General features: G+C 29.5%; 4 protein-coding genes, 1 non-coding gene and 1 pseudogene across 5 annotated transcripts in view; 3 read left to right on the plus strand and 3 right to left on the minus strand.

Annotated features, from left to right (window-relative positions):
- Positions 1 to 13899: 13899 nt before the first annotated feature.
- On the plus strand, positions 13900 to 15454 carry LOC129317279 (MDIS1-interacting receptor like kinase 2-like). The gene is made up of 2 exons (XM_054961638.1): positions 13900 to 15370; positions 15441 to 15454. Exons 1-2 carry the CDS (start codon positions 13900 to 13902, stop codon positions 15452 to 15454), a joined length of 1485 nt encoding a protein of 494 aa, XP_054817613.1.
- An 87-nt stretch (positions 15455 to 15541) lies between these two features.
- On the plus strand, positions 15542 to 51421 carry LOC129317280 (MDIS1-interacting receptor like kinase 2-like). The gene is made up of 6 exons (XM_054961639.1): positions 15542 to 16561; positions 16659 to 16938; positions 49103 to 50229; positions 50413 to 50532; positions 50581 to 50952; positions 51066 to 51421. The coding sequence occupies exons 1-6, from the start codon at positions 15610 to 15612 to the stop codon at positions 51419 to 51421; spliced, it is 3207 nt and encodes a 1068-aa protein (XP_054817614.1). The 5' UTR covers positions 15542 to 15609.
- LOC129319099 (U6 spliceosomal RNA) lies at positions 19163 to 19262 on the minus strand. Its single transcript, XR_008595411.1, has one exon. It is a non-coding gene; the product is annotated as a U6 spliceosomal RNA (small nuclear RNA).
- On the minus strand, positions 24303 to 34577 carry LOC129318913 (subtilisin-like protease Glyma18g48580). Its single transcript, XM_054963917.1, has 11 exons — positions 34436 to 34577; positions 34241 to 34350; positions 34050 to 34147; positions 32922 to 33086; positions 30605 to 30731; positions 29119 to 29671; positions 27677 to 27771; positions 27280 to 27540; positions 27069 to 27183; positions 25707 to 25890; positions 24303 to 25011 (listed from the first exon to the last, which is right to left on the minus strand). The coding sequence occupies exons 1-11, from the start codon at positions 34517 to 34519 to the stop codon at positions 24449 to 24451; spliced, it is 2355 nt and encodes a 784-aa protein (XP_054819892.1). The 5' UTR covers positions 34520 to 34577; the 3' UTR covers positions 24303 to 24448.
- A 3459-nt stretch (positions 51422 to 54880) lies between the features above and the next one.
- Positions 54881 to 58282, minus strand: LOC129318748 (MDIS1-interacting receptor like kinase 2-like; annotated as a pseudogene).
- Positions 58283 to 65870: 7588 nt separating this feature from the next.
- The window catches only part of LOC129317281 (subtilisin-like protease Glyma18g48580), a 17197-nt gene continuing 10978 nt past the window's right edge, over positions 65871 to 72089 (plus strand). Inside the window, exon 1 of the mRNA XM_054961640.1 lies at positions 65871 to 65894. Coding sequence (XP_054817615.1) covers positions 65871 to 65894 — 24 coding nt within the window. The remainder of the gene's footprint in view (positions 65895 to 72089) is intronic.

Consider the following 72089-nt stretch of genomic DNA (forward strand, 5'->3'; position numbering starts at 1 on the left):
TCTAAGTTGTTAGTTGTGTAAGCTCTTTTTCAACACTTGGTGAGCTTTCCTTCTTCTCCACTAGTTCTTGTGACTTTTAATATTTCTAGATTTGAAGATTATCAAACATCTTAATTACTCCATCAACATCAAAGACTTCTTTTTGCATAGGATTTTCATTAAAAAAGGCATGGACTAATTCTTCTATAGTCTTAGTTCTAAGGTTGAAGACTTTGTAGGCTTTACTTTTGTTGGAGTACTAAAGGATGATCCCCACATTTGATTTTGCATCTAATTTTCCTAGATTCTCTTTGTTATTGTTGTGGATGTAAAACTTACTTCTAAACACATGAAGATGGGCAAGATTTGGTTTTCTTCATCTATAGAGCTCGTAAGTAGTCTTGTTTAGGTTCAACCTTACATAGTCTCTATTAATGATGGAGCAAGCTGTGTTCCTAGCGTCAACCCAGAAGACTTGATATACTCCATTATCATTTAGCATTGCTCTCACTATCTCTGTGAGTACCCAATTCTTTCATTCAATCATACCATTTTGTTGAGGAGTTCTTGATGCTGAGAAATTATGGTTGATTCCTTTTCTTTACAAAAGTTCATGAATTCTCCATTCTTGAATTCTCTACTATGATCAGAACTGATAAGCATAATGGAAAAAGCTTTCTCAATTTAGACTTTCTTGATAAAAGTACTAAACACATAAAAGGTTTCATCCTTAAAACTAAGGAAGAAAGTCCAAGTAAATCCAGAATAACCATATACTATAATAAGAGTATAAAGGTTTTTACTAAAACTTTTTATTCTTGATGGACCCACCAAATCCATATACAAAAGTTAAAGAGGTTTTTCATAGGAGATATAATCTTTAGGTTTGAAAATAGATGTAGTTTGTTTTCTAAGTCAACACTCTTGGCAAACATTTTCTTAATCAAAACTTAAGGGTGGTAAACCAATTACTCAATCATTTATTGAAAGCTTTTCAATTTTCCTTTTATTAACATGTGTCAAGCATCTATGCCATAAAAAGTTTTTTTCAAATTTTCTAAGAAAATTTTAATAAAAAGGTTTGGAATCTAAATAAATAATATAACAGTTACCGTCCCTGTCTGCATGAAGAATGACATTTCCATCTAATTTTTTTATACAAGGTATAATTTAGAGTCAAAAATGACTCTGTTTCCTTTGTCACAGCTCTGGTTAACACTGATAAGGTCATGAAATGACATATAGCACATCTTATGTGCTAACCTCTTTTTCTCTTCCAATTTTGTCAATACCAGCTATGTGTTACTTTTAATAACCATCAAAGGTAACATGACCTCCTTCTCCATCAAACAATTTAATGAACTAAATTTTATCACTAGTCATGTGCCCTAAGCATCCATACCAATATACTACTTCTTCTTTTTGGAGATAATGAGACATACCTACAAGATAGCATCATTTGCTTTAATTACCCATTTCTTGATGGGTCCTTTCTTATTAATTGGTCTCCTAGGTATATTGGTATGTTGAAAAACCAGTTTCATCATACTACTTGTGCTATTCTTCCTATAAAGGCAAGATATGACATGATTGCCCTTCTTGTTACAATAAGCACAAGTAATAAAAGACTAGAAAAATGCACAAAAGGTATGAAATAACTATGATAAAACTTTATAGCCTTCTTGGGCTTTTTTTTAGAAGTGTCAATTATGAGATTATAGCCAATGCCTAACCTACTAGAGATGCAATCTTGAGAGCTTATTAAAATATTTAGCATCTCAGTATCTTGAGTGAACTTAGCTAAAAATTTTTTCAAGATATCATTTTGATTTTTCAAAGTAGTGCAGTGATAGCACAAATCAAATTTCTTATCTTTTTTAAAGTTCTCCTTTTCAAGATGCATTTTCAATTTATCTTTGAGAAAGGAAATCCTCTTGTTTACAAGCATTAACTATTTGCATGTTTTTTGAAATAGACAAAATAACTTATTAAATTCTTCTTTAAGAGTTTTAATGATTATCTCTTCTAGTTGAGTTTAGGTTTCAACCAATTCATCTTCTTCTTGTGCTGTGAGACATAAGTTAACCACCTCTTCCTCTCCTTCCTCATCAGAAGAGCTATCTCCCTAAGCAGAAAATGCCTTCTTCTTTTAGAGCTTCTCTTTCTTCTTCTATTTTTCTTACTTCTTTTGCCATGAGGACAATCCCACTTGAAGCGTCCTAGCTTCTTGCACTCGTAGCAACTAAGAGGTTCCTTCTAATATCTATTGTTATTACTGAAGGATCCTTTCTTGAAATTCTTTTTTCCTTTATAGAACCTCTTAAACCATCTAACCATCATGGTAAACTCTTCATCTTCATCGGATTCTAGCTCAGACTCTTCCTTTATAGACTTCAAAGTAATTCCCTTCTTTTTCTTGTTCATATCTTCCTTATACTGGAGAAAGGTAGGTTTATGCTCTTTTAAGCTTTCAAAGAAAGCTGTAATTAAATGCATGAAAGCATCTTGTGTCTCTATGATGGCTATAATTTTTAGTTGCCATCCTATTAGAAGACTTTTCAACAACTTCCTTATTTGTTCAACTTGAGTATAAGTTTTACCCTAGCTTTATCAGGTGATTGATGATATAAGTAAATTTGATATGCATATCCTTAATGGTTTCTCTTTCTTTCATCTTGAATGTCTCATATTCATGAATGAAAATTCTCTTTCTATTTTTTTTGACTCTATTTGTTCTTTTGTAGGCTTGTCTGAGCATCTCATTTTTCTTTCATAGTAGTATAGTGAGTCACACGATAGCACTCTTCTTGGTTGAGAGCACAAGCTATGGTACGCTTGCTTTATCATTGAGGTTGACTATACACTTGTCTTCATCATACCATTTCTCCTTTCACTTCTCTCACATTATCCTATCATCTCCAACCATCATTAGAATGTAGGGCCCTTTGTTAACTATATCTAGCATCTCTATATCTAGATCTTCTAAATATATCATCATCCAGCTCTTCTAAAAGGAACAGTCTTCCCTTTTGAATGTCGAGGATCTGGTGGTTAAGAGTCATTCTCTTAGGTTATCATCTACAAAATTTACCATTAGGAGGATATATTACTCAAATGTTTAAGTCTAATAAAGAGTAACCTGACTTTAATACCAATTCTTAAAGTGACCAAGAGGGGGTTGAATTGGGCTTACTAAAAAATTAAGAAATAATACGTGATAAAAGGAGATAAGATATTACTAAACTTAATAAGAGTGAGAGAGAGAAGCTTGCATGAGTATTTATCGTAATTCAGCTCTAACCACTTAAAGTTATGTCCAATCCCCAAGTCATACGTAAGATTTTTTACCACTTACTTTACCAAGATTAAACCAAGCTCTTAGTTGCCTTGGTATGATCCTAGACTTCAAGTCTTAATCCCTCCCTTTACAAAGGTAATGATATATCTCTCTTAAGCTCCCCAAGCTTAAGTCCTCTCTTTCAAGTATAGAAAATAGGGATAAATAAAGTATATTTAAGAATGAATAACTACTGTTAAGAACTCTCTCTAAGAGTGAATTTACAATTAATGAAGCTCAAATATGATGAATTTGATCACAGAAAGTTGGTAAAGAATTAATGAATAAGTTCATGCAATAACTCTATGTGTCAATCTTCATAAATGTGCATATTTATAGTTGGAGATGTTAAATGATCCGTTGGACACATTCAATTAGCTATTAGACTCGTCTTCTCCTTCCTTATAAGCTTATCTAAAAGTATGATAATGACACAGTGCTTTTCAACAAAGTTTCATGCTCATGATAACTAAGGAAATAAATAACTATTTGCATTTAATGCTCTGACAAAGGTAGGTAAAGTAATACCAGTAAAGAAAAATGCAATGTGGGTAGAGAGAATGATATAATTATAATAAGAGTATAAAACTACTTAAAGTTGTGTTGAGAAATCTTATACATGAATGACAAGGCTAACACAACTTCCTGGAATGAAATGGAATAAGGGTAGGTAAAGTAATATCAATAGAGCCATATGAAATAATGGTAGAGAGAATGACATAATTCTAATAAGAGTATAAAACTACCTAAAGTTGTCTTGAGAAAGCTTATAGGTGAACGAAAAGGTTAACACAACTTCCTAGAATGAAATGGAACAAAGATTTCCAAGTTTAAAACCAATTAAATAAGACAATAGAAGCATAAAAGTTAAAACAACACTTAAAACAATAATAAAACAATCTAGAAATTTTTCAAAAAAATGGCATGGTGTACTGTGGCGCAGTGGTCCATCTGCCACGATGGGCTACACAAAGGAAAATGTCCCTCTTTGTGCCTCACGTTGCACCGCGCTCCTGCTATCATGACAACACTTTGGGCTAACTTTTGGAGCGCGTCGTTTCACCGTTTAACATCCAATTCAAGCAGTTCAAGCATTCATGCGTAGCTCTTTGAGCCATCTAACTATTGCCACTAGTCCTATACCTAAAAACTTAATCAAATGAAATTTGAACACTTAAACTCAAAATGGTACATTTTCTTTCCAAAACCACCATTAAGGTATCTAAACTCCCAACCTAAGTACCAATAATCGTGGAAATATTTGACCCAACTCAAATGGACCACAAATAATCTGTGCATGCATTCAAACCACAACAACCACATTCTAGACAAGTTTTGGCCATCAAAACCCCATATTTAACATAAATTCTATAAGGGCGACAAACATACAATAATCTTTCGAATGGCCAAACAAATATGAATTAACACAAAATGATACTTGCACTAGTGTCTTGACCTCTCACAGCCATTACAACACCAATACAACATCTCAGGCTGAGATACTCTATAATACAACATAATTCATGCAAGTACTTACAAGATGACATATGTTTTCTTAAGTTGACATATGCATACATAATTCATTATAAAACCAAGTTAAGGAATATACAAATGCTAGATAATCCCCTCAATGCTCGATTGCACCTTCCTTCCTTTTGCCCTTATCAAAGCCTTCACCTATAAAATGTAACCATAAGGTGAGTTGAGGACTTAGTAACTAAATGATTTAATCAAACTACTCATGTGTGAGAATAGATAGTGTGTATATGAAGTAGCATTAAAAACATATGTCAAGTCATATATCCACACAAATGGTTATAGTATAATATGCATTATCCACACACTACTTTATACCTTCCTTATGTCTTCCGACTGAATTTGTGAGCTGACAAGTCGATAAGACCAAATCCATATGACTAGACTGCCCAAACTCATCACTAATAGGAGGCAGCCCTGACCAAGAGTTCCTTCACCCACTATAAACCACAGATTCCCTCTGTCCATAAATGTTAGGGGTGTCGATGCCCAATCTACCTCACATAGTACTGGGACTTTCAAATAATATAATACTAAGCACCAAGGCCTCCACAGCGCCAGTGTATCATATGAATTTTCAAACAATATTCCTTACAACATACTAGGATGAACTCCCTCCCTCTCATAATGATCATGCTACACACATACTCAATGATTCAACACATAGCGATACATATAATTTTCACTAAAATGTTTATTTCTACTCAAACATAGTTTCACAAATAATTACACTTAAAAATAGTATTTTGCCTTCGAAAACCATAACACTAAAAACAAAACTTTTCATTCCACTTCACATAAGGTTTCTAAGCCATAATTATTTCATAATAACACTATACTAGTACAAAACAAGAGCATTAGCTTTACAAGTAAACACACAACTATCTAAACACGCAAATAGAAAGTTTAGATAATCCAATTACCTCAACCCTTTTATCACTAAAAGGGTTACCTTGATCAAACAATGGCTCCACACATGTCTACTAGAACCACAACGCTTGAATAATAGCTAATCTATAAGATTAAATTCTAAATTATCAACCAATACACTAATTACCCCATTTGTAACTCAACTTTAGGCACCCATTATACTAAAAACTTTAATTTAACCCAATCAATCCTCCCAATACACTCCATTAATTCTATTTAATATTAAAATACACTAAAAATTTAAAATCTCTACCCACCTTATTCTCAATCTCTCCATTTTTTACTTAAGGTTCGTCCAACCCATAATCAAAAATTTCAAATCACTATATAATCCATAAATATAGGTTTAGAGGCTTGATTTAACTTCCTAAAACATTAACTAAAGCAATGAGTTCAACCATTACCCAAGAACAACTGAAATCAAGCCCCATAATACCCCAAGCTTTAGAAAATTTGCGTATGGGAGGAAGGAAGAAGAGAGAAAACTTACCCAACAACAATCAAGCTCCCAAATGCTTTCAAATTGGTCGAAAAGTCATGCCCTGGCAACCACAAGTTCGACCTTTGTCATCTCTCATTTTTACTTTATTCCAATTCTCATTTTCAATCTGATTTCACAAATTGATAAGTGCAGATTTTTGCACATATACTGCTATGCATGGCATAGAGATGCCCAAACACATTTTTGGCCTCTCTCTATGCCACAGCCCAGTCAAACTCCAATCTAGCTCTCTTTTAAGGCTATCCAATGTTCCATTAGTTATATTAATCTCCCAAAAACATCATTAATCAAAAATTCATTCAATTTTACCATTATTACCTTCTAAACACCTAAAATTCCCAAATTTGAAATCCAAGATATTACATAAGGAACAAGGATGAAGGAAGACGGCAACAATGTGACAATGGAGGAAGATGACAATGGACAAAACCTATGTAATAGAGGAGGAGGACAATAATGGAGGAAGGCCCACACAACAGGGGAAGCGAAAATGGCACAGTGAACGGTAAGGAAACAGTGGTTGACAGTGCTAATGAAGGTAAAACTTGGAACCTTTGAGTGGAGAAAGGAAGAAGAAAGGAAATAGGTTCAACAAATGAGAAAGAAAACTGAAGATTCGCATGCAACTCTTTAGTTAATAAGAAGGATACCACATCGACTTTGCAAATAATCAATGTGGCATATATTATTAACATCGATTATTATATAACCAATATGGAATAATAACCAACATGGAAAAGTATAAATCCACATTGGTTATTAAATAACCAACATAAAACATTATGATTTTTTAAAAAAAATTTAAAAGTAGCAATCTTCCACATTAGTTTCCTAATTAACCATGGAAAACCCTTTCGACATAAGTTTTACTTTAAATGATGTTATAAGTTTAATGTATTATTACAAGTTCGCCACCACTTTTTTTTTTTTTTTTTGCAATGGATTTTCTTATAACCAACATTAAAAGGGGATGTTAATTCATATTTTTGTAGTAGTGTTAACACCTAACACAACCCTCCTTCTTCATATGAGCTTGGGACTAGTAATACCATAGGTGGAGTTTAACTAGAATTTCTTAATTATAGTAAAATGGTACAAAAATATGATTTATACTCAAAATGCAGCCATAGATGATATTTGTACCTGATGATATCATTATCATTTCTTTCAAGGAAAACATAACAATTGATTTTGTACATTGATTGTATTTTGTTTTTAGTTAATATAATTTTATTTTGTTGTTTCCAATTCTTTTAATTAGTTTGTATAATCTGTAATGTTTGTTCCTATATATTTTAAAATGCACATAAAGATCATGAGTTGAAATTGACAGGGATAATTTTACTACAACTCTTGCTAGCCCTTTTGCTAACTTGGTAAAAACATGCCAATGATATGAAAATAAATTGACCAGGTATGATTAAAAATAAAAGATAAATTAGAAAAAAAAACTTTTCTATATTTGGATTAAACATAACGTGGGAGACAAATGTAGGATTAAGTATATACTATCAAATGGGTTAAAATAGTTAAATACATGGCATAAAAATTAATTTCATCAACACAGGCTTATAGTCCTGAATACATTTTTAAAATTATAGGGACTAAAGTAAAAGACATATCAAACTTAAAGGGACTGAGATAAGCAAAATAAAATTATGAAGAATAAAAACAAAATGCAATGAAAATATATTAACCTATAGTAACTTATTGTTGCATTTTACTCCCTTCATCCCAATTTAAAAGACATTTTTTTAAGAGATTCAACGTTCTAAAATGCAAAATACATTGACAAAAATAAGATTTTATTAATAATACTTTTTCAATATTACATTTCTCATTATATTCTCTCTCTCTCTCTCTATTATAATTTTTCATAAATAGAATATTAAATGAAAGATATTTTTAAAAGTTTATGCTTTTGCTTTTTAAAAAATAAAATTGTAAAGTATATTTGGTGAGCTTTATTGATATGTGAAATTTTTTTTTCATAAAGTGTCTTATAAATTATTGCAGAGAGAATATATTGACCTATAGTAACTTATTTTTGCATTTTACTCCCTTGGTTTTAAATTAAGATATTTTTAAAAAAGATTCAACGTTCTAAAATATAAAATACTTTAACAACAATAAAGTTTTCTTAATAATACATTTCCAATATTACACTTCTTATTATATTTTCTCTCTCTAATAATTTTTCACAAATAGAATATTAAATGAAGGATATTTTTAAAAGTTTATATTTGTGTTTTAAAAAAATAAAATTGTAAAGTGTATTTGATGAGTGTATATTAATCTATGGTAACTTATTGTTGTACTTTACTTCCTAAAAGACACTTTTAAAAGAAATTCAACTTCTCAAAATATAAGACACTTTGATAAAAATAAAGTTTTATCAATGATGTATTTTTAATATTACAATTCCCATTATATCTTCTCCCTAAAATTTTTTTACAAATAGAATATTAAATAAATGATATTTTTAAAAGTTTATATTTTTATTTTAAAAAATAAAATTATAAAATATATTTAATAAATTTTGTTAGTATGTGTAATGTTTTATAAATTAGTAAGAGGAGAATATGTTACTTTTATGACGTTATTCATCAGTCGTCATCACAATCATTGTTGTTAAATATTCCTTAATGTTTTTAAATAAAACTGCTGTATTCTTTATGTGTATACATATTTACATATAAAAGATAAAGCTACTAATAAATCAAAAGTTGGCCAAAACCAAAAACATTAATTAATTGAAAGATAATATTCTTTAAACACACGTTACTTAATTATATGTAAATTAAATGTTTGTTATTCCTCGCTAAGGGCAGCAACACGTATAATAGTTGGCTACACGTTACTTTATTCATCTTTTCTTTATAAATACTCCGGTCTCATTTATTAGTTATATTTTATAATATTTATTTAATTTTTTTTATAAGTTACGGTGTAATTTTTTAACTAATATTTAAAAAATATTTTTAAAATTATTTGTTATGAAAGAAAAAAAATAACATGAGATTACTTTTAAAATTTGTTATATAAGAGTATATTTAAAATTTTATATATTTTTATTTTTTATATTTTTTTATATTTATATAAATGAAATTAATAAAAATGATTTATAAAGAGAATAAGGGGAGCACATTTTTTTTCGTCCATTTCATAAATTTTTTTTATAAAAAAACAAATTTTATTAAATAAAATAAAAAATTACAAACAAAAAGTAAAGAAAAGTAGTTGAGCTACTCTCTCAGCAGCTCGGAAAACGAAAGAACAACTACCCGTATGCTTTTTGTTTTAATTTATTTCACTTACTTTTTCCTATTCATCAAATGGAAAAAAAAATGATAGAAAAATTTTCTTGAAATATAAATGAGAATGAAGCTCGTAAAATGTTATAACTTTTCTTAAATTTTTAAAAATTTTTATGACATTAATAATTTGGTAAAATGATTGAAATACTTTATTAAATAAGAATAAATATAAAAATTTATATTAATTTAAAAATAATTAATTATTTTATTGAGAGGTGAGACTCGGTTAAAATTACCTTAAATTTTTTAAAAGAGGGAGTATGTATTTAATTTTTTTAAAAAAACTAAATAAATTAGCTTGTATAACTAATAAATTTAAAATATGAATAAAAATTTAAAACAATACGTCAAAAATGATATTTTAGTCCAACAACTCTCAACTAATGATTAAATAAATGAAAATGATAACTTGTAAAATGTATTTTTATATTTTGGCTCTTAAAATAGAGGAGAAAGTAATCTTTTTTATCTTAAGAACACTAAAAAAATTTTTAATATTTATTTTTATTTTTACTTTTAAAAACTAAAATATTCTTGTGCATTATACGGGGCAGAAATCTAGTTTATATTTGGTAACCCGTGACTCAGACACATGCTAATATTTCTGTATTTCTTTGATTGTGCCCTAAGGTTTGTGTAGTTGATTATTCAAAAATTTTAAAATATGAAACCATGTCAACAACAATTATAAGGAATGTAAATTATTTGATTATATAGAAAATCTATGAGGCGGTAGCTTAGTTTCATATGTTAATATTTTTTATTTTTAATTAGGTTTTTCTCACTGGTTTAGGGCCCTAAGGTCTGCCAGTACCTATTGCCAACAAATGAGTTCTTTCTCTATTTCTCAAAATTAGTTTGAGTTAAAAGAAATTGTGAGATATTTTTAACATGTCACGCCATTTACTAGCATATTTGAAAGAAATTTGCCCAAATACTGAATATTAAATAATTATATTAAAAATCAAATTAATAGTAATAAATAACTCAAATACGCTGTGCCAAATAAAATTCATAGAGAATTACATATAAGTCTCCCATATCATAGTTAAATTTTACAAGGTTCACGTTAAGGAATATACAATTGCGTTAAATAAATATGTTAAAGACATTCTTAAAGTATTCATAAGGCTATTATTGATAATAACGATCCACACAATAAAAGTTCAAATTAGTTTAGGTAAAAGGTGACAGTACCTCTAAATTTTTCAAGATATCAAGTGATAAAAAAAAAAAGATTCATTGAAAACTTAGCATACTGAAATGACAACAATTTTAGTTGATATTTTGTTATATTTAATGAATCTTATAATATTTAATTATATTGTGGGTAATTCAATGTAATTTTCTTAAAATTTTTAATTAGTAAACTAAAAGTAACTGATAAGAAATGATGAATTGCATTATCAAGTCTTCGAGAAAATCTTAAATTACTAAGCAATGATTGTGTCTGAAGCAATGGTTGCTTTTTTCTAAAAACGAGGTGAGAAAAGCGAGCGTGATGCCGCTACTAATTAAATAGGCAACTTCTGCCTTCGTTGCAGAATAATTGCTACTGACTACCACTACGGAGATGTGCATTTAAATTAAAAAAAAAAGAAAAATTAATCTTTTCATTCTCTAACTTTTAAATCATTTATAACTCAGTCCATTAACTATAACTCGTTTATTACTCAGTCTCTCAACTTTTAAATCACTTATAAATTAGTCCCTTAACCTTTGTTAATTTTTTTTTATGTTAGCTTATATCTCACATTAATGAATAAGAAAAGGGTATTTTAAAATAATATATGAGTATTTTTTTATCCCTCTTATTTGATAAAAAATTTTTAAAAAAATTAAAAAATAAGGACCGAGTTACAGGTAAATCAAAAGTTGAGGGACTGAGTTGCAGTGAGTTATAGTTGAGGGATTGAGTCGCAGCGAGTCATAGTTGAGGAACTGAGTTACAAGTGAGTTAAAAGTTGAAAGACTAAAAGATTAATTTTTCCTTAAAAAACTATGATGACGTGATTTTTTTTTAATTTGATAAATGAAAGTTTAGGTGGTGCATGTCTCCAAGTACAAAAAAACATTTACAAAGATACTTATATATCATCCATAGTAAGATCTTTCATATTAGTATAAGGATTTGATCCCATAACATTGTAGGTTATAAGCACTACTACATAATATATTTTTAGGAGCGGGTATTTAGGAGCGCTTTTTAAATAAGCGCTCTAAAATGTGAATGCTGAATTTACCGGAACACTTTTCTAAATAAGCACTCCTGTATGTCAGGCTTTTCAATAAAATAACGCTCCTAATTAATATAAATAAAATATTATAAAAAATTTAAAAAGACCTTCGGGAGCGCTCGTACTTCAGCGCTCCGGAAGATACTATTTAGGAGCGCTCTTCTAGAGCGCTCATGAAGGAGCGCTCCGGAAGATCAGATCTTCTAGAGCGCTCCTATACGGCACATACCGAAGCCCTCTTTTACGGGAGCGCTCCGGTATGGCAGCGTACAGGAGCGCTCTTGTAGAGAGAGCTTCCATGTATGATGTGTGCCCTTATATATCGGAGCTCCCTTACGGGAGCGCTTTTCGAAAAGCGCTCCTGTATAGCGTACATATAGGAGCACTTTTTTTAAGTGCTCCTGTACATTTCGAAGCGCTCGATATGAAAGTGCTTTTGAAGCGCTCCTTAAGGTAAAAAAAAAAAGCACTCCTGTAAACTTATTTTGTAGTAGTAAAGTCAAATTCCTATCAATTAGACTAACCTTTATTAATAAGCCTTATTTGCTTCATCTTGTGCTTGTGTGCAATCTGGCTCGAGTCAGGTTTAGGTGTGGCACTAGATTGGAGTCTAGCCATCTTAACTTGACTTGGCCACATATAAGATTTTAAGTTTTTAATTTTTTTTGTTAATATTAATTGTTTATTATATAAGTTTAGAGAATAACATTAAAGGATTGAAATATTACATTAAACTTTAATAAGGATCAAAAGATTTGGAAATCCAAATCGTTAAGTTAAGAAAAAAGGAAAAATCTATTGTTGATAATTTCTCTTAAACAAATAAATAGTTTTTTCTGATATTCTTGAAAATTTTGAGATATATACTTTTTTTGGTGTGATGAGATATATATTTTATTTATATAGTTTTGACATTTTTCACTTATAAATAAGTGATTATACATATTTTTGAGCAGTATTCTTAAATAGAAAATGGAAAGACGTTTGAAAAGGAAATTTTCAAGAGATGAGTAACAATCTTTCATTAAAATCTTGTTAGTCATCACTTTATAAATAACAATAAACTGGAATCAATCTAGAAAATATACCATTAGATCCGGGGAAAAAGATTAAAAATTCATCATCATCCTAATGATTGAGATGAGATATATGCAAATACCATATTTACATAAAAGACTATATTAACCTATTCAACACAATTTTCCCAAAAGAAAAAAAAAAGAGCATCACTTACACTTATATGTTTACCTTTTTGGGTTGGATGCAATCATTTTTTAATTGTTAAATTATTAATGTTTTGTTTTTGAATTATTTATTTTAAATTAAGTTGCCTTGTATCTCCTAATTCAGGTCCTTCTCCAACGCAATTATTTAGTACTCATTCCATCTCAATTTATAAAATATTTTTAAACAAAATTATGCGTACTAATAAATCTCATTAAATACATTTTATAACTTTATTTTTTAAAAAATAAAAATATAAACTTTTAAAAATGTCCTTCATTTAATATTTCATTTGTAAAATAATATTAAAAAGAGAAAATGTAATGGGAATGATAATATTAAAAAAATACTATTAATGAAATCTTATTTTTTTAAAAGTATACTATATTTTGGGACAATGAATTTCCTCCAAAAATATATTGTAAAGTTGATGGATATAAGCGTGGAGACAAAGCCAAACAGATCCTTTTAATCAAGCCGTTTCTGAAGTTCAAAACGCGTTGGGGAAACAATAATGTTTTCCTCTTGCTTATTATGAGAAAGCGATAAAGAACAAAGCGAGACTTCCTCAACTTCAAAAAGGAAAACTTTAACAGATCAGATCATTATCTACTTTATGTCCCTCCACACTTGGATATTACGATAAGGGGGGGGAAAAAAAAAGCTCCGTTGAACCTGCAGGGCCAGTCCATAGTATAAGGTCTGTATCATCAACATGAGCTTTACCCCAGCAAGCTTCACAAACCCACCATTTACAGCCACCAACTCATCACCTGTCGATTGAACTAATATTCAGTCTTTGAATATATTCCTGATTCGAAAACTTTACTGAGAACCATGTTAGAAGTACGGTGTATTATTCTCTGCATATTCTTCTTTGTTGCTTCCTTTGCATCTGTTGCTACTGAAGATAGCGAAGCAAAAGCTCTGTTGAACTGGAAAGCCAGCCTGAACGACCATAGCCAAGCAACCTTGTCTACGTGGAACAATGACACTGATCCTTGTGGACACTGGAAGGGGATTTCATGTGATGTATCTTTGTCTGTGATCAGTGTAAATCTGTCATATCTCAGCCTCCAAGGCACACTTGACCGTCTCAACTTCGCTTCCTTTCCTAATGTGAAATATTTTGATGTAAGTAACAACATAATTTATGGAAGCATTCCCCGCAAAATTGGTAACTTGTCCAGTATTTTGAATTTGAGTTTGTCGGATAATTTACTTGGTGGTCCCATCCCTCCTGAAATATGGAAACTGACCACTCTAAATAGTCTTGATCATAGTACATGTCGTTTTAGAGGGCAAATTCCCCATGAAATTGGCAATTTGAGGAATTTGACGTCCCTATCACTTGGAGAAAATTTCCTTTCTGGTCCCATTCCAGAAGAGATTGGAATGCTGAATAATCTTTTGATGCTTCATTTGGGACACAACCCTCTGTCAGGTAGAATCCCATCATCAATTGGAAACTTGACCAAGTTACAAGAAATTTATCTTTATGAGAACAATATCTCAGGTCCTATTCCTAATGGATTCTGGAAACTCTATTCTCTCAGTATCGTTTATTTGTATTCTAATAGACTTTCCGGGCCACTCTCTCCCTGTATAGGAAACCTAACAAATCTCGCATTATTGCTCATGTATGAGAACAGATTTTTCGGTCCAATTCCTTCATCCATTGGTAACTTGGTCAATTTAGATCAGGTCTATCTTTACAACAACAGTCTTTCTGGATCCATTCCTTCCACCATAGGAAATTTGACCATGCTCACCATCCTAGCCTTGGACATCAACAATCTCACTGGTCAACTTCCGCAAGAAATGAATAATTTGACAGCTTTGTATAACATACAACTGAGTGATAATCACTTCACTGGCCCTTTGCCACAACAAATTTGTCAAAGTGGGACTTTATACCGGTTTGCTGCTGATGCTAACCATTTCATTGGTCCTATTCCAACAAGTTTGAAGAATTGTACTAGTCTAGAAAGACTCAAGCTTGATAATAACCAGTTAGTTGATAACATAACAAATGCTTTTGGAGCATATCCTAGTTTGAACTACATCAACCTGAGTGGCAATAAATTGTATGGCTGCCTTTCATCCACGTGGGGGAAGTGTCAAAACCTCACACAATTGATTATTCACAATAACGAGCTTTCTGGTGGCATACCACAAGAATTGGGAGAGGCAAGTAAGCTTGGTGAAGTTGGCTTGGCTTCAAATCATTTATCTGGAAAAATTCCAAAAGAATTAGGGAAGTTGGTCTCGTTGAAAATTCTCTCTCTGAGCCACAATAACTTTTCAGGTAATGTCCCCTCAGATATAAGATCACTTAGTCAACTTACAATTTTGGAGTTGGAAGCAAATAATTTCAGTGGCTCAATCATAAGAGAGATTGGAGAATTAAAAAGCTTAATTTTCTTGAATTTGAGCAAAAACAGATTTGATGAAAGCATTCCCCTTGAGTTTCGTGAACTCAAAGATCTTGAGCAACTTGATCTTAGTGACAATTTGCTGATTGGAACAATACCAGCTACACTTGGAATGTTACCCAAGTTGCGAGTATTGAACCTCTCACATAATCATCTCTCTGGCACCATTTCTTCCATTTTCGGTCCAATGTCAGCTTTGTCTACTGTTGACATATCAAACAATCAATTAGAAGGCCGCCTTCCTAAAAACTCAGCCTTTTACAAGTTTGATGCATTGAGGAATAATAAAGGTTTGTGTGGTAATGTCACTGGTTTAAGTCGGTGTGGTGATTCCAAACTAAATGGACATAGCCATGGGAGTAAAAAGTTCGTGATAATATTCCTCCCATTGGCCATACTGCTATTAGTACTTGTTGGAGCATCTTACATTTTTTACCGAATAGCAAAAAGCAAAGATGGACAAGCACCACCAGACGAGGTTTATTCTATATGGAATCTTGAAAGAGAAATATTGTATGAAGATATCATCGAAGCCACAAAGGAATTTGATGACAAATATCTTATTGGGAAAGGCAGCCAAGGAAATGTTTACAGGGCTGAGTTGCCTACTGGTGATGTTGTTGCTGTAAAGAAGCTTCACTCTTTTGGTGGAGAAATCTCCAACCAGAAAGCTTTTACAAGTGAGCTTCAGGCTTTGACAGAACTCAAGCATCGTAACATTGTGAAGCTATATGGGTTTTATTCCAATGCTCAATTCTCCATCTTGGTTTATGAGTTCTTGGAAGGTGGCAGCTTGGATAACATACTAAAGAATGAGAAACAAGCCACTGAATTTGATTGGAAGAAGAGGGTGAATGCTGTTAAAGGTGTGGCTAATGCATTATTCTATATGCATCATGGCTGTTCAATTCCTATTGTTCATCGTGACATATCAAGCAAGAATATTCTTCTAGGTTCTGAATATGAAGAAGCTCACATCATTGACTTTGGAACTGCAAAGCTTTTGAATCCTGACTCAAAAAATATGACCACATTTGTCGGCACATTTGGGTACGCTGCACCAGGTAACCTCTTCGGTTTTTTTTTTTTTTTTCTTTTAACAAAGTACTACTCTTCGCTATATTATGGATATATATACATGTAACATTAAATCTGTTGCAGAGATAGCTTTCATCATGGAAGCCAATGAGAAATGTGATGTTTATAGTTTTGGAGTGTTGACTTTAGAAATCATCATGGGAATACATCCAGGAGAACTTATTTCATCTTTGATGGAGGGATCAACTGGTGATGATTTGTTGTTGAAGGATGTGTTAGACCCACGACTTTCTCCCCTCACAAAACCAATCCTAGATGAGGTGATCCTAGTTGCAAAAATAGCATGGTCCTGTTTGAATGAGAATCCTCAGTCTCGTCCAACCATGGAACAAGTATCTACGGAGCTTGCAAGAACTCCAAGATTTTATTTAGAGGATCAATTTCACACCATCACAATTGGACAACTCATGAGGGATTGAACTTCGTTTGTATAGTTCTACTTTGTTTAAATGGTTGACTTGACATTTTAACGTACATGTATTGTAAATTTGTGGTTTTTGTATCATATGTATGACAGTTCCGGGCTTGAATAATTTGAAGTGAATGTTTGGTTTCAAAGTTTTCTTTCCACTCTTGTAACGTAATAGATAGCTATAGTTATTCTTCTTGTCGGGATTCACAACACTTACAAATACAAAATTTTTTTTTTATTTTCTTACACTACTATATAAAAAGCTGATGACCTCTTTGGTAAAAGGGAAGAGTTTTTATGAAAATTGAAAATAGAAGTGAAAGTAAAAGTGAAAATAAAAGTGAAAGTGAATTTTAAAAGTATGTTAGGTATGCATATAATGGTGGGATCATAAATTTATTTAACAAATATATTCATATTTTTTGAAAGATCAAAATACCCATAAAAAATCCATCTTATCACGACATATCTTTGCGGATAGCTTCGTCACAAGATTGATTGAAATGGAGTGAGACGTCTCCATTGTCGCCTCACTATTCTTAACAATCCTTGTCATGGAAGCCTGATCTTTACCTTACCGAGATTTCTTTGTTGCCACTATATCGTCGCCGTCATCATGACAGGTGGAGGTGGATGGCAGTTTCTCGTCACTGGAGGTTTCTGAGAGAGGGCGGCCATTGGACTGTTTAGAAAGATAGGGTTATGATAATGTGATGGGCAAACATGTCAATAAATTATAAAATTGAGGGCATAATGGTCTGAAAAAAGTCACTTCCGTGGAACCCACCATCCAATTCCAGGCGTTTTGGTGGAAGACTTTCACAGAGAAGTCTATTCCAACATGCCAAACAGTCCAATTTTAAAGTTTCGTTCTCACTTCCTCTGTACTGTCAAATTAGGCATTATAAAAGCAATTTCGGAATGCACTTTATTTAGACATTTTCATAATTGCAGAGTCTTCTGAAAATCTCTCATAAGTGCCACAATGCTCCCCGTGACATACTTACGAGAACATTTCTTTCACAAAAACCCCCTCATATATTATTTATTTAAATCGAATGAATTTAAAATGAAAAAAAATAAGTAAAATCTGAATCAAAATCAAAATTATATTCTAAAGAAGAATATTATAAGAAAATATACACTATTACAATCAAATTATGATTTTTACATTTTAAAAATAAAGAAATTTATAACAGAAATATGCTTGTAAAAACGCTCCACACTTCCCCCTATCTCTTTAGTGACCATGAGTAAGTCACAACACATGGTAGCAATGAATATTTTTTTTTAAAAAATATAGATCAACAAACATTGTAGATGATCAACATTTCAAACCAGAAAAAATAAATCACAATCAAACACTGTAAATCAACATTCCAACCCTAAAATAAAAATTGAAATCAAAATAACGAATAGGAGACTATGTAGATTGAAGAGGAACAAGTAAACGAATGAAACAAGAAGGACCTCCGAAAAAGGAAATGATGCAAATCTACAAGTGTGATCATATTAAAACTAATTGAATTTTCTGAACAAAAGAAATTCAAATAACCTTTTTATATTGTTTTGTGCTAAAGCGTTGCACCGATTGTACTTATAATCAGTGTATAGAGAGTTATTTTTTACAACATTTTATTCTCTAACTAGTATAGTAAGTTCTTTACACATGTTATATGATTACAAAATGTCACCAATAATAGTTTCAACATCATTTTCTTTGCAACTGGTGTAAAAAGATTCCATAAAAATATTATTCTGCACTGCTAGTGCATGAAGGTATATAGGTGTTGATGTTGTTGCTGAGGACACAAATGAATTTACGAAGTGAAGCTCATACATGGCGTTAGGGAAGAATCCAGAAACCAATACATGAGGGGATAAAAATTGAAAACTACTTAAAATATGGAGGGCCAACACTAATTTTTACATTTTTTATAAGTAAAATAAAAAAAATTTCTGAAAAAAATTAGAAGTGACCGATGAAATTGGGGGGAAGCACCCCCCTCTCCCCTCCCTACATACGTCCTTGCATGGCGTGAATGGAGGGTGCACCAACATTGGAGATGACATGGCCACAACAGATTCCATCAACGAACAAAAGTAATGAAAGAATGAAGAGATATAAAAAAGAGTAATGAAAAAAAAATAAAGCACCAAATATTCTTGTTTCTTGATTTATGTGTGTCAACCTTATATGGTGACCATGCTAATCTTCTCTGTATTGTTTCTACTTCAACTATTAACACGGTGATAAAAAATCTTCTTTTGAAGATGGATTCATTTTTCTAGCGAGATGCCAAATTAACTTGGTAATAGTCTTATAATTAGAAGATCTTTGCAATTGCAAGATTATTTTCTTTTTCAAAATATAATAATAAAACCATTATTGGAGTGTTGTGATACCCATGATTCAGGGACTCAAAATCCCTTGCTTGCTTTCATAAGGAGAGATATTATAAGGATTTGGAGAAGGACAGCATACCTTAGATGATGTACCGGATGAATGTTGTATGTGGGAACAAAGTTATGTGACGGAACTTGATTTTTGTTTTTTACAGCAAATATCACACACAGAGATAAAAGAATGGGGAAAGCAGAGAGTAATCCCAAAGGTTACGTTCAGTTCCAAAATAAGAGGCTGGCTCACTAATAAGTAATATCCACAATGCACATAATGGGGAATGTGTAGGATACGGTTATCTAACCATTCCCTCCCTAATTCAAAAATTAAAAGGAAGGAAATTACATTTGAAAACTTGAGAGAATTGCACATTAAGATCCAGCATTTCTCATACTTGTGATAAAGCCTTATTTCTTAATTGGGCTTTATATTTGGGCTTGATCCACCAAGGGTGGATAGCCCAATAGATATATTGTTTTTCCAAAAGATTGGAATTTTCAAATTAAAGCTGAACATATTTTTTGAAAAGAAAACTTCAGAAAAATAAACAACACTCTGAGAAAGTTAAATAGAAAATAAAGAGAAAAACAATGAAGTCAATATAAAATCTAAAATTAAAAAAAAAAAGCCCTACTATTTATAAATATATTTATACACGAACACTACGAGTCTTAGCTATTAGCTATAGGTTTTGCATATATTTACTTTGCGATAACGCAAGGAAAAAAAAATTCGGATTGGCCAAAATGAGATTGTTATGAGCATTATTTACCCAGAGCAACTATAAACCAGCATTTCTGTCCTCCATTTGGTTGGTATACATAGTGATAAGATCAAAGGGAAACTTTCCACAAGTGAATGCACTACCATCTTAATTTATAGATGATCAATGCATGAACTCTGTCGCTTATGTTATTTTTTTTTTTTTGTCACCTTTAATTATACCATGTGCTCTTACAATTCTACATTTTAACTCTACATAGTCAACGGATAAGATCAATTGATTGAGTAACTTTTTCTATTTAAATAAAGTGATGAATTACAAATTCTTTAATCTAATTATTAAGAAAAAAGTTACATTACTACGAAAAAAAATCAAAAAAATGCTTCCATATTTAGCACTCATATATATGAAAACACTTTTTAAGCACTTCTGTAAGGAGAGCTTATAGGAGCGCTCCCATTAGAGAAATCTGTAGGAGCACTAGTATTGATGAGTGCTCTCATAGAGTCCCTCGACCAAAGTGCTTCTCATCATAAATGTTCTTATAAGCTACCATTCAGCAGTGCTTTCATTAAAAGCACTCTGATGAGAGAGTCTATGGGAGCACTTCTGTTGAGAAGGGCTCCTATATGCATAATTTTTTTTAAAAAAAAAAATTTCTTTTTAACACTACATATTCTCTAATAAATCAAGAAATAATTTGCCAAACTCAGAAATTTTGATAGTATCATCGCTATCAAATACATTTTATAATTAAAATAACTTGTCAAATAAATTATGATCATAATTATGATTATCAAGAATACACAATTAGTCTTTGAACATACAAGCTATTTGTATTAACTATTTGTGAGTATAAGAATATTATTGGATAGATAAATTTGAGTGAGGCAACATTAAGACTAAAAAGTTAGAACTTTCATGCCTGCAAAAAAAAAGAAAAATAATTTAATTAAACCATAAAATATCATAATAATGAATAGATTCAAAAAAATGAATCACTTCAATATTAAAATAAAGATATGCCCAGACATGAGCTTTTTCATAAACATGAACATGACAATTTTTCATGGACTAACCTCGTGCAAGATAATAGACATCAAATATCCAAAAAAGAAGACACTAACTAACATTAAGGCATTAGCAGTGAAGCATATAAATGAACTAAACTCCTAGAGTTTTTGCAAGTTAGACTCTACCGGCTCCCTGAAAGTGAAATCCTATTGCAGATGAACTGAAGAATTGGCGAAATATGAGGATCTCAAAGACAAAGCAAGATGGGCTACAACAGCATGAGTCTAGGTCAACACTTTCACCACAATTTATATTTTCATAATTTAAGCATTTGTTGGAGTTACTAAAGTTGTTAACAAGTCTCATAATGAGAATTATGAGTCATTAGATACAAAACAAATATCCTTTTGTCAACAAAGATTGACATACGGAGTGCAAGACAACCTCTTGATGAGAATGAATACTAATTGGATGTTGGCAAAAGTTACATAATTACCAGCCACCAATGAAAGATCACAAACGATACCAAGGTGATTTTCTCTAGTGCTCAGCTAGAAGCACGTTAGAAATAAATGAATTGTACATCAAAATGTACAAATAAACGATTCGTATATGGCTACATACACAGTAAAGAATCTAGTATACTAGATATAAAGCATTGAAACATACTGGAAAATCAGGAATAATGCTTGATAGTCATGTTATAGTGTAGTTGGGATCGTCCAAATCCAACAAGGAAGAAGATTTGCCAGCTGTTGGACGTGATGAATAGGTTCTCAATGCATACGCTACAGAGAATTCTTCCAATGTTTTGCTTTGTTCACAGTATATAAACTATTAAAAGCTAGAAAATGTTAGACTAAAAATTCAATATCTTACTCAATCGATAAAATACTATCAGAATATCATTCTGACAATAAATTAATGTAAAAATATATAACAATGATTTGTGTTTGTATAACTATGCTAGATCTGGGGTTCGAACTTGACAACCCAAGCAGCAAGCTGAAGCGGAAGCCGAGTGACAATGAAGCAAGACGGGGTTGATGACGATAGGTGGTGACGCTGTGGAATCAATGAAGGCTGAAGTGGTGAGACTGTGGACGATGGCTGAACAAATGCCGGCGGTCGACAGAGATGGACACGTAGACTTCTATAGCAAAGGGACACGGACGAGGACAAGACGCACGATGCGATTCAAGAAGGAGATTGAAGCAGGCGGTCAATAGCGGCGACAAGGGCTAGATTGATGATCACCAGCGCAAAGGCTTCTGGAGAGCTGGTGGAGGCGAGGGAGAGAAGCTTGGGGGTAGGGTTCGAATTAGCAACAAATCTGAAATTCGGGGGTGTAGTTTACAGTCTAGAACTTAAATGATGAAAATTTTTTTTAAAAATAAGCAAGACATACAGGTCACAGCCTACACGAGAGAGAAGTGGCGTTTCCATCCACCTTTTTCATTTAAATATTTTATTTAATATTTAATATTTAATAATAAATAGTAATATCTATATATTTCAAAAAAATATTAATAATAAAAGATTAATTTATACGAGAGAGGTGGCATTTCTATTATTTGAAAATGTCACCTCTCTCATTAGATAATTTTTTTAATATTTAATATTTAAAAAATATTATTTAATATATATATACACACACACACTTTAAAGAGGTGATACTTTCATAACCTGCAAATTCTAACAAATAATAATAATAATCTAATAATATTTACTAAACATTATATTTATGATAACATAATTATTTAAATGAATTTACATTTATATATAATAAATAAAAATTATTAGGTAGCATCAAGTAGGAAATGCCACCTAAAATTTATTGAATATTTATTAGATATTATATTTATTATAAATATTTAATAAAAAATAAATTCTAAAATAAAATAACTAACTATCAAATCAAAATTAATAAAAAAACACAGAGCAAACACCACCTAAGATTAATTAAATAAAATATTTATTAAATATTATACTTATTATAAAATAATTATTGAAAAAATATATCTTTAAAAAATAATTGACTACTGAATAAAAATAAATTAAAAATCTTAAGTGGCGTTTCCTCATGCAGGATACGCCACCAAAAATTAATTAAATAAAATATTTATTAAACATTATATTTATCATAAAATAATTATTTTAAAATTATATTTCTATATAAATTAAATGAAAACTATTAGGTGGTGTTTTCCACCTAAGATGAATTAAATAAAATGTTAGTTAAGTATTATATTTATTGTAAAGTAATTATTAAAGATAACATATATTTATAAAATATATGAAAATTATTAGGTGGAGTTTCCTCGAGCAGAAAACGCCACCTAGGGTTAATTAAATAAATCATGCACTAAATGTTATATTTATTATGAAATAAACTTTGAAAAAATATATCTGTAATTTTATATTTTTAGTCTTAAATTACTGTGATATATTAATAATAATTATTAATTAACCAATTAATTTATATTATAATTGATTCTAAAATTAATAATAATATTTTAATAATTACTATAGTTATAATAGAAATAATTCTTAATTAAATATAAGTAAAATTTTGGATTATTAATCAATAAAAATGGTTATATTAATAACAAAAATAAGTACAATAAAAAATCAAATTATAATAATTGTATTAAAAAAAGTATATAATAATAATAACAATCATAACAAATAAAATTATTTTTTGTAATATTATCATATGTATTAGGTGGCATTTCTTTTTACAAAGCATGAAATTGTTTAGTGACAAAAACTTGTGATATTTCATAAAAAAACGCCACCTCTTGTTATTTTAATAAAATTGCAAATAAAAAATAATTGATAAGCGGCGATATTTCATTAAAGAAAAGCCACCTAATATAATTTAACTGTCATTTTAGTGGTATTTCATTTTTAATTACTATAAAATGTATACTACCAAATCTCATTTTTATAGTAGTGAGGGTCAATCTGGTTATTTACTTTATTTTTATCTAATTAAATATATACAAATAAAAGTAATTTTCTTCCTTTCCGTATCATACAAAATATAACTAGCAGTCATTCCATTATATTTATTTCCATTCCTTTCCAATCTTTTCATTTCATTCCAAAACATCTCTCTTTTTTCCTTATAATTAAATAGGCCCTAAAATTTCTTATCATAGACAAACTGATAAGACCAGAAAGTAGATCAGTCCGTTCACATGTTCAAACACAAACACTAACACTGCCTCACACAATATCACAACAACACACAGTGTACTTTGGTAACATACATATAGAAATCTGCATAGTAATCATTAATTTCTCATAAATTTCAAAATCACAATAGGACTCCTGACCTCGTGCATGCCATCTGTCCACGTCAACTCTCCAAATGAATAATCAGCTTCTAACTTGTGAGCTGAATATTCCTCTGCCTGCAAGATTATCTCATAGCTCTTCTTCTCATTCGTCCTCTGAAAACTCAAAGTATTAGGCTGAACAATAACCCTAACTCCTCTTGGTTCTTTGACATTTACAAAATACGTGCTTGGAGCTCCAACGTTTGTGACTGTGCGAGAAACACTCACAGGTTCCACCCCCAGAAGAGGCAAAGTGATGGAAGGGTAGTTGAAATCTTGCAGCCTGTAAAACTTTGGACACTTGTATGGCCTGTTATAATTGAGTGACACAACTATTCTTTCCTCGAAATCAGAAGCACATAACAGGTTCAGGTAATCAGCAGCCTCCAGATCATAAACAAGTCCAGGGTATATTGCAAGATTAGGCTTAACATATCCTGAACCATAATGTAATGGAGTAGCTACTTGATTATCGCTTTCGTCCAGAATTGGTCCGTTGGTGTTATCCCAAGTGGTTGCTGGATTATATAACCATAGAGTTCAATGTCTATAATAGCTCTTAGTAGTTATATATATATAGGGAAAATTATATATTACTCCCTAATAAGGGATTTACTTACAAGTGAATCCTGTAAATTTGTTAACATACTTTCAAGTTCCTTGAGACTTAGTTATAATTAATTTTGTTTGTAAAATATCACATATACCCTTGCATTTGATTTGACTAGCATCGATCAGATCAGTCAATTTTTTTCATAAGAATATAGTTTGTTAAAATATTAATGCTTTAATATTTAATAATCAAACATAGCAAATTTACAAGTAATATTAATTATAAGTAAATATTAATTGTAAGAGATTGATTACTTGTAAATATTAAGATACTGATATTTTAATATAAAAAATTTAAAAAAATTGATCAATCAACAGTTGCTAGGCACCATTTAATGTCAACCTGTAATCGGTCAACAACTGACAAGATTGGTCAATGCTAGTCAACTTCGATCAAAGGGGAATAATCGAAAGTTATTTGAGTCATATTACTAGAAAAATTAATTACAACAAAATGTCAAGAAACTTGTGAGGATTTTCACATGCTCGTAAGATTGAATTATAAATAAATCCCTTGAACTTATGTGTAATTTCCCTAATTAATAAGGGAAGCAAACTATGAACATGACAATAATTTGAGGTATATTATATATAATTATACCAGTGGTCATGATTGCTGATTTGATAGCAGCAGGAGTCCAATTAGGATGGCGATTTTTGAGGAGACCAGCAATGCCAGCAACATGTGGGCATGCCATTGAAGTTCCTGACAGAATATTATAGTCAAATCCACGTTCTGATGAATAAGCCGCAATTATATTTTGACCAGGAGCTGCCACGTCAGGCTGCAATTATGAACAATTTCAAACAATCTTTTAGTTATCATAAGCATGTACTGACTAGTGTAATTACGTGTGTGTATAACAACAGGGTATTAAAAAAAACAGATCTCACCACATTTTCTAAACTCATATGGAACAGACTCTGAAACTAATTGAAAGATCTAATCAAAATTAGATTCTATGAGGAGAGGATCTAGTATATATGAGATAAAACACGTGGTAATTAAAATACTAATTAAGTTTGCACATCATGGTTGCTATGCTATACTAAACTAGTCAAACTAAGTCTTTTTCTCTGTACCCTTCTAGGGTTATGTGACTTATTGATATGGAAGACATACAGTGTGTAGGGTTTAAAGAGGGGGCCTACTTATTTAATGTTTAATTTATTACAAGGGCCATCCTCTACCAAGTTTTAGTAAAGATTAATGTCACACACTTTAGCTACTAGCTAGACTAAACAGATTATATGTCTGGCTCATCAACTATACGAACATATAATGTAGTTGGGTAATATTTCAACGACCACTAGCTAACCTATTTTAGCAAATAAATGAAATAATTAATATCAACCCACACATAAATTTCAAACATTAAGAACATCAAACGATTTCTTTTTTATTACTTCTTTAAATATGGATTTGAATTTAGTAACTGTACTTAATACAAGCACTAAGTGTATATATCATCTAAATTATTAAAATTCGAATTAATCATTCTAAATTTATATTCCATTTGAAATTAATGAATCAGTAAATTCATCTGAATCGTTGATATGAATTTCAACTACTCAGCTGATACAGGCATTCAATACCAACAATCACAAAATCCAAATCCTTTTATATATAAGTAATAACCAAAGAATTATTCAACCAGTCATCATCTCCCAAACGATTTTACCTCTGGCTCTTGATAATATTTGTAGTAGAGAAAGCTTAAGCTCTTTCAAAATGTTGTTGTTGACACAAGTGATATCAAGGCGCTAGTTCTACTTGGCACATGACAGTACATTACAAGACTTTACTTATTTCCATACAAGAAAAACCTAGGAGACTAATCAGTTGTACGTATACTAGTTTGGTTATATTAAAAAAAAAAACCTATGGCAGAACCAAGTGATAGGTATGGCACAAGCAATAAAAAAGCAAGTGATGATAGATGCGAAAATAAATATATTTAACCTTGAGAATTGAGGGCAGAATCAAGTTGGGTCCCCTGGATGAGAATAAAGAAACTTTTGGAGCTGGCTTTACTGGGATAATAGTTTTTGCATTATCCAAGAATGCAAGTGGGTTCCTGCATGCAATATATGTAAAAATGGAGCGCCTGTCCTTGTAAACATATAAATTTAAAACTTAAAAGGCCTGGCATGTATTTGTAATTAATAATTACTTGTTTTTGTAGATATACTCATCGGAGCTATTTTCATTCTCATCCTCAGGGTCACTACTAGGAACAATGGAAGTATCTAAAACTTGAGCATCGGCTGTAGCTGTGTTAAACTTTTTATCATTCTGCAGAATCATTTTCGATGCTCCTACACGTTTTGCTTCTTGGCCTTTGTCCACAGGCCTCAGGCTCCTTCCTCTTTGGCACACCAATATGCGACCCTTTACTTTGTTAGGATCAAGTGTTCCACTTTTACACAGTTGACTGCAACAAGAACAACCAGAGTCGTATGTTATGTAATGGCATCAATTCTAAGGATTAAGTATATAAACAATAGCTGATATATATACAGAGAAATGGAATATTAAGCGAGAGAATAATATGTGGCAAGATTTCTTACGCATCTTCAAATGTCGCAAATGGAAGCTTGGCATTTCCAGCAATGACCACAGGAATTAACTCTTGAGATGTTGAGTTTGTGGCAAGACTGGTCCCCTGAAGATCATCATCTCAAAAGTTACTAGATATTGTTCAAACATGTTACATAACTTACAATATGATTTCGGTCCTGTTTATAAGATGGAGGGAAAAATATTTTTTTTGTCCTGTACAGTATGTCGTAGATTTTTTATCACAAATTTTTCCTCGTTAAATGTTGTTGGAACAAAATTTGTTATTAGAGTACCTATATTTAATAGGGAAAAATTAAATTGGAATTTTATTATAATCCTCAAAAAGGTTGATGAATTTTAAGGTTTTATTTAATTATGATAGAACATGTTTAAAGTAATTTATAAATAGGATTAAGAAGAATATTTGTTAGGAACAACTAGATCTTTAAGAAATTATATAATGACATGCGAGTCCCTCAAATTGAATTACAATAATCCATCAAACTTTTGACACTTAACTACTTTGAGACGTATGTGTCATTAGAGAAAATTAACCACCTGGTCTCTATAATTTTGATATAATTATAATTCAGTCTCTAAATTTTAACTCAATGCAACTAAGTCCTTAAAATTTGAAAAAAAAATTATAATCCAGTTCTTAAATTTTAACTCAATTAACTCAGCCCCTAGCTATAATTTCAATTATTTAAAATAATTTTTATTATATTAGAAAATAAAATTATAAATACTAAAATTTAGTTCTTATTGTTTAGGAACTAATATTTTAATTAGCTAAAACTATAAGTACCAGGTTGTTCTGAGTCAAAGTTTAGATATTAAATTATAACTGATTTAAACTAATGCATCAAGTTAAAGTTCAGGGTTAAGTTACAAACAAATCAAAAATATATAGATGAAATGTTTAATTTTTCTTTTTACAAAAATCAAAAGATTTGTATATGCAAAAAGTATGTCTTTGGGCTTGTTTGTTTTGGCTTATTTTATAAAAAAATTATTTTAAAAGAATATATTTTATAACTTTTTTATGATGTTTGTTTATACTTTTAAAAATAACCAAAATTTTAAAAAAAATTATATTTTCGATTATTTTAAGAAACTACTTTAAGTAGCTTTTAAAAATAATCACATGCAATAAATGAGAGAGAATATTTTAAATAGACAAGATATATAAATCTATAATAAAATTTTAAAATAATTAAAAAATGAATTACTTTTTATAAAAAATTATAAAAAATTATAAAATTTAAAAATAACTAATTAATAATAACTTTGTGTATTATTATAACCAAACATTAAAAAAGTTACTTTTATAAAATCTCTACAAAATATATCTATTTTTGTAAAATCTCTAAACTATTTAAAATTATTTATTTTTAAATTTTAAACAAACTGACAGGGTGTAAAAAGTTAAAGAGTTACATATTCATACTTGTATGTGTTGGCCGTTACCCAGCGTAACATTATTCGTGAAGTCCCTATCAATGGAGCCAGAAGCAACAGTGAAGATCCAAGGCGCCACATTCGTCACGGTCTCAAGTTCAGGTCCGTCGTTACCAGCAGAGGCAACAACAAGTATGCCTCTTGAGACTGCATGGAAGGACCCAATGGAGATCCCATTGGTCAACATGTGCGTATCGTTCCGGCCGGCGATCCGGCCGACGGAAACAGAGAGCAAGTCGACGCCGTCATCAATGGCTTGATCAAAAGCAGAAAGCAAGTCGACGTCAGTGCATTCTGCAGAATTATCCAGAGGCCAGCAAGCTTTGTAAACTGCGAGACGAGCTCTCGGAGATCCGCCCTTGGCCGTGCCGTTGCCGTTGTTCAGAATACCTACGTCCTGTACCATGTTGCCGCCGGCCGTCGAGATGATGTGTGTTCCGTGTCCGTCGAAGTCGCGTGCACTGATTTGAGTTGACGAACTACTTAGGTTTCCGTGCTTCGTCTCGTAGCCTTTGTAAAAACTTTTTGCTCCGATTAGCTTCCTATTTCAACGACGGAGCATGTTAAAAAAAAATGCATTATATTAATTATAATTAAGAATCTTAAGTTTTGAAAATTAAGAAAAAAGACCAAACTTTTTAGTTGGAATTAATTTTTTTTCTGAGTTGATTTTTTCAATGCTCATTTTTTATATCTTCAATATTAAAAAAAAAGTAAAAGATAAGTATTAAATAAGAATATTGGCAATTGAAAGGAAAATGAGAACTGCAATTGTTAAGCATAAGCACTAAAAGAATAAACTTAAGTATTAAAATATTAAATATGTTATGTATAATAAGAGCACTAAAATATTTAACAAAAAAAAACCTCAATTTCGATTAACGACCTTTTTTAGAATGCCAAAATTTAGTCTTTAGCTGTAACTGATGTTCTTGTATGACACTTAAATGCGGTTAGCCCTAAAAATATAAAATATAAAATTATTATCAGATCGTTTTGCCATCCCTTGAGAATAAAATATGCAACATCTATAATATTTAAGAGGAAGAATTATAGTTGAATTTTCAACAAAAAAATTAAAAAAATTACTAATATATTTTAATAATTATAAATTCATAAGTTTCAATTGCAAATAAAATATTTAAATTTTAAATTGAATATAACTCTCAATGTACAATGTAAATTTATATTTACAACTATTGGAATCAATATTTGCTGCTTATTTTTTAAAAAAATTATCGTTAACATAAATTTCCTCTTTTTGAAATTATTGTTGTTCTTTAATTTCCGGCAGATGGAGGTTGATGATTGAATTTATTTTTTCGTTTTTGTTCTAGCATTTGTACGTGCGTACAGTTTTTGCTAGTAAAATGAATGAATCCAGTTCCGTTTGAAAAGATTACTGAAGAACATTCATGTACTTTTTTTTTTTTTTGGTGAGAAAAGCAAGCATGAAATAATTATTGGGACCAAACCTGTTGCAGAGAGTTACATGAGAGGAGCCAGATAAACTGTAGAGTTCACATTTTGATCCCCCACGCCACTTCCATGGAACAGGGCTGTATCCATCGTCTTGAAAACTTCTCGATTCTGGCCAAACTCCTGTTTCAAAGAATTAATAATAGTTAAGCATTCACAGTATTATAAGCGCTAGATTGGAACGGCTAGTTTAACTAATTAAATTAGGAACTAGTCCCAAGTCTGATCTACTTATGATTAAAAATCATCCATTTAGAAAGCCACTTGTAAGGGTAGAAGCAAGCCAGACCCTGTCAAAGGTCAATGGTCTAGCTTACTTTAGATCAAACATAACCTATTTATTAAATAAATTTAGGTTAAGTTCAGGCTTTTGATTAAACATATTTAAATAATTCAAGCTTAACATATGAGTCAGGCCGATCTATTTACATATATATTATTATGTAAAATATTATATACGCATCAATTTTTAATCAATCTATTCTTTTTTTATTTTTAATCAAATTAGACTTATATATTGAGTTAATGTTGTTGCTTTATTGTTGAATTGCAATTGGTAGGTCATCTTAATCATTATCTATTGGAATCAATCAATCATGTTATATAAATATACACTTTATAGGATTACATATTAGTTTTAAATGTCTCAAATATGCTTAATATGTAATCTTATTTAAAAGGCTTGTTAATTTTAAATAAACTTTTAAACAAACCTTCAGGTCATGCCAAGCTTTAGATAGGTTCAAGTTAGAGAACTTTGTACAAGCTTCAAAAGCTCAGGCTTTTGACCTACCATATAAGCTTAGACCTATTTGGTCAAAACCTAACTCAAACTAATCTATTATCCCATAAGAACCAATAAAGAATCTATTGAACCTATCAAAATTGGCAAAATTAGTGGGCAAATTGGTTGATCTAGTCTGGTTATTTTTTAAATTTTTAAATTCTTTGCTTTTCAAAGATTTAATTCATATTTATGAGCTACAACGTATATATATTTATGCCTAATAAGCATTGATAAATAAAAAGAATGAACAAATATACAAAAATAATAAAAATAATAAGTATAGAACATGTATATATGTACATTTTTTAAAGTTATAATTATAAATTATGAAATAAGTATATATGTTGGATAGTGATTAAAAAGTCGAATCAAACCAAACGGTCAGACGGTCAACTGGTCCGGCAAAGGATTCAATCAAGCTGAAAAAATTATTTGGAGAGTTGGGCCGGATTGGGCTATTTTAAACCAGTGATCGGACCGGGAATCGGGTCCGATTTTCAAAAATTGTACTATTTAAAAAATGCCCCTTTATTTTTTTTGTCAAATTTTTTTAGAAAATGATCAATTTTTTTAATTATTTGATGTTATATTACATCACATGGCTTATTAAGTCATGATAAACTTAAAATATTTAGTTTTATTTTTAAGTTAAATATTAATTTCATATTTATTTCTTATATTTAAATTATTATATACATATATAATTTTTTAATTTAATTATTATGTCACCAATTTAACCATTGTTCAATCCAGTTGGACCATGCAAATCATGAACTGCTAACCTTTTCGATTTAATATTCAATCCAATTCTAAAAGCATTGATATTGGATTAAAATGATGGAACATTGATAGATAGTACCCTTTTTAATTTATATTATTTTGATTGAACTTTAGAAATTCATTTTTATTTTTGTTATATATAATTGTTATTTCTTTTTATTTTAAGCATATAAAATATATTAATTTATTTATGACTGATTGAATCATGGTTCAAACTAGTATAGTTCAACTATTGAACTATGAAAGAACCTTAGCTGATTCATTGACCAATTTGATTTTCTTAACATTGAGTTTTTAACAAAATGTTTTGAATAATGAGTTGTAAGTATTGATTTGGATAATTACTATTCTCTCCATTAAAAAATGTAATGTATTTGTAATATTTCGAGATGTAATCATTGTCTTTTTTTAAAGTGCCTCTATTGATAAATGATTTTATATTTATTATAGGGTGTTTAATAGGAATACATATGAAAAGATAAAGTGAGTTTAAAAATAAATAATTACTTTATTAAGAGTGAGATTTGATTAAAAATATTTTACATTTTTAAACGAAATGAGTATATATTTTTCAGAATAGTATTGACTTTTAGGTGAAAACTTATGAATAATGGTGGTTTCATAATGGCGGTTGGTGAAAAAAACAGACTTAAAACTAATTGATTCTGGGGAACAATGGTGGTTTCATAATAATGGTTGGTGAAAATTAATTGATTCTGGGTACATAGAAGAACTAAAAATCATACCAGTATCAATGCTGCCCATGATGACGTTTTCTCCAAATCTTCCTTCGAACCAGGCTGAGTCAGATCTGACTCGTTCATCGGTTTCTTGTCCAAGAAAATCCCATGACCTCGTTGTGTGCAGCTTATGCGACTCGCTCAAGAACACTGACACCACCTTTGCATTTTCTTCATCCATCAGATCAATTTCCCATCAATATATACATACATATATATTTATATATATAGTGCAGCCTAATTAATGAAAAAAATATCTGAAATACATTGTGCAATATGACGACGAGAATTCATGCTAATTAATGAACTTATATGGGGTCTCTCGGACGCCCCAATCCTCTGTTTTTTTTAAATCTTATATTATAGATAATTATGTTCAAAATATAATTAGATACTGAATATGAATACTTTTCTGTTGGCAAAAATTTGAACATTGGTCAACATTTTATGAGAAACTAGCTTATTTTCTAGACTCAACTTGTGTGCCCTAGCTCGCTGATATTTATAGTAATACCTTGTCTTCTCAATTTTTTTTCATTTTTCTTTTGATGATTAGCTTTTAAGTAAAGTAAGAGATATTCTGGTATCTTGCAGTTATGAAACATTGCAGTTTTATATTTTTTTTTAAAGAAAAATACTATGTAATTTTGTAATAATTTTGATTTTTTCCCTTTGAAAAATTGTAAGAAATACGAATTTTTTATTTTACGCTTATACGATGTTAAATGTGTCTCTCAGTTTATTTACAAGCTAAGGATAACAATGATTAAAAAAAAGTAAACAATTGGAAAGGTAGATCATCATTTCAAGGGACATCAAGAAGAGTTAAGATGTAAAAATACCTAGAAACATGTTTTCAGAAATTTTTTGTATCCTTAAATCAACAATAGTACTGGTGCATGATACCTATTAACTTTATAAAAGAAGCCAACATTTCTTCAATATATTAAATTCTATTCTTAAAACTTAACCGTCAACATAAGGCTATTTTCATGGATTAAGAAATGTTGGCTTCTTTTATAAAATTAATAGGTACACATTTACTTGATTTAAGGATGGAGAAAAATTTATGGGTAATTTTACACTTCACTCCATTATTAAAATACCGGTTGACGGAACTTATGATAATCTCACTTTCGATCTCAGCCGCTTCTTTGTCTTCGAGTAATGCAGCAAAGCCATTGATGTGCCGGTTATAAGAGCAAAAGATAGCTTCTTTGGCCTTCTCATGACTACCAAAAGACAATTACAAGGATTGAAATTTACGATTATTTACCAGAAATTAACTAACTAATTAATGGGAATTAGTGCAAGTACGTACGTACCTTCCTAATACAGAGGCAAGCAAACGATGATGGGAATTTGTCGCAAGTTCCATATCAGTAGAAGAAGGTTTTGGACCATGAGAATGTGATCCCAAGTATACAACGTACGACTGTCACGTGAAATTAATGAATTAACGTTGACGACGACGATGAAGACGAGAATATTAGTCACGAACCAAGTTATGGTTTGCTTACCTTTTTAATGGCAAAGGCAGGTTGCTGCAACAGTGAAAAGCTGCAGAGCAGGGATGCTGAAAGAAGAAGAAGAAGGCGAAGCATGGCTGAATGGTGAGAAGCAGTAATGAGCTAGCAAGCGAGAATGGCGACTGTATGTGTGCATGCTTCGTCTCTTTATTGTTACTTGAGTCCATTCTTTAGGGAGAGTGACATGTAAGTACTCATGTAAAAAAAAAAAAATTGACATTAGTTAATTTAAGTTCCTAAATCCATATCCAGGCCCAAAAAAAAGGAATCTTATTTACATTTTTTTTCAGAAATAACTATATTTCCCTTTTGAAAATAAAAAAAAAAACAAATATCATCACCAGGAGAGACTGGTGACCTCACCGCTGGAGCTGTGGCAATTCTGACCCGTAATTTCTTTTTTTAGATTTTTGAAGGTATATCCGTGCAGCCAATAGCTATGACACTATTCCTTTGAGAAATTTGAAGGGTTATCTTCTTTCAAACAATGTTCGTCATACTTATCTTTAAAAATGAAACTCTTTCATGATACTTAAAGGACTCAAGCCACTATCATTTATACATTATAGCCATTTGATACCAGTGAATTATTAATAAACTTTTATACTGATAAAATAAATATAGAAAAATTAGTTATTGTTAGTTAAGTATTTTTTGCCTTTCGCTGAAACAAAGTATCACTACTATAAAAAAAGAAAATACGAAATGGTTATTTTTTTACTATTTAATAGTTATGAACTATTGAATAATCTAGCACCGAATATTCTAAAACTCTTTATTCAACGGTTTTTAATCATTGAATATTATAAATTTATTCAACAGTTTTTAGTCAAAAACTGTTGAATAAATTTTTTCAATTTAAAAATGAGACATTATGAGAGATAATATTAAATGATTCTCGACTAAAATTCGCTGAATATTTTGTTATTATTCAATAGTTATTCACTTATAACCGTTGAATATATATACTTATTCAGTGGTTCTGTGACACAACCGCTGAATAGTTTTTATTGTATTATTAGTCATAATATTCAATGGTTTTTTCTTATAATTGTTGAATATTATGACCTAACTTTTTGCATAGGACAAATTGCATTTCTAGCAACCCCTTGCATTATAAATTACAAAAAGATGTTCCAACACTTAAACACAAATTCCAACCAATAATAATCATGTATATACATATAAATGTACAATGAATTCCTATAAAAAAATTATATACAACTTGAAGTACTTAAATTAAACTAATTAGTGGCTAAAACATAAAGCTTTAAACCCCAAAATTTGTCTAAGTTTCCTAACTATCACTGTTGCTTACTGTTAAACCTAAACTATGCTTCAAAAATACCGTGTGCCAACTATTCAAAGACTTCTTCTATTTGAGCATGAGTACACGTGTTATAGTATGCGTCCTTATAGTACTATATGCAATAACAATAACAAATTAAAATCATGTTTATTGATAAAAACTAATATAATATTAATGAATAGGAAGACCATATATATTACATCATTCGGAAGAATTCCAGTTAAAGCATGTTGGATTATGTTCTTCATAAATTTCATGACAGCGTACGCACAATCCCTAACTTTGTCTACTTGCTCTAGGCACTACAATCATATAATGGATTAAAAAACTGAATAGTTAATTAATAATATGACATGACCTATACAGTGACATTGCTAACATAATTAATGAGAAATATATATATATATATATATATATATATATATATATATATATCTTGACAACTGTCCATGATGCTGTTATATCAAACCAACCACTGCCCTTTACTAGTTGTTGAAATTATTGATCAACATCAGTACGGTACATGACAATGGCCCTAACGTAAAATAAAAAACTTGACATGAGAAATATCCATACACAAAGAACAAATTACATGCATATATGCAAGAAAATTGATCAACTTATTGATTAATCATTTTCACAATATGCGGTCTGTTAAAGGGATGGCCACTATAAAGAAGGTCAAGGTACCATACCCTCCTTAAAGTTGGATTGATCACAAGTAACATCCAGTGTCCCCTATGACAAAAATTACAATTAGGAAGTATCATATAAATAATTAAATTTGAATAAATTAAAGTAAAGCATCATAAAGTAACTTACCCTTTATAATAAAGTGCTATGAATATTGTGTTCTTATTGGCACCATGTTACTAGAAGTACTTTGAAAGCTTCTGAGATATTTCTAGTCCTTGTTTAGGATTCATTATGTCGTGGCCATAAGAAGAGACCACATGAGAACTGACAAATATAATCCTCTATGCTATATCTCTTCCAGCAAGCATAATAGTATAAAGGTTTCTTAAATGTCGAAATAAATAGAACAATAGATGATTAGTGTGTGTGTGTGTGTGTAGCTAAACGTTTAATGAGAGGTTTTAAAAATATATCTCATATTTAAGTTACACAGGGAAAGACTATAAATTAGCATACATGTCCACAGGGAAAGGGAACAGCACTCTTTCTTGCATCTTGGCATAGGTCTTAAGCAATTGCTGATTTTTGTTGGGTGTGACTTGATGCTTAGAGGCTTAAGGCTAAGGGGCTTTAGGTAGATAGGCTCAGGAGCGAACCAGTGTCTTCTGGGAAAATGTGATGGACTCCTTGAATTTTTTAGAGCTCTTCTTATCATTTCCCCTCTTCCGCTTAGCAATGAATGCTTTCATAGCCTCCGATGCTTTCTTTCCCACAAGCTTATCAACAGGCTAATTTTTTCAACATATAAGATAGTTAGATATCAATTACAAAAAAAAAAGAGCAAAAGAAGTTAATTTTCAACTATGAGTTTAACAAATATACCTTTGAAGATGATGCTAAAATACAAAAAAGACGAACCAATCATATAACAAAGCAGAGCAATGAATCTACTATTGTCCTTGCATCCGGAGTGGGGTAGGGTAGATCATAATTAGGATCCTCGACTGTCTTTAAATAGACTTTCACTATCCCTTTAAGGATGTGTTCATTGTGAAGCATTACTTGCCTAGCAATGTTGCACATACACCTTAGTATAACCACATGTCATCTTCTGCCAAACAATCAACATTAGCCTCACCCTACACAAATTAAAAAAAAGAAAAAAATTATGTAATATGAACAATAAAAGTAGTATTATGTGTAAGACTATAGTAAAATGAATAATAATACTTAAGTAAGAGCTGAGATGGGATTATGCAACTATCATTCACACTAGAGCTACTATCATCCAGTGAAAGCTCTAACTTATGCCAGCTCAATAGCATATCTATGAGACTAGATTGTTCTTATATTTGTTGTGATTGTGCTAGTACTTGCTGCTTATGTTCTACTAGCTCTTGCCTAAACTCTTAAACCTCAGCAAAAGAAGCATCCTTTTTACTACGCTTGAGCCTATCTCTAAAGTAATATTTTCTTGTGACTCCAAAGCCAATGCCCTGAATACAATTGGGATAGTCAATATTCCACAACGCCTTCTCTAATACATCCTCATCAAAAGTTTGAGTACCTGCTAATGCCTCCTAAGCTAAAGTCTCCTGTGAAGCAGAAAAAGCAAAGTGAACAAGTAAAAACTAATAACATTATATCAATATATCATTAATACTTACTATTGTTTTGACAACCGCTTTTGTTTTTAGGTTGTCAATATTGCCTTCTTTATTTTTTTTGAGCCTTAGCCCAAATCGTGCCACAAGATATAGAACCCTCCAATGCTTGCTCTTTCTCAATCAAGCCCTTTTCTACACCCACATATCCCCTGCGTCTAGCCTTATATATATATTCATTCTTCTTCCCCAACTCTTTATTTTTTATGCTTAATGCCTTTAAAAAAACACAAAACATGACAAGTCAATTAATATAAAAAGGAGGTAACAACAAAAGCAACAATACATAAATAAAATAACATTAATATTACCTTAAACTCTGTACTGTAGTGTAAGTTGACAAAAGTTTTCCATTTATCTTCACTTACAATTGTCAAAATGAGGAAAGAAACTGTATCTTTGATACCCTGTATGTCAGGGTTCGCCAAGAATTTACAGGTAACAACACTTTTAAAAGATCTTAGAGCTATCCCAGCTTTCTGTGGAACAAATTTCTTGCACCTCTCCTCGATCTCAAATCCTGACTATAGGACAAACATGTCAATTTAAACGAATGATTATAAAACAAGTTTTAAAAAATAAGTAAAGTGATAGTATCTTACTATTAAAGTTCTCCACACTGCATCCTTCATTGTGAAAGTTGCATTCTTCGAAGATTTCAAAGTAATAGACACTGAGGATTTCATTGCCACGCTAATATAACTAATGAAGTTATGACTGTTAACCACTTGATTCTTATTGTTTCACTTGACAGTAAACTTTTTTCCTTCATTTCTTGCTTTAGTAACATCCTCCATCATAACCAACCCCCTCTTCAATTGTTCTTCCTGCCTATTAAGATTAGCCTTCTTGTTAGCCAGGTCATAATTTTGCCTAATCAGACTATTGGATCTAAAGCCAGTATCAAGATTATCATGCTCAGTAGCCATTTACCTATGAAAGCAATAATAATCAAGATTATATAACTAAAAAAAGAATAAGTCAAAAAACAAATGAAAAAAATAATAACATGTGCACTTTCTTTAATAAGTCAACAATAACATAACTACCTATTTATGTTGTTCTTCTTCTTTTTCTTATTTTAACTACTTTTTTTCTAATGTCTTCTTCACTTTAACAACCTTCTTCTTTTGTTGAATTGATTTTCCCCTCTTAAAAATCTAAAAATTCCCTTATTATGATCACATCTTACATAGAAAGCATTATCTTTAATAATGTCTACACCATCATCATTTTTAAATTATGTCCCATAAAATGGATCAACTTCAACCTCATCATTTCTTCGACTTTGCTCTTTTTCAGCATCTTTCATTTCTTAACTTCCTTGTTACTCCACAAAATAATAGACCATTCCTTATTAGCTAGATCATGCACATAAAAAACTTGTTTGGCTTGAGAAGGAAAAATGAAAGGATCCTTCGTGAACCCTTTATTCAGATTCACTCTAATCAACCCAGAGTCGTTGACACCTACCCTATTCTTATATTCAACCTACTTGCAATCGAAGACTAGAAATCGAAAGAAGATGTAATCCAACTCCCAAATGTGCTCAATTACCTTAAAGTAATGCATTTTTGCATAAATGAATTTTTTATCTTTCACACTGGAAGTATGCATGCTATTACCTATGGTGGATACATCACTATTTTCTAAACTCAGGATACTTTCGATTAAACTTTATCCATTCAGGAGAATTAGCTAGATGCCAAATCATATCATCTTTAATCTTTTCATCTACATGCCATATTAAATTCTTTGCCTCTTGACATATGCTATACAAATGCCTAAATCTTTGAATAACAGAAAAATACCACATTGCCTTCTCTAGACTCTTCCCATTTTGCTTGGAACGTGATGTCTAACACTTAGGACAGTAGGTTAGCTCTTTATATTCATTCCTAAACAAAATGCAATCATTAGGGCAAGCATGCATCTTCTTATAACTCAAGCCAACTATATGTAACACCTTCTTTGTATCATATAGCTAACCTGGAAGTTTGTTATTCTTCGGTAGCATTAGTTTGATTAGAGAGAGCAAGTTTGAAAAACTTGTATCACTCTACCCCCTTGTTGCTTTCAAGTTATATAATTCTAACACAGTGAATAATAGAGTGAACTCAGTACAACTCTCGTACTAAAGTATCTTTGCATTAGTTTTCAACCTTTCTAACTTCTCTAAAAAATTCTCAAGTTCCTCTTTCATTGCATCAACCAATTCTTCAAGTCAATCGGCCTCATATACATTTGTGTCAATAGACATTATTTACATCTTTAGGCATCTCCCCATGCTTTACCCAACGCTTGCAACTTTAATCAATTTCATATTTAAACAAGCAATGTTCACATATCTCATGAGAAACTGATTTCACATTGCCACAACTTAAAAAAGGACAAACAATTTGCTCACAATTTTTTATGTTATTTACTGCAAACTTAACAAATTATGCCACCCCATCTTAATATTCTTTAGATAGGCGGTTGGCAGACATTCACTCCTTGTCCATAATGCCCTTATTTAAGAACAATGGTAAAGATAGGAAAGCATTCAGTGAGTCATGAGTTTAATTACTTCAACTATGATTATATTTGTTCTTTTTAAAGGTAAAATTAAACTTTAAAAAAATCAGTAGCATAACGATTTCAAATGAGCATTTTCCATACTTTATGCCCTTTCTTTACACTTAAAAATCTATAAAATTTTAAACTAATTCAAGAAACAAAATAGAAGTATAGTTAGACTCCCTCCGAACCATAAAATAACTTTAATAATAGTCATATTTGCAAGACTAAAAGTTTAAAAAAAAATCAGTAGCATAACGACATAAAAGTAAGCATTTCCAAAGCTTACTGCCCTCTTTTAAAAAATTAAACATTAAAATAACAATAAATTCATATTAAAAATTTCTCAATCAATCACATTTAACACTTTCACAATTCAAATTTTAGAATTGGCAGCAGACAGAGCATTTTTGTTTAACCAAAATTCAAGCACATTGTATATGAAATCATTCCTATTTTAAATAATCATAACCTATTCAATCTATATTCAAATAAACTACTCAAATTTTATACAATTTCTTAAAAAAAAACTAACCTTTTTTTTTGTTTGCCAACATAACCCACAAACATAAGGAACCATGGTTGAAGGGAGATGAACCATGAACATAGCTACTTGAATGCAAGAGGAAGATGAAGTTAGGAAGAGAGAGAGGAAGAGGAACAGAGAACTTACATGTTCACACACAACACAGCGGAAGACAAAGATGGCAACGAAGGCAAGCGACAACATTCCAATGACAAAATATGGAAGGGTTTGGTCGAAAATGTGTACTCGATACTTGAGGAAGGATATTCAATAGTAGGTATTTGCTTTTGCAAAGAGAAAATGAAATTTTGAGAGTTTGAAGAGTAACGGCTACGCAAAGATGAAAAGGCCATTTAAAAGCTATTATTCAACTGTTCTTTTTAAGAACTGTTGAATAAATGTTTATTCAATAGTTTCTTAACAAAATCATTAAATATTCTAAAAATTTATTCACCGGTTCTGTTTAAGGAATCGTTGAATAAACAAATGATGTCATCAGGCAGTTTCTGAAAATTTACTCAACAATTTTGGAATTTAACTGTTGAATACTCTGATGGTTTTTAACAATTGTTTTTTAGGGAATCGTTGAATAATACTATGATGTCATCAGGCACTTTTCTGAAGCATTTACTCAACATTTTTATATTTAACTGTTGAATATATATATATATATATATTATTCAACGTTTATATTTTTAACTGCTGAAATTGAAATCCCACCTTTTTTTATTCAACATTTTTTCTTACAACCGTTGAATATAAGGCATTACATATATCTTATTTTTAGTAATGTATAATCATTTCCCTGATTATTATAGTCATTTAGTTCATCTAGCGGCCTATTCTCTCCAAACGACAACATAAATCATATTTAATTAATTCACGATTCACAAATCATGTTCGTTGAAATCTTAAGTTCCTAAAAATATCCATATCTTTTTAGTTATACTGTCATTTAAATACCCTATGTAAGAGCATTAATAATGATAATAATAATTTTAATGCATGATCTTTTAAAAAAGAGTAATAAATAAAGTTGAGAAAAGTGAGATTATCATAACTTCCATCACCTGAACCCGGAGGGAGGGAGGGAGGGGGAGGGGGAGAGAGAGAGAAAAGAGAGAGAGTGTGTGTGTGTGCGCGCGCGCGCGTGTGTGAAGAGGGTTTTGACAAAATTTTGCCAACTTGGCATGCCGCACGTGTGTAAGATAATGTTAGGCAAAAGGGTATCTTGGTAATTGTTCACATATTGGATTGTTTGGGACAGTTCTAAGTATAATTTATCAATTCTGTTGTAAGAAGTTGCTTAAAACATAGTGCCACATTATAAAAAAAATACCAAATTATATTTGACAATTTTTTTAGATAATCGTTAGTAAATATTCCTATATATTTGATGGTTGTTTCAAATAATCATTAAATATAGATAGGCATATTTGATGATTATTTAAAATAAACATCAAATATGCCCTTCCAACTTTATACCAAAACCATTCCTGATACATTATACTTGATGGTTACACAAACTGTCAAGCATAGGGCCATATATTTGACAATTGATTAGCTGTCAAGTATATGGTAACTATATAAAATTATAAATGACAGGAGCATATTTGACAGTTATTTATTGTCAAATATAAGGAAAAAAAATAACTATCAAATATATTCAATTTTGTCAGAGCGATTTTGAAAGGGTTTTTTTTTGTTAGAATGTTAAATTACTATACTTAATATATATTTCAATTCAATAAAATTTTTATCATTCATTGAATACAGGTACTCCGGAAGACACTCACTCTTAAAAATTATCAAAAAAATCAAAGATTTCACCAACATGAAAAACTAGGTAATCACTTGCAACTATGTTTTCAAAGAAGGAAATAGATGTATTGATATACTTGCTTAGTAGTTATCCAGAGATAACTTCAATATTAGAATTCATTGACCATCCCCGTTCTTGTTAATGGTATTATAATAGAAGACACAAGTGAGCTGTTGGTAGTGTAAATGTGTGTTTGGTTTCTAGTTTGGTAATTTTTTGTAAGTAAGGGACAATTACATATAAGATCCACTTACTCACTCATATTTACGCTCCTTTCCTATATGAAGGAAACACATGAACCCACCACAAATTCCCACTCTGGGGATTAAACACACATCCTCCTCGTTACAAGAGTAGTGTTGGTGCCACCATTGCATATTATGGATCACCTGTAGTTAAAAATTTATTGGTTAAAAGTACATTTAAAATAAGTCAATTTGGTTTTAAAAAAAAAGTAATTGTAATGAGATTTATATTAATTAGATATATTTTTAAAAAATAATTTAGTAGATCAAAAAGTGTTCAGATAATATATAACAAAAAATATTTTTAAAGGTATAGTACATTTTGGTATATAAAATTTTATTTGTTAAAAAGTTATAAATAATATAAAACTTAAATTGGTTTGACAAAAGGACTTTTTGAAGTTTGAATTATTAAAAGATACTTAATTTAAATGATCAAGAAAGTTAAATTAATTTATATTAAAATTTTAAGTTTGAATTATCAAATAAGCAATCGTGATAAAAAATATTAAATATATTTTAAATATATTTATGAGGCCTCTAGTTATAATAACAATTAAATATAATAGGAGTCCAAACTAATTAAAGTAGGTCATGGTAATATCCCAATTTCAATTAAATTTAATTAAAAAAAGAGATTTTTGAACTCTAAAACGGTGACCAGAATCTTTTTTTAAACCCTACACAAATTCAAAATAGAATAGAATTGAATTGAATTAATCTATTCTATTACTCCCTCCTTTCAAAAAAATAAGATATTTTTTACCGAATCTCACCCCTCATTAAAGTAGTTATCTACTTTCAAACCAATCCTATCTTTTTATATTTACCCATATTAAACACCCTATAATAAATATAAAATTATTATTAATAAAGGTACTTTTGAAAAAAAAGGCAATAATTACATCTCAAAAGATTAAAAATGCCTTATATTTTTTAACATCTAACTCCTCACAAAATGTCTTATATTTTTTAACGAAAGAAATATATTTTTTTAATTGCTACACATCATTCTTGTACAGAGCACATCCTAATTTTTTTTTTAAAACCCACCCGAGTATTTTAGGATCTAATTTAGATTGTATCTTCAAAATTAATTAGACCCTTTGAGTTTGGTGAAAGTCAATTTAAAGCTAATTAAACATACTTAATATACTAAAAGGTAAATTAGAATATATTAAAAATAATTGTCACTATAATAAATGAAAGATAAATAACTAAATTAGAGTAAGCTAACTTTAATATTTAATTTATCTAATAATTTTTTAGAGTAATGCTGTGCTTGGCTTGCAAAGGAACATAGTAAGGAGAGAAAATGAAAAGAATAGAAAAGTGAAGGCATGCAATTTTCTTTCGTTATGCTTGGTTAAGCGAGAAAAAACAAGGAAAAAAAATTGTTAATTTTATATTAACAATAATAACCTTATTATTTATAAAAATATTTATATAATAAAATTTAATATTTTAACATATTATATATATAATAATTTTTATCATATATTATTGACCAAACAAAAAATAATTAAAAATTATGCTATCCAATACTAACAAAAAAATCATTTTATCTAATTTAAAATTTTATTTATTAAATTATTAAATATATAATAACCTTAAAATTTGAAAATACAATCAAATATATATTTAACTGAAAATTAACATGAAAATTTAGACTTAGCATTTGTCTAATTAGCCTAAAAATTAGTAAATATATTGCTTGTTTAATAAATGTTTACGATCAAAATATAACTATATTATAAATATCATGATAAAGATTAAGGGAAGCAAGATGCGGCAATAAAAAACATTGATGAGCAAATTTAAAAATGCTTTTGATGAATCAAAGTATAAATGTTGGTTTTAGAAAATTTAAGATTTCAATAAAAATTAAATCCTTCCAAAATATTCATAAACTTTGCTGCAGTTGCTGCTGGTAGGTGAAAAACTAAAAATCATAAACTCTGCTGCAGCTGCTGGTGGGTGAGAAACTGAAAATCATAAACTCTTCTGCTGCAGAAACTGAAAATCATGAACTCTGCTGCAGTTGCTGGTGGGTGAAAAACTGAAAAAATGGGTGAGAAACTGAAAATCATAAACTCTTCTGCCGCAGAAACTGAAAATCATGAACTCTGCTGCAGGTGCTGGTGGGTGAAAAGCTGAAAAAATCATAAACTCTTCTGCTGCAGCAGGTCTATGGCTTTACCATGGTCATTGTCATGTCATGGACACCTTGTACAAATATCTTCTCTATCCTTATCTATAAAATAATTTTAATTAAATTTAACATATTAATAAAAATTTATTATTTTATTAAACAACAAAATGATAATAACAAATTTTACCTCTAATAATGTTATAATTAATATTATAATGGTGATAAAAATTTATAATTAATGATCTATTTTATTTTTTAAGATAAAAATAAATTATTTAATTACTCAATAATATCATTACACCTCTTGCATTTAGGAACAAAATAAATTTTTAAAAATATATAAAGACAGAGGGAGTAGTTGATTTGTGGAGACAAAGGAAAATTACAATAATAAAATATTATAATTTTTTTTTGGCATCCCAACCAGCTATGTTCCCAATTTCAGATAAAGATAAAATATTATAATTTGAAAAATAAAGAACGAGATAGCAAACAATTTGGTTGAGATGTTTATATTGTTGTAAATTATCTTTTATTTTTTTAATATATTTGATCTTTTTATAAAAATAAAAACGCAAATAATCATCAGGCACTACACGACAATTTTGAACGAAGCAGCAGAAAAAATGTTGTGGACAATGCTGAAAACCGGTAACACGGAAGTACGAAAGTGACGAAACAGTGTTGATATTATTATTTACAGATTCTGTATTCTTTTTTTTTTTTTTTTTGGGTCAGTTTTGAAGATTTCCCTGTAGCAAGCTGCTGCCTTCAACAGCAATGCCAGCAACCCGCTCATGCGAGCTCATAGTCAAAGGAAAAATTATGGAAGAATTTTTTCTTCCCCACACGAAATTAAATCTCATCAAATGATAATGATCTCTCAAAAATAATTTTAATTTAAATAACTAAATTGCTTCTTATTTAAAATAATAATTTATAATTTTTATTTAAACTATCATAATTTTTATTATGTAAATAACAAAAATTGAATAAAAAATTATAACTTTTTGTGTGAATTTTTTATCATTAAATTCTAAGTTTTAAAAATAACCAGTTACAATTTTTGTTCAAATAATCATAATTTTTATTTTACAAATTTAGCAAATATTAAACAAAAATTATAACTTTTTATGCGAACTTTCTTTTATCATTAAAATTCAAGTCATGAAGAATAACCAGTCACAACTTTTGTTTAAATAATCATAATTTTTATTATGTAAATTGCAAATATTAAACAAAAAATCACAATTTTTTACCTGAAATTTATTTCATCATTTAAGCCCAAGTTCTAAAAACAATTAATTATAACTTTTTTAAATAATTATAAATTTTATTATGTGAATTATAAATATTAAATAAGAAATCACAACTTTCTATATGAAATTTATTTTATCATTAAACATGGGGCAATTTTATTATTTAACCTAAAATCATTAATGTCAAAAGAATACCTAAGGACTTGAGAGGAATTATGACATTTTGAGGCACTTGATTTTCATTTATATATTTTGGTGATATTTTATTATCATTTTCCCTTATTATTTATTTATTTTATTTTTTTCTCTTTTACAAAATTAATTGTTATGTTATAATATTACATATTCATTTTTTAAGTGCAAATATATATTCTAAATTCTAAATTTAATCTAAAATTTTAAAATATTTTATTTTTGGGGCTAAAAATAAATATGAACTTCAGTGGGTAGCTTGAGATCGAGCAATTTTTTTAGGATTTAAACAAGCTAAGCTTAAAAGTTTTTTATATAAAAATAGGACAATTTTCAATGCTCTAGACTTCAACAGAAGTGCTTAAACAAGCAGCTGCACAAACTGGCTCTAATGCCGGCTGAGGTGGAAGGGGGTCACTTGTCAGTAGCCACCACCCAATGTCATTAGTAAATGTTCCTTTTATCTCATGTATTTATAAAAAGCAAATATATTATATCCATGTAAGAATAAGATGAGTTTAATTACGGAAAAGTTTTGATTCAATTAAAATTTAGTTTTTAAATTTTGAGTCAGTGTTTTGGCAAAAAAAAAAAAAATTGAGTCCATGCAACTTGACCTCTATACCTAAAGTTTGATTCATGCAATTAATTTCTAAATTTTGACTTAGTGCAACTCTATTCATATAATTTTAATTATTTTAAATATTGTTTTCTATATTTTAAAAATAAAATTATAAATACCAAAGTTATTTCTTGAAATTAAGGAACTAATATCTCAAACTGCTAAAACTATAAGCATGGTGTGTTTATGATTGAACAAAAATTGAGACCAAATTATATGTTTCCTCGCTAGTTAAATCACTAATTCTGTGCATGTGATCCTCTACCTTCCCTGAGAAAAAGGACAAATTAAATGAAACTGATTGATGTTTCAAAAACAAAAAAAGAATAAATGGGTAAAAGTAATGAAAAGATATTACATCTTAACTCAAAATCTTAAAATTTGAGTTTATGAGTTTTTTTTTTAATTTTATATTAGTTATTAAACTCAATTTTATTTGATGTAAAAATTTTTACATTAGTTCAAGTCCATTCATATTTGAATGACCAAAAAATATTTGCTTACAAACAAACAACTTTGTCAAATGATAGTGGCACGTGTTACGTTCCATTGATTTGTTTGCTATTCAACATCTTGCTTTCATCTTTGCCTCTCTTAAAACTAAGTCAACTAAGATGTTGTATGCATAAGTGCTGATATTTGAACTCCAAGACCTCAACGACTTGTTTGAGTGATAGTAATAGCCTCTAACTTTGTGTGTGTGTGTGTAATCACCCAAAACCAGACTATTTAGTATTTACAACCACCAATTCATTAACCTGCAAAATCTATTCCTACTGATTCATCAACAGTCTCAAGTTCTTCCCAAAACCCATGGATATTTCTGAAAGTAATTCCAGCAGTAAGCTCGTAGCATTATGGTGGATTATTATTCTCTGCATATTCTTCTGCGTTATTGCATCGTTTACTTCTGCTGCCACTGAAGATAGTGAAGCAAAAGCGTTGTTGAACTGGAAAGCCAGCCTCAGCAAACAAAGCCAAGCTATATTGTCTTCTTGGAGCAACATTGACACTATTTGCAGAAACTGGAAGGGGATTTCTTGCGACCAATCCATGTCTGTGATCAATATAAGTCTCTCAAATCTTAGCCTACGAGGTACACTTTACAGGCTCAACTTTGCTTCCTTTCCTGGCCTGAAATATTTTGATCTAAGTTGCAACAATATTTATGGAAGCATTCCCCAAAACATTAGTAACTTGTCCAGTATTTTGATACTGAACTTGTGCAATAATCCTTCACTTAATGGTTCTATTCCACCTGAAATTGGGACTTTGACCACTCTAAAACATCTTGATCTTAGTGGATGTCATCTCACAGAGAGAATCCCCGATGAAATTGTGAATTTGAGAAACCTGACCCATCTGTCTCTTGGAGAAAATTCCCTTTCTGGTCCAATCCCAGAAGAGATTGGAAGGTTGAGCAGTCTTCTGTTTCTTAATTTGGCAAAAAATTCTCCATTATCAGGTAGAATCCCACCATCCATTGGAAACTTGACTAAGTTACAACAGATTTATCTTTACATGAACAATTTCTCTGGTCCTATTCCTGATGAATTTTGGAAGCTCCATTCTCTCATTAAGATTCAATTATATCAAAATGAACTTTCTGGGCCAATCTCTCCTTCATAGGAAACTTAACAAAACTCAGAAAATTGTCCTTGAGTAATAACAGGCTCAGCGGTTCAATTCCTCCGTCCATTGGTAACTTGATCAATTTAACTCACATCCATCTCACAAACAATAGTCTCTCAGGACATGTTCCTTCCACTATAGGAAACATGACAAAGCTCACTGTCCTGCTGGTGAACCATAACAACCTCAGTGGTTACCTTCCACGAGAAATGAATAACTTTACCGGTTGGTATAACATCCAAGTGGGTTATAATAACTTCATTGGCCATTTGCCACATCAGGTTTGTCGAGGAGGCAAGTTATTTAGGTTTATGGCTTCTCATAACCATTTCACTGGTCCTATTCCAACAAGTTTGAAGAATTGCTCTAGTCTAGAAAGACTCGGGCTTGAAGGTAACCAATTAGCTGATAATGTGACTGATGCTTTTGGAGCATACCCTCAATTGAATTACATCAACCTGAGTGGTAATAAATTGTATGGCCATCTTTCATCAATGTGGGGGAAGTGTCCAAATCTCACGCAGCTTGTCATTGATAATAACAAGCTTTCTGGTGTTATACCACCGGAATTAGGAGATGCAACTAAGCTTGGTGTGCTTAATTTCTCTTCAAATCATTTCTCTGGACAAATTCCAAAAGAGCTAGGAAAGTTGGTCTCTCTGACACGTCTCTCTTTGAGCCATAATAACTTCTCAGGTAATGTTCCCTCAGATATAAAATCACTTAACCTACTTGAAGAGTTGGAGTTGGAAGCAAATAATTTCAATGGCTCAATCCCAAAAGAAATTGAGAGCTTAGAAAGGTTAAGAGAATTGAATCTGAGGAAAAACAGGTTTGAGGGAAGCATTTCCTTGGAGTTTGGGAAACTCAGAGATCTTGAACAACTTGATCTGAGTGAGAATTTGTTGAGTGGGAAAATACCCACAATGCTTGGAGTGTTACAGAAATTGGAAATATTGAACCTTTCACGTAATAATTTCTCTGGCACTATCTCCAGTTTCAGCAAAATGTTAGTTTCTGCTGATATATCATTCAACCAATTAGAAGGTCCTATTCCAAACAACCAAGCCTTTCTCACCTTTGAAGCATTGAGAAATAACAAAGGTTTGTGTGGTAATGTCTCAGGTTTACCATTGTGTACTAATTCCCAGCAGACAACTACTAATGGTCATAATAAGATCAAAAAAATCTTGATTATATTCCTCCCATTGGCCATACTACTATTAGTAGTGCTTGGAACTGGCATAATTTTTCAATGTGTAAGAAAGGAAAAAAACAAAGATGAAGAAGCAGATGTCTATTTTGTATGGAGTTCTGAAAGAGAAATTCTGTATGAAAATATAATTGAAGCCACAATGGACTTTGATGTCAGATATCTCATTGCAAAAGGTGGTCAAGGAAGTGTTTACAGGGCAGAGTTGCCTACAGGTCATGTTGTTGCTGTAAAGAGGCTTCATTCATCAATATCAAGTGCTGGAAAAATCTGCAACCAAAAAGCTTTCTTAAGCGAGATTCAAGCCTTGACAGAGATCAAACACCGCAACATTGTGAAACTATATGGGTTTTGTTCCAATTCACAATTCTCCTTTTTGGTTTATGAGTTCTTGGAAGGTGGCAGCTTGGAGAACATACTGAAAAATGAGGAACAAGCCCCTAAGCTTGATTGGAATAAGAGAATCAATGTTGTTAAATGTGTAGCCAAAGCTTTATTCCATATGCATCATGGCTGTTCCATTCCTATTGTTCATCGTGACATATCAAGCAAGAATGTTCTTCTAAGTTCAAAATATGAAGAAGCTCGCATCACTGACTTCGGAACAGCCAAGTTTTTGAACCCTAATTCAAGCAATATCACCACATTTGCAGGCACATTTGGGTATGCTGCTCCAGGTAAGATCATTTTGTTTGTTCTTTCCAAGGTAAACTACTCTTTGTCGCTACATATATATATATATATATATATATTAAGGTTGTACTTGTAACATTGAACTTGTTGGTTGCAGAGATTGCTTACATCATGAAGGCAAATGAGAAATGTGATGTCTATAGCTTTGGAGTGTTGGTTTTGGAAATCATTATGGGAATACATCCAGGAGAGTTTATTTCATATTTGGCGGAGAAATCAACCACATATGATTTGCTATTAAAAGATATGATGGATCCACGACTTTCACCCCCTATAAAACGAATCCGTCATGAGGTTATTGAAGCTGCAAAAATAGCATTTTCTTGTTTGAATGAGAATCCTCAATCTCGTCCAACCATGGAGCAAGTAGCTATGAAGCTTGAAAGGCCACCAAAATCTCATTTAGAGGATCAATTTGACACCATCACAATTGGACAACTCATGAAGGATTGAAGTTCTCAAGTCATTTGCAAGTGCGCCTGCTTGTTTTAATATTGTATGCTTCTGTGGTTTCTGTACCATAATACGTATGATCAGTTTGTGGCTTGAATAAAATAGAAGTGAATGTTTAGCTTCCGCATTATCCTTTTCACTCCCAAAATTAAACAATAATGGATTACTATAATTATTGAAAGAATGAAATTTTGGTCCCTTGATTTTTTTTCAATAATTAATTTGATCTTTGAACAATTTTTATCAATCAAGTTTCTAAAGTTTATAACTGTTCATGAAAGGACTATTTTTGTATTTGAAACTTTAGAAACTTTACTAATAAAGATTGGATTTCTCATTTTAGAGATCAATTTGATAATTGAGACAAATTTAAGGGATCAAAATTTTTATTTTCTCTAATTTTATTCAAGGAAAAATTAATCCATAGGTCTTTATAGTTTTACACGATTTTAAATTAGGTCCTTGTAATTTATTTTATTTTAATCAAATATCTATAATTTGATCAATTAAATATGTTAGCTCTTGATTATTGAAATACTTTAATTTTATCTTTTTTTAAAAAAAAATGAAACTAAGGGCTTCTATATGTTTATTAATAGATTACAAAATTTTAGAATTAGTTTCACAATTTTTATTATTCAAAATTTAGATAATTAGGTTGTGCTTTTCAATAAAATTTATATATATAGAGTTTTCATAAAAATTAATACAAATTTAAGTATTGTATTAAATCAAATTTTTTTAGCTAAAAATATTAAATAATTTTTTATAAATTTTAAAAATATTTTTTATTTTGAAAATGTCAATCATTCATTCATAATGTTAAGTTTCAAAAATTAATATATTTAATCGATGAAATTTTAAAAATAAAATTGATCAAACTATACATGCTTAATTAAAATAAAATAAATTTCAGGGACTTGATTCAAATTTTAGTTTAAATTTAACCTTTTTGAGGCTCATTCAATCCCTGGGCTTCAATTGTCAGAAAATGAGTAAATTGTTGAAAAGCGTAAGCCCATAAAACAAAAAAGAAACAAACAGTACCATTAAAAAAAATGAGCCCAATAAGCTTAATACTTGTTCCTATAACGGGCCAGATGATGCTGGGGCTAAACCCAATGATATGGATATAGTTTTAATTTTTTTTAAAGAAAAATATATTGAAGTCTCATATAAAAAAATTAATTTTTTTTAATTTAATTATTAATAAATTTTATAATAATTTTTTGTGTGGAATCTAGATATAATTTTATTTTTTTTAATGGCCAAATGTACATTTTTGCTATTAAAATATTATTTAAAAAGCGTTAAGTATCCTAAACTGTTTGATGGAGTAATTTTGTCTTTACAATAATTAAAACATAGCATTTTTACATTGTTATCAAATTTTCAGTGTTAGCCATTAAAAATATTAACTTAGATTCCAATGTTAAACTATTAGAGAATTTAACGGAAAGAATAAAAGTACTCCATTTTAATTATTTTAAGGGTAAAATTATTTTAATAAATAATTTAGGATGATGAGTGCTTCTAGGAGAATACTTTAAAAGCAAAAATATATTGTTACTTTTTTTAAAATTTTACAAAATTATTTTATATTTTTTTCTTGGAAAAATTAAATTTTTGAAATGGATATATTCATTTCGAGACGTGGATATCCTTTTAAGAAAAAATTGATTTTCTTTAATTTACTTGTTTTAGAAATCATTTGCGACATAAAAAAAAAAAGCAATCATTTTTTATGGGGAAAAAAAACATTCATTACATCGTCCTCATTTGTTAACCACGCTCTCTTTTATTGCAGTACTTTCATGAGTATTTCAATCATTTTAATCTTATTTTTACTTAATTTAAAAATAAAAAACATGTTTAAATCGATTTGCTTACAACTAACTGACCTGCCTGAGTTATTTTACATTCTTTACAAGCTGTTTGGTGGATGAAATTAAATTTAAAATTTAAATTTATTTGCATATTTAAAATTCATGTATTTAAAGTCTTTTATTTGAGTAATGCAATAAAAATTCTAAGGAAAAAGAAAGGCAGGTGGAGATTCAACATAAAAATAATAGAAATATTGTTAGTGACAAGTCTAATTACTTCTATTTTTCAATCAAAAATAAATAAAAATGATCGATGAAAAAAAATGGCAAGAGCAATAAAGGCACTAACAACAAAAACACGGAGGGAAGCAAAGAGTTGGAGTATAAATGAAATCTTAAATAATTAGAGAACTGAATTAATTTTAAATTATAAAAAATTATAAAAATAAATATGTATAAATTTATATCAAGTCCAAATCTAATTTTTCATTAATTAATCTAAACACGACATATATATGGACAACATTATTTATGTTCAGTAAATGACTCCCTCTTTTTCAGAGACCGTACGTTGTTTTCATTACAAAATCAAAATAAATTAAATGCAGAAAAGCATACATGTGCGTCGTGTGTATAAAGAATAAACAAACCCTTGACAACATTTGCATCACAAACATCAGTGACTTTTGGTCCATAAGGAAATTAAAAAGTCATCGGCCTGAAGAGTGTTTACATATTCAGGTCAAAAGAAGAAGAAGAAGAGTGTTTACATATTTAAAGTCAAAAAAGAAGAAGAAGAAGAAGAGTTTTTACATATTCAGGTCAAAAGAGAAGAGTGTTTACGTATTTAAATTCTTCAAAATTCCAAATTGACGTGCTTTGGTTTTTGTCTTTTAATTATTAGAGTGCCTTACAGAATGTTAAAACATAAAATAAATATTTCACGTGTTTTAATTGATAAAGAATAAATTCAACCACAACAATAAACAATGGTGGATTAATTTCGAATGGTGATACATTCACATTCAGATAATTATATATTGTTGGGATTTGATATACATGGGTGAGGAAGTCAAAAGTGGGTGAGTAAGTCAAAAGTGAAGGAATTGTATTGTTTATATAAACCCGTAAAAATAAAATAATTGATGAATGTACCTAACACTACTAAATTTTTGTTGTAACAGTACTCCTCTATCCCAACGTCAGTGCCAGCTAGTTAACATATATTTTAAAATTTTTAAGATGTATCACAAAGTTTTAAGATAAAACACATGCACCTAATTTGCCTCATAATTTTTTCCTTTGTTAAGTTATTTAAATGTGATTGGAGTATAAATTATATGAGAAATGTCACGTTGAATAAAAATAATTTTAATAACTAATATAAAATTAAAAAAACTCATATATTTGAAAAGTTTTGAGTTAAGATATAGTGTTTTCTTCCACTATTTTTTTTTTAATCAATATCAATAATCATAATTATTTCACATGTTATACGAGTAAAAATTTAAGATTTCTTTTTACGATGTTTAATAACAAAATATAAGAATATGAGCATTGAATTTCAAAACTTAAATTATGACAAAAATCTTGTTTAAAATCAATTTTCTCCTGAGATGGATCTTTATTTGTCACTCTCCCAAAGGAAAATACTCAACCACAACATTCACTGTCATTCAGGCGACAACTTGTTCATACAATGGGGTACATGACCCTTGAGCTTCCAATAAATATATATATATTTATGTTCATCACTATACCAGCAAACTCACATATGACATAATAATTAAGAAGTCCAATCCTCCATTACTTTCCCAAGTGTGATGGAAGCAAACTGGTCCTCTAAATGAGATTTTTGTGGCCTTGCAAGCTTCGTAGTTACTTGCTCCATGGTGGGACGAGATTGAGGATTCTCACTTAAACAAGAAAATGCAATTTTTGCAACTGTGATAACCTCATCAAGATTGATTTTCTTGGTGGTGAAAGTCGTGGGTCCAACACATCTTTTAACAGTAAATCATAAGTAGTTGATTTCTCTGCTAAAGATGAAATGAGCTCTCCTGGATGCATTCCTATAATTATTTCCAAAGCCAGCACTCCAAAACTATAAACATCACATTTCTCATTCGCTTCCATAACGTAAGCAATCTCTGCAATAAGTTTAACATTACAATCTCAAACACACACACACACACACACACACACAGAGAGAATTAAAGAGCAGTGTACTAAAGGAAAACAAACAAAATGGTCTTACCTGGAGCAGCATACCCAAATGTTCCTACAAATGTGGTCATGTTGCTTGAGTCAGGCTTCAAGAAACTTGGCAGTTCCAAAGTCAGTAATGCGAGCTTCATCATATTCTGAACTCAGAAGAACATTCTTGCTTGATATGTCACGATGGACAATGGGAACTGAACAACCATGATGCATGTGGAACAAAGCATTGGCCACATCTTTAACAATGTTCACTCTCTTATTCCAATCAAGCTTAGTGGATTGGTTCTCATCCTTCAGTATGTTGTCCAAGCTGCCACCTTCCAAGAACTCATAAACCAGAAAGGAGAATTTTGAATTGGAACAAAACCCATACAACTTCACAATGTTACGATGCTTGATTTCTGTCAAAGCTTGAATCTCACTTATAAAAGCTTTCTGGTTGGAGATTTTCCCCCCAGAAGAATGAAGCTTCTTTACAGCAACAACATCACCTGTAGGTAGCTCAGCCTTATAAACACTTCCTTGGCCTCCTTTCCCAATGAGATAACTTTCATCAAACTCTCTTGTGGCTTCAACGATATTTTCATACAATATTTTTCTATTAGAACTCCATACAAAATAGATATCTTCTGGTTGCGCTTCTTCATCTTCTTTCACTTTTCTTGTATGTAGGGAAAGAATGCAAAATGTTGCAACCACTACTAGTACTAGGAGTATGCCCAGTGGGAGGAAGATCTTCAAGAACATTTTGCTCTTATGACCATGTCCATTTGTTTGGGAATTACTACAAAGACTTAAACAGTGACATTACCACACAGACCTTTATTGTTCTTCAATCCTTCAAAATTGTGAAAGGCTGGAATGTTCGGAACATGGCCTTCTAATTGGTTATATGACATGTCAACAAAAGACAAAGCTAACATTCCCCCAAAAGTTGAAGAAATGTCACCAGAGAGATTATTATGTGAGAGGTTTAATATTTGCAAGTTTCGTAACTCTCTGAGTCTTGAAGGTATTGTTCCATTCAATAAATTCTCACTGAGATCAAGTTGTTCAAGATTTTTTAGTTCACCAAACTCAGTGGGAATGCTTTCACCAAATTTGTTCTTCCTCAAGTTGATGACCCTTAAGCTTTCCAGTTTCCCAAGCTCTCTTGTGATTGAGCCATTGAAATTATTTGCTGCCAACTCCAAAATTTCAAGTCGACTAAGTGATCTTATATTTGAGGGAACATTACCAGAGAGGTTATTGTGGCTCAAAGAGAGTTTTGTCAATGAGATCAACTTCCATAATTCTTTTGGAATTTGTCCATTCAAATGATTTGAAGACAAGTTAAGTAAACCAAGCTTACTTGCCTCTCCTAGTTCTGGTGGTATAGCACCAGAAAGATCATTATTGTGAATAATCAACTGCGTGAGATTTTGACACTTGCCCCACGTGGATGAAAGATGGCCATACAATTTATTGCCACTTAGATCAATGTAGTTCAAATGAGGATACACCCCAAAAGCATCAGTTAAGTTATCAGCTAACTGATTATCCTCAAGTCTGACTCTTTCTAGACTGGAACAATTCTTCATACTTGTTGGAATAGGACCAGTGAACTGGTTCCCACGAGCAACAAACCTAGACAACATCCCACTCTGGCAAATCTGTTGTGGCAAATGGCCATGGAAATGATTATCACCTAGTTGTAAGTTAGACAAACTTGTCAAGTTATTCATTTCTAATGGAAGGCGACCACCCAGGTTGTTCCCCATCAACAGTAGAGCTTCAATCTTTGTCAAGTTTCCTATAGTGGAAGGAATAGATCCTGAGAGATTGTTGTATTCAATGTAGATTTCTCGTACATTGATCATGTTACCAATGGATGAAGGAATTGGACCAGAAAGATTGTTGTGGGACAAGACCAATATCTCAAGAACTGTCAAGTTTCCCATAAAGGGAGGGATTGGGCCATAAAGGTTATTTTTTGGTAAATAAATTTCTGTCAGAGAACTGAGTTTGCTGATTTCATTAGGAATAGGACCAGAGAGATTGCAATCATCGAGATAAAGTAGTTGTAACCTGTTCAAGTTTCCTATTGATGATGGGATTCTACCAGATAACTCTGAGTTATTTGACAAATCAAGTAGCGAAAGATTGCTCAACATTCCAATCTCTTCTGGAATGGGAGCAGAAAGAGAATTTAAAGCAAGCACTAGATCCGTCAGGTTCATCAAGTTCCCAATTTCACTGGGAATTCTCTCTTTGAGATTACAAGCACTAAGATCAAGACTGCTTAGAGTTCTCAATGATCCTATTTCTGGAGGGATAGGACCAGTAATTGCATGATTCTCTGACAAACTCAATGTCAAAATACTGGTCAAGTTACCAATTTTACTGGGAATGGTTCCATGGAATTGGTTGTAACTCAGGTCAAAATATTGAAGGCTAGGAAAGGAAGCGAAGTTGAGACTGTGAAGTGTACCTTGTAAGCTAAGATTTGACAGACTTATACTGATCACAGACATGGATGATTCATCACATGAAATGCCCTTCCAGTTTCTGCAAAGTTTAGTGCCATTGTTCCATGAAGACAACGTAGCTTGGCTTTGTCTTGTAAGGCTGGCTTTCCAGTTCAGAAGAGCTTTTGCTTCGCCATCCTCAGCAGCAGCAAATGTAAACGAAGCAACAGTACAGAAGAATATGGAGAGAATAACAAAGAATGATGCTAGAAGCTTAGTTGAGTATTGACCTTCCTCAGACATGATTTTTGTTTTTGGGTGAATCATTGAAGTGAATGAGTTACTGTAAATGCATTACGATGAGTGCGTACATGTGAAGCTTGGGGATGAACAAGTTTGATGATGATACTGAACTTGTTATCCTATATATGATAGGCCTCTTGCGGGGAATAATTAATTATTTCTGAAGATATTATTTTTGCTTTAATTTATTATCAGTTTGTCAAAAAATAAACATCATTGATCTCAGCGAAGATTGGCTAGGAAATGCGTCAATGGAGCATCTGTAATGGTGCTTATTAATTAGAATTTTTTAAATATTATTCCAGGGGTAGGTGTGTGGTAGAGAGATTGAGATTACATATATATATATAGATGTACATATATATATATATATATAGTATAGATTTTTTTCTTTTCTTTTCAAATACTATATTTAGAAATTTAGCACATTGCGACCAAACATTGTTTGAGTTCAGATATATAAAATATTTTGTATTATTTTTATGTATTTTTTTTAAATTCAAACTCCCGAGGTGAAAAAATGAATAGGACTAATCTTTATAGCCCAACATTAAAGGCTCAAGTTTGAGTCCAATTTTTAAAAAATTATCAATTTTTTAAAGCTCAGTCTTTATTTAAAGGGCTTAAGCTAGGCCCATATGCCCTTTTATTTTTTAAAAAATTAAAAATTTAATAAAATAAAATAAATACAAATATAGATACAAAAGCTTAATCAAATTTTAAAATGAAGATAGAAATTTTCAATTCAAATAAACCTTATCAAATTTGATAAATGCAAAAACTTTTATCTCATAAAATACAACATTAATCCAAAACTAGAGTTGGTAATATGGGCTGAACTTAGAAGCCCTATTTAAATAAGGATTCAAGTTTTAAAAATTAAATTTTTTAAAGTAACCAAGCTAAGGGTCTGACTTTGATATTTTTGTGAAAAAGAGCTTGAACTCAGGCAGCCTTTTAAACCCTAATAAGCCAATTATACATCACACACACACACAACACACACACACACACACACACACACACACACACCACACCTATATATATATATTTGATGATAATGACACAATTGGTTAATATTTATTGTAGGTGATGAAGAAGAAGTTGCAAAATAATTGACATTGAATCTTTACCCCCATCTTCAACAGTAGATCTACATCTGAGGGATCTAATATTATTTTTAGATAATGATGAGGAAGATTTAGATTACATTGATGAATTTTAATCTTTATCTTAAATTTAAAATTATGAATCTTTGTCTATTTATGCTGAATTTTATATGAACTTTGATTTATTTCATGTTAATTTAAGAATATTAGTTTAAATTAAAATGTTAGAGTTTTTTTTAAAATCTTAAGGGCCCGACCCTGAACCCTTTAAATAAGGGTCAGGCCTCAAATTAGATCAAATTTTAGGTAATCAGACTTTAGGGCCAGAGCCCTTAAGGACTAAGCCTGCTTTTAATTCCCACCTCTAATCAAAATCAAAAAATATATCTTACAAAGTAATCGTGTTTAAAAAATTAACAAAAAACCTATCAATATCATGTTAAAATAAATGATAAAAGAATCAACATTAATTATTTTGACAGTATAATACTTAAAAAATATTAATTTTTTAGGGAATAGGACTTGAAGGACTGCTCAAGCCCGAGCCTCTTTTTTAGGCCTATCAGTGTTGAGCCGAGAAGTTAGTTTTTCAAAAAAACTACCAATTTTTCAAATCCAATCCCTATTTAAACAGATTTTTTAAGCCCGACCTTATTCCTAACTCTACTCTCAAGTGTGAATGAGCAATAAGTATTTTTCAAAAAAAGAAATGGAGGAAAGGGCATTATTCAAGAAAACGATGATGGATTGAGCTTTGGATCCTAAAAATAATATTCATTTTCTAGGAATTGTCTTCATGGACCAAGTTTTTTTACCAATATACGGCAAACAGTAAAAAATTTATTTAAATGCTACATCATGAAAACTATTTACCCAAATGTTACACGAAAATCGCTCATGTTGAGAACGAGTTTGTGGATACGAGTTTGTGGATATGAAAAATCATTCAAGCCAAGAATGATTTTATAATTAAAAATTATTATTTTTATAAATGAAAAAGTGAAATCATTCACCGAGTGAACGATTTAGTTTTTTTTTTATGTGACATTTTATTCACTGTTGACCGTGAGAATATTTGCTTTCCTTCTTACTTTGCTTTTCTTACTTGATTCATATAAGTATGGGATAGTTGGTTACTTACTATTATTAATGCTCCTTCGACACTCGAAGAGTTTGAGAGAGAACATCTAAGTACCTAAAATGGTATTGAAGACATACCTAACAATAGATCTAACAAATTAATTATAATATTAGGTGCGATAAGTTTTTCACCTTCTTCACTAGTACCATTGAGTAGGAGTTGGTGAGTTGAGAAGTGATGATGATGAGAATGGTACGTAATGAGACTCAAATAAATGATTTAGAGAGGTGAAAGAGGTGGTGAAGAAGGTGGTGCATAATATGTTAGCACATAATGAGATTGACTAAAATTTTGAGGCTTATGTTTTCTTACATTTCATTTCAATTGGTGGTTGAGTAGATAAATAGCTACCACATCATTTGCCCAGTCTATCTCGAGGAATTTGTAGATGAGGTAGCTCAACTTTTAGTAGAGCATGTTGGGGGTTCTTATTAAATTGTTATTTTTCTCATTGCAAATAAGATGTTGCATTGGTCGTGAGCAACCCTATCTCGATAATCAATATAATGAAAGCATTTTGAATGAGAATTAATTATTAGCTAATATAAATCTTCTATTATGTCAACCTAAAATAAACAATAAGACATTATTATATTATAACAATTTTTTATAAAGAAAAAAGATTGTACTAGTGGAAGAAGGTGAAAAACTTACCATATATTTAGTATTACTACTAATAAATTAAATTCATTGTTGGGTATATCTTCAATACCATTGCATGTACTCAAATGTTCTATCAAACTCAAAGGCCGAAGGAGCATTAACAATAGTAAGTAGCCATCTATCTCATGCTTAAATGAATCACGTAGGAAAAGTGAAACAGAGATTTTCATAGTTAACAATGAATAAAATGCCACGTCAATAAAAAAGCTGAAATCGTTCACTCAGTGAACGATTTCACTTTCATTAATTAATAAAAAAAATTTTTTGATTATAAAATCGTTATTAGCTTAAATGATTTTCATAGCAACCATACTTGTTTTGGTATGAATAATTTTTAGTGTAACAGTTAGCTAAATATTTTTTACGATGCAGCATTTCAATAAATTTTTTTACTGTTTACAGTATGTTAATAAAAAAAGCCTCATGGACCATAATTTAGTGGTCCCCCAAACATCAACAACAACAGATCACATGGACTGTAACACAGATATGGCCTAAATAATTAAGAATCGCTAATTTTTTTTTGTGGGAGCAAATGAGGATAATATAACAAGATTCATTTCGCCAACATTATATATATATAGATATATATATATAAACCAAGATTCATTGGATTTCTTTGGAGGGGACGTCTAAGTAACCTGAATTTGGATTTTTTTTAATATAAAATCTTTAAATTTGCTAAGTAGCCTGAATTATTTACTTAATAGTGTGTTTTTAATTATATTATTGAATTTTATCAATATTTAAAAAATATCAAAAATATATTTTCTTTAAAAATTCAAAACAATCATCATAATCAGACTATATATACTTTTCATCCCTTTCAAAATTTGAAATTTGGTTATTTTTTAAGTATTATTGACAAAATCCCTCATGACCATCAATTAAATCAAAAAATTATTAGTGTACCACACATGAAGCACTTATTGAAAGAGTGAATTTAGATCATTATTGGAATCTGTCCACACCTGAAAAGAATGCTTTCAAAAATATTATAGGATAATCATATCGGCTCAAAAAATAATAGTGTTAGTTTTATTTTTAAGAATCAATCTAAATTAGCCTCTCTGCGGAATGATAGACAGGATCATGATGCTCATTCCAAGAAACCAGGCCTTAGAAGAAGTGATTTTTCAGTAGCATTATCCACGAATTTATTCATACTAACCAGAAGTTTGTTATCTTTCCACTGTATTTTTATTGCAACTAGCGTTAATCCCCATGCATTTCAAGAGATAACAATATATATAATCTAATATTTAAAGCAGCTAAGCCTTACTTAGAGGCCTATACTTAATAAAGTTGATTGAGATAATATAGTTTAGCACAACTTGTACTCAAGAGGCTCGGTATTTGCAAGTGGAATATATAGATATATATATATATATACACACACACCTATATTTCATTTTAAGAATAAAAAAACTTCAGGCAAACGATCCAAGGGGTCCACATCAATAAAATATAAAATTTATAGGAACTGGAGTTCATTAGAGGTTAGAAATATTTAATGAATCGTATTATAAAATTAATTATTTGCTAAGCACAAACCACATAGTTTAATTTAATGAGAAAAAAACTGGATTAAATTTGGGAGGCACTAAAGCAACCATACCATAGTTAAATTAATTACATACTAAACAGCACAAAATAAATAAATAAATAAATAAATAAATACTCATACGCTAGCATGAAGGAATCCTGTCATCCATTTATATCGATAAATCCACCTAAACTATTATTTATTAAAAGACAAAAATTTAGACCTTATCAAAATTAAAAAAATAAGATCAACATTAATAATTTATTTGCAATATATATGAGAAAGCATAAATTTAGTGAACAAAACATAGACTCAAAAAATATGAGGAAGAGATCAAACAGAATCACCCACATGCCTGATAAGTGGACCATCACTTCAAATTTTTTACTACTTACATCTTAAATTACAAGGCATTTTTAAAAAAAATTAACACAATAAAATATGAGACACTTTAATAAAAATAATATTTTATTAATGATGTTTTCTAATAATACTCTTTACATATATTTTTTCTCTTTAATTTTTTTATAAATGAAGTATTAAATGAAAGATATTTTTAAAGATTTATATTTTATGTTAAAAATATAAAATTATAAAATATATTTAATAAATTATTAATATGTGTGATTTATATAACAATATTTTATACTTAAAAAATGGAGAGAGTAGTTTCCATTCGTCCAAGAAATGGATGACAAAACATTCTTTCATGTGACTATTATTACCCATCGGATCTTAACTATTAAATTTTACGGTTGTCCCCCACATTGAGTAGAACCCTTCAAAGTGATCCTTTCAACACTACAAAATCTCAATCACTTATTTGAATCTCCAAGATGGGAGAGAAAACAAATAAGCCACTACATCTTGACTCAAAATTTAAATTTATAACTTCTTAATTCCATTTATTATGTAAAAGATTAACTTTTTAGTCATTGAATTTTTTCAATTATTGATTTGATCTCTAAATTTAACTTAATTCAAAACATTTTAATTCTTATTATTTCTTCACTTGAAACAATTCAATCTTTATAATTTTTCTTAAGTCAATAAATCACAAGAACTAAATTATATGAGTCAAACTTCAAAAATTAAATTGATGATTGAATAAAAGTTTTAAGGAATAAAAGTTATATTATTTTATATATATATTATTTATTAAGCTCAATTTTATTTTATATAAGATTTCTCATATCCATTCACATTTAGATATACTAACACATATCATCATGTTTCTTAATCAAATTTACAGAAAATAACAAAAACACCAACACACATATATATATATATAACCAATCAAAGTAAGACTTATATATTTAGTTTTGTATTTAATATACTTTTATCTAATTAAACCAAGACAAATGAAATTTAATGTATTAAAAGTATTAATACCAGAGTTGTTATATAATAAATAATCTATAAAAATTAATATATATTGAATTAATTAAAAATAAATTTATAAATATATAAAGTTAAGTATATAAATTTTTGTTGATCAAAATACCATACCAGCTACCTCTTAATCAGACTTTATGGCAAATATAAATCAAGCGTTCTGTACAATTATTCCAACGCTTGCGCAAAATGATAGCTCGTCCTATAAATTTGAAACACGTCTCCTTTTTCTAGCTGTCATCTAGCCTTTCCTAATCAAAAAAAAAAAAAAACAAAAAGAAAAGAAAGAAAGAAAGAAAGAAAGAAATACGCAGCTAGTGCACTTAAAGCAGGAGACACACACTCACACGTTTAATACGTGGCAAAGTTGGAAAGTAACTTTAAGACAAAGTTAGGGTCCCCCCCCCCTCCAAAATTTGCTCCTTATTTTTTGGGACAAACTTTACTCTTTTATATGTATTATCATTTAAATGTCTAGTCTTCTAGGTAACTATTTATTCAGGTTATTAATCGTAAAAAGATAAAATTAAAATTTTTAATTTTCATAATTATAAAAATATAACTATCATTTACTTATAATACAAAATTTATTAATTTTATATTATACTCTCTCCGTTCAAAAATATAAAACATTTTTAACCAAATTTTACCTCTTAATAAAGTAGTTATTTATTTTCAAACTAACACTATCTTTATATTTTTATCCTAAAATAAACATAAAAGGATTTATTCAATAAGAGTGCTTTTGAAAAAAAGACGATAAGTATATATTGAAAAACTAAAAGACATTATATTTTGAATATTTAACCTTTCAAAAAATAATTATATTTTTAATAAAAAGAAGTATTAATAACTAAAGAGGGTGTATGTATATGTGTGTCTATATATATATATATATTCTTCCTCTGTATCACCATATAAATTATAATAACTAATTTTTAATTTACAAAAATATAATTGAAATCTTAAAATTTTAAAAATATTCAGATATTTTTTATTTATACTGTGAATACTTATATAAAATTTTGATAACAAACAATTAAAATTTTAATTTATAATTTTTTTAAAGAAAATAATAAATAAAGTAGAAGTATAGTTAAAAAAATATATAAAATTATTTAACATCATACATTTTTAATTAAATAAAATTTTTAAAAATATCTTATATATTATTATATTATTATCCAGAGCGATGAGAAACCAGGTTACTCAGCTAATTTTCCCTTGAAAAGAGAGCGGATGCCTGTCAGGTACTCCCCATGGCGTAATTGACGTCAAGTCACTTTCCAGTTTCTATTCAGTGCCTTTTAGACGAAGCTGCTTCAATTCTCACCAACCGAAATAAAATAAATAGGTCATGCATGCTTGTATATAGAGGCGAGACCAAAAAAGTTTATTAAAAAAGGTAGAAATAACAAAGCATATATGTTAATGAAAAAAAGCTAAACATATATATGCGTGTGTGTGTGATGAACATAATATAAATATTTTTAACCAATGCATTTCATATTGTAATAGTTAATAAAATTGAATATGTAACATGTATGTTAACAAATTTCTTTATTAAATTTATAAATAACATTACTAAAATAATAAATTAAGTTATGATTTCAACAAGTCTGCTTTATGTTATATAGACTAATATTAAATATGCAAAATGTTTACCATAAAAGTTAATTTATTGAGTTAACAAAACTCTATTAAATTAATAAATGAAATTACAATCTTAACAAGTCCATTTCATATTGTTACAAAGTAATATTGAAAATGTGAAATAATATTGAGCTTTAGCCATTGCGATGGTCAACCATTGGCAACAACAGGTGGGTGTTTTAAAAAATTATTGAGTTAATACGTAATTCAAACCTTGAATTGCAATTCAAAGGCGATGTTAAACTCTTAAATAATTAAAGTTGAGACAATTTTATTCACACCATTAAATTTAAACAAAGGTCAGTTTTTAAAAAAATAAGGTCTAATATGTCATTTTCACAAAATTTCATTCTTCCTTTACTCATTTAAGAAAAACAACTACACATTGGACCCTATTTTTTTAAAAAAATGGTGGACGTTTGTTTAAATTTAATGGTAAAAAAATTACCTTAATTTTAATTATTTATATTTAAAATGTACTTTTAAAAAAGTTGGGGTTCAAATTACCTCTAAATCTTTCATGATCAAATTGCATATTAACCCAAAATTATAACTAAAGAGTATTTTGGTCATTTTATTTATAATCAAAAATTAAATTAAAATTATATAAAAAAAATTTAATCATTTATTTTTATAGTTTTAATCCACTTATAATTCAGTCTTTCAATTTTAATTTGTTATAATTCAGTTTTTAAAGTTTTGATTAGATTGTAAATTAGTCATTAGACTTTACCTCTTATAGCTTAATTCATAAAATTTTAATATTTTAAATATTAATTTTTATATTTTAAAAAATAAAATTATATTATTAAAAACTGTTTGCAATTCTCGACTCAATCCAATTCAATTTTGAATTTTGATGGGTTTAGAGGAAGATTCTTTCCCTGACGTCATATATGATAGTCCGTACTGACGTCATTAACTTTTCATTGAATTGGTATTGGACAAAATGTCCTTGAAATCAGATGACAATGCTTCCACATTGTTTGATTTTATGACAAGAGCATACGTACAATCCAATTCACGATGCTTTTTCCAAGACACGTGGAGAAAATTGAGGAACTTGCGGGATTACCATTACCCCTGTTTAAATAATTTGAATTGTGTGGTGCCGTCATTAATCGCATTTCGTGAAAAACATTTCTAACAATTTTATTTAATGTAATTGTATATTTTAAAATTAAATTTAATATTTTAAATTAAACTAATTCAACCTTTTCAATCAATTAAATCAAGCTTTACTTCATAGCTTAAAAGTATACCAAAAATCACTCATGTATTCATGTTTCTTTTCAGTAATTATATACTTAAAAATATTTTTTAATATATCATCCATATAATTTTTTTGTATGTTAATTAACTTTGAAAAGAAAAACTATCCAAACATAAATTTTATTATAATTATTTTTTTAATCAAATTGAGTTTTATTAAATATATTTTTGACATACAGATTTTTATCAAACTAGAAACCCAAACACACTTTACACTATAACGCTGTCAAGTACCAACAACTCACTTCCATTAGAATAACATTAACAAGAACAAGACAGTCAGTGAATTCTTAGTGCATGTTTTGGGTAAATAAAATAATCAATTTTGGAAATTAAAATCATGGTTTTATGAAAAATATTCAAACACTTCTATTACATGTCAAAACTAATTTTGAACCTAAATAATATTTTAAAAAAATATATCTAAAAATTTACATACTAAAATCAACTATAAATCTAAAATCATGATTTTTTTTAAACTATCCAAACACTCTCTAGACCACTCTTGTGAAGAAACCACCTCTCATTGTTATTAAAAATAGGAAAATGAATATAGATAAAAAATATGAAATCATCAAAACATATTCCTCCATTTAAAAATATAAAGTTTTTTGAGGAGTTGGATATTAAAAAATGTAAGGCATTTTTAGTCTTTCAAGGATATAATCATTGTCTTTTGAAAGTAGGTAACTACTTTATTAAAGAATAGATTCAATTAAAAAGATTTATATTTTTGAACGGAAAAGTATATATATTTTTAATATATACAAGTATACAGAGTAACTATACAGAAAACAAAATTAAACTTTATCTAAAACCAAGAAGTTTCCAAAATCAAGCTACGGGTGATTAAAAATTTTAATATTAAAGTTATCTTGGAATGACTTGTGGGTAAATAGGTTGACAAATGCAAAATATGGTTGAAAGTAATTGTTCGATCCTTTATAATGATATTTTTATTTTCTTGATAATAGGTGTGTTCAGGGTAATTATGCTATATTATGAATCAAAGTAAATGTTGATTTTAATAAATTTAGGATTTTAACAAAAATTAAATCCTTTCAAAATATTCATAAATTCTGCGGCTGCCGGTGGGTGACGAACTGAAAATCATAAATTCTTTTACTGCTGCTGCTGGTGGGTGAAAAACAGAAAATCATAAATTCTTTTACTGCTGCTGCTGCTGGTGGGTGAAAAACAGAAAATAATAAATTCTTTTACTGCTGCTGCTCGTGGGTGAAAAACTGAAAATAATAAATTCTTTTACTGCTGCTGCTGGTGGGTGAAAAACTGAAAATCATAAATTCTTTTACTGCTGCTGATGCTGGTGGGTGAAAAACTGAAAATCATAAATTCTTTTACTGCTGCTGCTGCCGGTGGGTGAAAAACTGAAAAATCATATGCCTTTACCATGGTCATTGTCATGTCATGTGTCCCCAGTACAAACAATTGATTTGCGGAGACGAAGGAAAATTATATTAATAAAATATTGTAATTTGAAAAATAGAACGAGATAGCAAATAATTTGGTTAAGATGTTTATATTGTTGTAAATTATCTTTTTAATATATTTAATCTTTTTATAAAAATAAAAAAGCAAATAATCATCAGGCACTACACGACAATTTTGAACAAAATAGGATAAAACCTGTTGTGGTGGAAAATGCAGAAAACCGGTTCAACGGAAGTACGGAAGTGACGAAACCGTACTCATATTGTTATTTACAGTTTCTGTATAGTGTTTTTTTTTTGTCTTTTTAATATTCCTTTGTACTATTTTGATACAGTTTCTGTACATCTTTTGCAGACTCCGTATGCATTCTTTGTCGTTTTGAAGTTTTCTTTGTACGAATGCCTTCAAGAGCAATGCCAGTTGCCCGCCCATGCTGACTCTTAGTCAAAACAACAATCATGGAAGCCCTTTTCTTTTTTTTTTTTTACCACCTGAAGATGATAATAAAATTACATAGATCATAATTAGGTCCTTAAACTATTATACTCCCTCGTTTAAAAATATAAAATATTTTAATTAAATTTTATCTTTCAATAAAATAATTATTTATTTTAAAATTAATTTTATTTTTTATATATTATCTCTATTAAATATTTTATAATAAATATAAAGTCACTATTAATAAAAGTATTTTTAAAAAAAAGACAATAATTACACTTCAAAAGATTAAAAATGCCTTATATTTTAAATATTTAATTCTTTACAAAATGTCTTATATTTTTAAACAGAGGGAGTAATTTTTTTCAGGTTTCTATATATTTTTCTGACATTAATAATTTTAAGTTAAATAATTAAATTATTCTTTGTTTAAAATAACAAGTTACAATTTTTTTTAAACAATCGCAACTTTTACTCAACTTTTCACAAGAATTTTTTTATTATTGAAATCTAAATTTTGAAAAATAATCAGTCACAATTTTTATTTAAGTAATTATAATTTTTATTATGAATCACAAATATTGAACAAAAAATTATAAATTTTTGTGTGAACTTTCTTTTACAATTGAAGTTCAAGTTCTAAAAATAATCAGTCACAACTATTATTTAAATAATCATAACTTTTATTTTGTGCATCACAAATGTTGAACAAAAAATCACAACTTTTCATATGAAATTTTTTTATCATTCAAGTTCAAATTTTGAAAATAATCAATCATAACTTTTATTTAAGTAATTACAACTTTTATCTTGTGAATTGTAAATATAGAACAATAAATCACAATTTTTCACATGAATTTTTTTTATTGTTAAACAAGGAAAATTTTTATTATTTAACCTAAAATCATTAATTTCAGAAAGGTACTTGGGGACTTAAGAGGAATTATAGCATTTTAAAGGACCTAATTGTTATTTAGATATTTTAGTGAGATTTTATTTAATTTTCATTTTTCCTTTTTTATTTATTTTATTTTTATTTTTTATCTTTTAAAAAATTAATTGTTATATTATAATATTTTATATTCATTTTTAAAAGTACAAATATATATTCTAAATTCTAATTTTAATCCAAAATTTTAAAATATTTCATTTTTGGGGGTGAAATAAATACTCCCTCCGTTTAAAAATGTAAGGTATTTTTTTTGAGTTATTGGATATTCAAAAATGAAAGGTATTTTTAATCTTTTGAGGTGTAATAACTGCCTTTTTTTAAAAGTGTCCCTATTGATAGTGACTTTATTTTTATTATAGAGTGTTTAATAGAAATAAATATAGAAAGATAAAGTTAGTTTAAAAATAGATAATTATTTTATTGGGGGATGAGATTTGATTAAAAATTTTTTGTTATTTTTAAACAAAAAGAATATGAAATTCAATGGAAAGCTTGACTGTGAGCACATTTTTTCATGCGAGCCAAGCCTAAAAGTCTTTGTATAAAAAAAGGACAATTTTCAGTGCTCAAGACTTCAAAAAAAGTGCTTAAACAACCAGCTGGACAAGCTTGCACAAATGCCAGCTAAGGTCCAAGAGGGTTGCTAGCTAGTCAGTAGTCACCACCCGATGTTATTAGTAAATGATCCTTTTATCTCATATTTATTAAAAAATATATATTATGTCCGTGTAAGAATTAAGATGAGTTTAATTACAGAAAAGTTAATTATTTACAACTTACAGTTTGATTCAATTAGAATTTGGTTCTTAAATTTTGAGTCGGTGTTTTGGCTAAACACCAAAAAAGAGGCGGGGGGGGGGGGAAAAGAGTCCGTACAATTAATCCTCAGTACCTAAAGTTTGATTCGTGCAGCTCAAGTTCTAAATTTTGACCTAGTACCACTCAATTCATATAATTTTAATTATTTAAAATATTATTTTTATATTTTGAAAAATGAAATTATAAATACTGAAGCTATTTCTTGAATTAAGAAACTAACGTCTTAAATTGCTAAAACTATAAGCATGATGTGTTTAGAGAGATTGAACTAAAATTTGAGACCAAATTATATTTTATCTTGCCAGTATAATCACTAATTCTATACATGTGCTCCTCTACCTTCTTTGAAAAAAAAAAAAGACAAAGATGTTTTGGGACCAAGAAAGGATAAATGGGTAAAGGTTGTGAAAAGATCACATCTTAACTTAAAACTTTAAGACTCGAGTTTAAAAAAATAATGTTTTATTAATGATAGTTTTTTAATATTACTCTTTACATATATTTTTTCTTTATATTTTTTTATAAATGCAGTATTAAATTATAAATAAAGGATATTTTTAAAAATTTATTTTTTATTTTAAAATTATAAAATTACAAGGTATATTTAATAATTTTTGTTGATGATATATGTGATTTTATATGAAAATATTTTATACTTGAAAATGGAGAGAGTAGTTTCTATTCATACGAAAAATGGATGACAAAAACATTCTGTCGTGTGACCTATTATTACCCATCGGATCTTAACCGTCAACTTTTACGATTGTCCCCCACATTGAGTAGAACCCAAGTGATCCTTTCAACACCACAAAATCTCAATCTCTTATTTGAATCTCCAAAATGGGAGAGAGAAAAAATAAGCGCTACTACATTGACTTAAAATTTAAAAAATTAAATTTATAAATCCTTAATTCCATTTTATATATAAAAAATACAACTGTTTAGCCTTGATTATTTTTTTCAATTATTGATTTGATTTTAAACTTTAACTTAATTCAAAATAACTTAGTTCTTATTATTTCTCCACTTGAAATAATTCAATCTTTATAATTTCTTAAGTCAATAAATCACAATAACCAAGTTATATTGAGTCAAAATTTAAGAATTAAATTGATAATTAAATAAAAGTTCAAGGAATAAAGTTATATTATTTTTATTATATATTATTTATTAAGCTTAATTTTATTTTACGTGAGATTTCTCATATCCATTCACATTTAGATATGGTAACACATATCATCACGTTTCTTAATCACATTTACAGAAAATAACCAAGGTAAGACTTATATATCTAGTTTTGTATACTTAATATATTTTTATTTAATTAAATCAAGACAAATAAAATTTAATGTATTAAAAGTATTAATAATAAGAGTTTGCTATATAATAAATAATCTATAGAAGATTAACATACATTGATTTAATTAAAATT

This window comes from Prosopis cineraria, unplaced genomic scaffold (genome assembly GCF_029017545.1).
Source record: "Prosopis cineraria cultivar Desert tree isolate PC_DT_omini unplaced genomic scaffold, ASM2901754v1 PC8, whole genome shotgun sequence".
Lineage (NCBI taxonomy): Eukaryota > Viridiplantae > Streptophyta > Magnoliopsida > Fabales > Fabaceae > Prosopis > Prosopis cineraria.

Bases quoted from the DNA above. Each gene is read 5' to 3' on its own strand.
- LOC129317279 (XM_054961638.1), top strand. From the start codon at position 13,900: ATGTTAGAAGTACGGTGTATTATTCTCTGCATATTCTTCTTTGTTGCT.
- LOC129318913 (XM_054963917.1), bottom strand. From the start codon at position 34,519: ATGCTTCGCCTTCTTCTTCTTCTTTCAGCATCCCTGCTCTGCAGCTTT. The intron at 34,148-34,240 runs GTACGTACGTAC...GTCTTTTGGTAG, and splicing joins CTTGCCTCTGTATTAGGAAG to TCATGAGAAGGCCAAAGAAG. The intron at 25,891-27,068 runs GTTAAATATATT...TCATAATTGCAG, and splicing joins TTCTGCCCTCAATTCTCAAG to CCTGACGTGGCAGCTCCTGG.
- LOC129317280 (XM_054961639.1), top strand. From the start codon at position 15,610: ATGTTACCCAAGTTGCGAGTATTGAACCTCTCACATAATCATCTCTCT. The intron at 16,562-16,658 runs GTAACCTCTTCG...AATCTGTTGCAG, and splicing joins ATTTGGGTACGCTGCACCAG to AGATAGCTTTCATCATGGAA. The intron at 16,939-49,102 runs GCTTGCAAGAAC...GAGTAATAACAG, and splicing joins ATGGAACAAGTATCTACGGA to GCTCAGCGGTTCAATTCCTC.